At 33.4% G+C, this 72,089-nt stretch overlaps 3 protein-coding genes across 3 annotated transcripts; 1 reads left to right on the forward strand and 2 right to left on the reverse strand.

Annotated features, from left to right (window-relative positions):
- Positions 1 to 393: 393 nt before the first annotated feature.
- Positions 394 to 15,793, reverse strand: LOC133173562 (chitin synthase chs-2-like). The gene is made up of 17 exons (XM_061308544.1): positions 15,757 to 15,793; positions 12,300 to 12,589; positions 11,047 to 11,428; positions 9,899 to 10,950; positions 9,716 to 9,812; positions 9,309 to 9,472; positions 9,142 to 9,221; positions 8,224 to 8,332; positions 7,912 to 8,065; positions 7,437 to 7,650; positions 7,127 to 7,327; positions 6,465 to 6,862; positions 6,199 to 6,363; positions 4,291 to 4,553; positions 2,536 to 2,723; positions 2,222 to 2,406; positions 394 to 1,848 (listed from the first exon to the last, which is right to left on the reverse strand). Exons 2-17 carry the CDS (start codon positions 12,587 to 12,589, stop codon positions 394 to 396), a joined length of 5,397 nt encoding a protein of 1,798 aa, XP_061164528.1. The 5' UTR covers positions 15,757 to 15,793.
- Positions 15,794 to 20,117: 4,324 nt separating this feature from the next.
- Positions 20,118 to 29,669, reverse strand: LOC133173564 (chitin synthase chs-2-like). Its single transcript, XM_061308545.1, has 16 exons — positions 29,392 to 29,669; positions 28,236 to 28,620; positions 27,112 to 28,136; positions 26,918 to 27,020; positions 26,668 to 26,834; positions 26,391 to 26,470; positions 26,022 to 26,130; positions 25,552 to 25,705; positions 25,152 to 25,365; positions 24,862 to 25,062; positions 24,366 to 24,763; positions 24,078 to 24,242; positions 23,560 to 23,816; positions 23,076 to 23,284; positions 22,735 to 22,922; positions 20,118 to 22,547 (listed from the first exon to the last, which is right to left on the reverse strand). The coding sequence occupies exons 1-16, from the start codon at positions 29,667 to 29,669 to the stop codon at positions 21,402 to 21,404; spliced, it is 5,079 nt and encodes a 1,692-aa protein (XP_061164529.1). The 3' UTR covers positions 20,118 to 21,401.
- Positions 29,670 to 53,737: 24,068 nt separating this feature from the next.
- LOC133172984 (uncharacterized) lies at positions 53,738 to 55,936 on the forward strand. Its single transcript, XM_061307851.1, has 3 exons — positions 53,738 to 54,142; positions 54,648 to 54,842; positions 55,224 to 55,936. Exons 1-3 carry the CDS (start codon positions 53,881 to 53,883, stop codon positions 55,838 to 55,840), a joined length of 1,074 nt encoding a protein of 357 aa, XP_061163835.1. The 5' UTR covers positions 53,738 to 53,880; the 3' UTR covers positions 55,841 to 55,936.
- The last annotated feature ends 16,153 nt before the right edge of the window (positions 55,937 to 72,089 follow it).

The following is a 72,089-nucleotide window of genomic DNA, read 5'->3' on the forward strand; positions in this document are numbered from 1 at the left end:
CTGGATTTCAAAAAAAAAAAAAAAAAACAAAAAAAACAAAAAAAACAAAAAAAAAAAACACGATTTTGTATCCATAATAATGCAGCCGACTCCAACACATTTTTCAAACTATTTTCAATTTAGAACAGTGTATATGTTACGAATATTCGGAAGAACTAGTGGTGTATGTATGCGACCTGAGGCGGATTTCTTGTGATTTTGTAGCGAAATACACTATTATACATCCTATCCATTATGGAGTCTATCCGACGAACATCACAAATGGGATACATTCTAAGCTTAAAGGATTGATCTCTTCATGAGTATTTTTGGAGAAATATGACTATATAAATATAGAATATGTTTGAACTGGAGGAAATGAGATCAATTGTGCTTCAATACTTAGAATGAGTTTTAAAGATAACATGATTCTGCACTTGGTACATTTTTTCCTTGTTCAGTTTGCTGACTACTTGACATAGCTTCATTAGAATTAACTTCGTCTTCAGAATCCTCCTCATCGTCCAAAGAGTTTTCCTTAGTCTTTTCAGAGACCTTATCTAATATGCCTGTCTCAATGGATGGAACAGCATTTGTATCGCCGCTTTTCATAGAGATATCTTTAACATGTTCATGGTCCGTATTTTCAAGATGTTTTTGTTTTTCCTGGGCCACTACAACTTTGGCAATAGAGGCGAACCCAATTCTGCTTGTTCTTTCTGTTGGAGTATCTTTCAAATTATCCTCTACCTCGGTGTTTTTTCTCGATACTTCCAGTGTCTCTTCTAGATGTTTTTCATTTTTATGTGTCAAAGCAGCTTTAGCAACAGACGCAAAACTAACGCCTGTCTTACCTTGATGGAACACGGATGGGACTACTGAGTCATCATCCTCAGTAATTGTGTCCATTAATTTTTCTTCGTTTTCTTCTAGACGTTTTCGATTTTCTTGAGCCACTGCAGCCGTAGCGACTGAAGCAAATCCAACCCTGCTTGTCCTCCCGGGTTGCCCTTGGTTTTTAATTTCTGTGTAAAGTTTTCCTTTTTCGTAAATTTCATTCCATCGACTTTCTATTCTTTTCTTCTTGTTTAAGGCTGTAGCCCTTCTTTTAATTTCTTGTGTACGGGCTTGGTTTTCGGCTATTGTTCTCACTGTATGGAGCGTCTTTCTATTGAACCTATTCTTTAAAAGTTTCTGAACTTGGGATATTTTCTCATCATGTACATTAGAATTACTTTCTTCGTGTATACCTTTCGTACTTGCATCATCTCCTTCTTGTAAGGCTTTTGTAAATTTATCAAGATTTTCTGCAAAATTTACTCGTAGTTCTTGCGGTTGTTTGCTGGTCCTTTCTCGCAATCTTCTAGTGTATCTTTTCCACATCTCTCTGGTTTTATTTCCGGAACGTGTATAAGAGTCCTCGCTAAAAGTTGTTTCTTGGGACGCAATAGATATTGTGTCATCTTCCTTAACAGCCTGAAGTTGTTTTACAACTTCCAATCCTTCTTCTACACCGATATCTGTGGAACCCTGTTCTTTTGGATAAAACCAATCCTGTAATTTCTTACTCAAGTTAAATTGTGTAGAGGCAGCGATATGGATGAATGTAGACATACGATGCATAAGCATACAGATGAACTGTAAGAATAACATGATTCCAAATATAGCTGTAAAAGCAAATGATATCGGTTCAATATAGCCTCGGCCCGGTCGTCCTCCCTCTACAGTACAAGGAAGTTTGATGGAGAGTGTTTGGTTAGTAGTGGCGTTGACCTCCGTAAGGACGTAAACAATTGTCACGAAAAGGGCATTCATCAATAGAAATCCGAGACAAACTTTGTTTCTTAATTCGATGAGACCATGTTGCATCTGTAAAAGGAAAATCAGCACATGTAAATTAATGGTTTGTCAGTTGTTTTGTTTTTTTTAATTTTAAGCAAGTGTTCTTACATTTGAGATAAAATATTGAATTTTTAATAATGAAAAGAAACATTAAATTGATATATGCAAAAGCATATATACTAGGCTTGTGATTCTTATATGTCTTTGCCTTTACTTCTAGGTGGTAGTTGACAAATATTATCAAAAGATGTTTTTTAAGTAAATATTTCTGCCGATAAAAAATATTCATGCAATTAAAGGGTTGTCTAAAATGAAATAAGTGTGATATTACTAATACTAACTGAGATATTCCAGCGCTAAAATATGCCCTCATAGCATCATAAAATGACAATGACTTAACCTGTTTCTCGTGTTCTTTATCTTGGGCTAGTGGTTGTAGATATTTTGGTATAAATTCTTGCCAAAATGCCATTTCATCCGTTTCAAGAGATTTTCTCGCACATGCTTTCAAATCTTCGTCACTTATCCAAGAATCCGTTGCCTCTTTGTTTTTGAATTCTCCTTCATCATTAAACATGGGATTGTCTACAAAATGAATGCATTAACTGAAATACATAATTCATTGAAAATTCAAGTGGCAATTATTAGTTTTGAGATATTTTTTATTCGTAATGAACTTCATTTAAGTTCAAAGTATATAGATGATATACTTACCTCTAACGACAGCTCCGTCTATCATAACATTCTGTTTCGTGAAATGAAGTTCCTCCGCAGACTCTAGATTTCCTAAACTTTCTTGTTCGGGCTCCCGTGAATCTTTAGAGATCTGAGCTTCTATGTCGTCAAGTCTGTCAAGTAAGACTTGGAATAATCTTTCATTTGGCTTCTTAGTTGGGCAGCATCTGAGAGTAAATTAAAGGATTACAGGATTGCATTTGTACTTAAATAACACCACAGAAGTTTCTTTAACCTGGGGTAGATATATCTAGGGATTGATACCCCTCAACTAAATTAATTGTGATTTAAATTCAAGACACGTGGTCTTGGTTAACATATTCGATGTTATAGGATAGAACTGGTTTTATAAATAAAATTGGCAGTAAACAGTAAATTGCTATAGTCCGTTTCTTTCAAATACGTGTGTCATGAAAAAAATTTCATAATTTTAAGAAAAGGGGGGGGGGTAAAATCATATGCTACTTAATCTACGCTTTTGTGATAATTTACGGCGAAGATTGGAGCTCGTAGAGACAATTTTTTCCAAAGTCGCTAATAGGCTAACAGAAAAAATTGTAATATCTGCTACGATGACAAACCTTTGTTTACCTTATATGGCTATTGTTATTTATTGCACTCAGCGGATATTACAACGAATAATTGTCCAATCATCGAATGTTGGCATACTGGCCTTCTACATGTCTAGACTTTATTTCGAACACGTGGTTCAGGTTAATGTACGATATTACATGGATTGCGAGATTTTTTTTAATACAAAGATGAGAAACTAAAAAGATGTCCCGGTCATACTCTCAATAAGACAGGAAGTGGATTTTCACTTCATAACTTGATATTAGTTGTAACTAATTGTTTCATCTATAAAATGCATGAAAAAATAATCACTGTGCTATTCCAATTGAAAGTAGATTTGGTCTTTTCCAAGCGTAAGATTCCTGTGGTATTCGTGCTAACCCAAATGCAATTCAACCCATTCAGCTGATTTTGGGGTTTTAAGTCATGTTGGTACCTTATTTACCATGTAAATTTAGTCTGACGCCAGAAAATATAGTTCCTATGCAAGCATGTTTGTTCAAAAACAAATTTTAATACATAATTTCATAAAATTATGTCACAAGGAATATTTATTGAAGAAGTTTGAATGAATCCTAGAGAGGTTTAAGTACATATCCACTGATAATTATGCAAAGGTGAAAACTGAAGCGTAACAGTTTTTTTTTTCTGATTACTAGTCACTTCCTAACTACTCTTTCCTGAATAATTTACCTCATCCAACAACAGTCTCTCTGTAGCCTCAGTAAATCTCGCCAGAGCTACTGCGAACTCCTCGGGTATTATAATTTGCAGAACAACGAAATATAAAAGATTCCAAACACATTAGTAGGGTGTGTGATAGATGAAAAGAATTGATGGACAGAAAAAAATTGCAATAAATTGCATTGTAATGCATTAAGCAGTTCTAGATAATTTAAGCCTGGTTGTAACACGCTATTTGGTTGGCAGAGAAAGGTTTATAAAACCTCTGTAGACAGCATAAAAAATGCGTAAAAATTCATCAATCGGCTTGAGGTTGTGTTTAGATTTTGTGTATTTATTTGTACACAATAATCTGGCTATTTCTTATTTTTTTTCTTCACTTAATAAATGGTAAAAGAGAAACAATACATCTTTGTACCTGGTGAATTTTTTTCTTCACTTAATAAATGGTAAAAGAGAAACAATACATTTTTGTACCTGATGAATTTTCCACATGAAAAAAGATAATCAGATTTTCCGCCATTTATTCCAAAGCCAAGGGTTTCCACAAGAGTTTGGGATTTTGTTTTGCTATCCTGTAAGATGACTTTTGTGGGTGTCTGTTGTGGCTGTGTTTCCTTGGTTTCTCTTGTTCCCCAGGACACCACATGAAGGTTGCCGAGGGAGTAGATCATTAGCAGCATCGACATGGACGGAATGGATAGGAAATAAATGAATCCATGAAGGACACAATAAAATTCCTGGATAAAAAATATATTATGATAATTATAACTTAAAGTTAAAGTGTTGATAAAGTTTTTATTCAGATGAAAACTGTACATTTATATGCAATTCTTATATAGATAATTATTTCTTTTTAAGATTATTTACAAATAGATCATTTCACTGTAATGTTTTACAGGTAAATTCATATAAACATATTATCAACTCAAAAATACACGAAGTTTTTAATTTGTAGACAGAAATTAGGAGATCGATTAATTGATTGATTATTGCTTAACGTCAAGTCGGCAATATCTCAGGATATTTCGGCGGAAATTAATTAGGAAATAAAACGTCTCAAAAGAAATAAATACTTAATGATAAATTTTTAAAGATATTTTTTTTTTAGAACTATTTGATATTTACCGTTGCATTAGCAATACAAATGAGAATATTCTTGTAGTGGTGACCTACAGTTTTCAAATTTGCCAAGATGAATTAGGCAATTTTAGTAAAGTTTTTATATTCATGAATTATAACTTACTTTGGAGTACTTAGTTTCTCCCCTTCTTGCAAGAGTAACAGTCGAAAGGCAATTAGTGTGTTATGAACCGTTCTTTCTGAAATCTCTTCCATATGTCTTTTTATCCGTTAAAACATTTTAACCAATTTCCTCATACTGCGTCCTAAAATTTCCCTGAATTGCTTTATATTGAGTTTCGGCTGGGATTGTTTCCCGACCGTGTTAAGACAATGTATTGTCTTGAAGAAATTCTCTTGTGCTCATCAGAAGATACTGATAGATGTTAGTACCAAACGTGCCTTTCTATTATTTCTTGAAAAACTGTTTTCATGTATTATATAGCAGCATGTATTTTAACTCAGTAAGTCCGAGAGAGTTCTGCAAACGAAATGTAGTTTCTACACTTTTGTTGTCCTGAAAGAATCTTGATTCAAACCAGCATAAAACCATTTGGAAACAAAAACGAATACTGGACCTTACTCAAATATGCTTATGAATTATGCTTATGAAGTAAAAGATATGTGGTTCTCTAGCGATCTCTAATGACGATCAATTCCAGAAAAGTTCTACAAAAAAACTTGGTTCATAACATTCCTAATTGCATTAAGGTTGTTATTCGTGTAAAAAGCGAGCAACTAAGTTCTACAAGGAAAATAATCAATCATGAATATAAAAACGTAACTAAATTGCAAATATTCGTCGTATTTTTTGTTTGCGCCATTGTTAAAAAGCAATATTTGTATTTCCAAAATGGACATTTAATCACAAAATCGTTCTGTCAAATTAATTTGAGCTGTATATATTGTTGGTTTTTGTTTTATCCACAGAATAACATCTTAGTCATTGCATTAGACAGAACTACAAAAATAAGCAACAGAATACATGAGAAAGTATTGCAATGTGAAGATCTTGCTAAAAATTAAAGAATTGAAATAAGTTAATGTGGGTAATGTATATAATGTAAAGTTTTTGAATAAACCTTACTTAAATACAATGATATAAAACTTAATTTCGAGAAAATCTTAGCAAGTGCATTTTATTCCGATAAAGAAAATCATTAAATAGCGACAAATACATAATCGGTGACATTAGCCCCCAAGACTGCTGAAATAACAATACATTTATATATTTAAATTATTTTAAATAATTTAAAGCTTTACCTGAGGATGAACTATGGCTGAAACAAGGAAGACACCGACGACGAATAAAAGAAACAGGGTTGTGACAGAACAGAACCCAGCTGTGGCGGCCTCCACTAACAGTCCGACCAAGACCACCATCATAAGCAAAGAATAGATGGTCGAAACAACAGCCGCATAGGCTAGCTTTTAAACAAAAAATAATAAAACAATGAATGCCCCAAAATATATAGAGGAGCAGATTTCCAGAAGACTTGCATTGCTAGTCAAGTGAGTAAAATAATTACCTGGAAGTTCGGTTTTGCAGTAAAACACAGTATAACCATTCCAGTAACAGGTACAAGATTGATAATCATCCCGGCAACTGGTGGTATAGCAGGAAATGCCATACTTATTGCTCCGAGAATCATCAGAAAAATTGTTCCAGGAGTTAAAATGGAGCAAATCATCAAAAACATCTGATACAGTATATATAACTTAGAAATGTCTTCATTTTTTCTTGTAACGTTTTTCCAATCCATAAGAAGATCCAATACATTTGCCATCGTTGAGGGAGACCATCTCCTGCGCTGGTTGTAAAATTCATTGAAAGTTTCTGGTGCATATGTTAACGCATCACTGGCAGCAACATACTCCACTCTGTATCCTTGCTGTAGTAATAAAGTGCATAGCCATCGGTCTTCTCCTGAAAAATATTCAACAAGTTTGGAAACACGATCTTTTGGTGATATCTCCACTTTAGCAAATGATTCATATAGTTAACATTCTATCTTGGATTTCAAACTTTGTTCTTGTTTCCTGTAATATTTACATCTTGCATTTGAAAATCTAGGTGTCAAGTATTCATTAAAAATGTAATGTGAATTCAGCAAATATAAAATATTATAGAATTCTATGAAGGTATCCATTACGTTAACTTTAATAAATTTATCGTTAAAAAAGCCAGCACCTTGATCATACTGAACATAGTGATGTGGTTCTGTTGGACGTGTTGTATATCGTGCCATGACATTGTCGTCCATGAGGGAAGAACCACGAAACAGACTGAAACAGCCTGGGCTACAAAGTACACATCCTAAAACGTTCTCTGCTGCTTTCTGAAGCCAATGACTGACTGCATACTCGAATTTCTGGTACCATACCATAGGACCTTTTTGAATGGAATCATAAGATAATGAATACTATGAAATCTTATTTTTTTAAATTTATGGTAAGAGCAGTCGTGTTTCATTTTAGTTTTTGTCAAATACAGTAGCTACCTGTTCCTATTGGATGGATTCGACCACAAGCTGCACCAACGTCTGGATTCTTTCGCATTCTATCCACAAGGAGCTGAACAGCTTTGGGTTGGAAGTCCACGTCACCATCTAAGGCCAGAAGAAACGTGTTTTCTGCAATTGTCCTTTTTTGTCTCCTCGTCTTTTTCGGAATTTTCATCAATTTATAAGCCAAAAAGTAATACATATACATCACCTGAAAACAGGTTGAAAAACATAAGAAAAATAATGAAACACTGTTGATAAATACATAGGAAATCCGATATCTATGTTCATTTTGAAAGTATCAAATTGTTGGGTTTTTACTACTGAGTAATCAAAGTTAAGCAAAGCATTTGCAATTTATTTAAGATTACTATATCAAACAATAAATCAACAGACATTATCCCTTATTTATTATCCAAATTTCTCTTGTTTTGAACATTTTCTCTATATTTGGTTGAGGGATTCCAAGTACCTGACTCCATCTTTTTCTGTGACGTATTTTAGTTTTGTCCTTGAGATGGGCAATGAGGTTGTTTCCACCCGGAAGATTCCATTCTAAACGCCCTCCGTAGGGGGTCTCAGTACAACTCGGTGGAGGAATTGTTTGTTGCCTTCCGTATACAGATCTTTATAGAAAAGCAATAATACATTTATTATGTTGAAAAATGTTTTACTCTTTATTTTGAGCAAATAAATGTAAAATTTTGTAAGGTAATTTTACTTTTTTCTCTGATATAAGAAAGAAAAGATTAAATTTTGTTCCTTTTGTTAAAATATAACATACCGAGCTGATATATGTATGGAATTGATCAGTTGTTTCACGTAGCTGTTGACTTTGTATCGTCCTTTGCTATCCACACGTGATTCAAAAGCATCGTCGAAGAAAATATGAGCTATATATATATATATATATATATATATATATATATATATATATATATATATATATATATATATATATATATATATATATATATATATATATATATATATATATATATATATATATATATATATATATATATATATATTGAATAAAGAAAATCTGCTTTATATTATCAAAGAAATAGATGCTTTATCTGCCGCAAGAGTGATGAACTACTTTTAAAAAAGAAATAATTACGAAATGTTTAAGATGACTGGTTTGTTACATATTTCATTTCGAATAGGACCCATGCATTGTTAGAAAAGTATGGCTTTTGAAAGCATAAATTGTCTGAGTAGATAATCAAGACAGAAGGAAAAGATCATTATGACATGCTTGTACTTATTTTTCTTTTATCTCCTTAAACAAACAGTGCTTGTCGAGTAGGAAATTCGTTTCACACCACAGAGTATTATGTACTTGTCTGTTGCGGAATGCCTTTATGGATTCTGATTGACTAAAATGTTGTTTCTTTAGTCACATCGGGAATATTTCGTACAATATTTATATGGAAAAAAGGAGAAATACTTCTGCCCTCTGGCTGATATTGATGTCTCGGGCTGATACAGGATGTGATATGGAAAAGGGTATGTATCATTCTCTATGTACTAGGTATACATTGACCAACAAGTAAAATACTCTTGAATGCCGAGAATTTTTTTCCCATCGTAATAAATAAGCGAAGGCTACAGACCATATCACCTTAGGTAGTTTACGCTACCAAAAAATCTGAATAAATATTTTCTTTAAAACATTAATCCCTTTTTCTCTACATACCTTCAAATTCATAGTAATCTGGATCCTTAATTCCTAATCCTGTCTGCACATTTGTTCTTGCACATTGATCAATGTCTTGTCTACAATATATCTGACATCAATTACGATCCTAAATTTTTCGTTTCCTGTGATGAAATCAGTAATTTTACAATTCTAATCGTGTTTACCTGAAAATGGACTTAAGTATCTGCACCATCTCAGTTTCCGATTCGTGCCACATTGTTGCACACATATAGATCATTGGCGTATCATCTTCTCGGAGAATTGACCAATTCTTTTCTTCAGCATTATCATCATTGTTGTCAGGGAGTGGAACTTCCTTGGTTTCTTTCTGATTTCAAAATAAAAGTTGTTTTTTTCATTTCTGTTTGGCGTGTTTCTATTTCCTATTGTTCTCATTTTAAAACCATATTAAGATTCCATGTAACTGTGCTTTCTATCATTCATAATATCAATTAAGTATCAATTATATCACAATACGTCTTATATATCATTAATTAATTTTTTTTAATAGATCAAGCATAATTTTCATAAAGCAAATACTTCAAAAATCTTGTTAGTCTAATATACGCACGTGTTTTTCAATCTTTAATTCTTTGTCAATCCTCCTACGGTTTAGAAATAAAGCCTGATCTAGGAATGCACCACAGTACAATGCACGAACAAATAGACTGCAAATATAGTATAATATCAAATGCCTTTACCTGTAATGATAAAAATAATGATAAGCAACATATTCAATTTTCTTTAAACTTACCGATCTGTTGGAATCAATCGCTCCTTGTTTGGCGCCCAGATGTGATTAGAAATTACCAGAAAGGATAAAAATCCCAAAATTCCTGCGACAAGTGCAGGCCAGTAAAATTCAATAAGCTTAAAGAGAATCGATGGATCGACATTGTTATTTGAACCATATGGTAGTGGAAAAATGCATGTTCCAATTGTCCACGTTTCTGAAGCAGGGATTTCAGGATTTAGGGTATGAGAGTATATTCCGAAAAATAAGCCAAAAACAGCTGGGGTAGAGAGGACGATTGGCAGAGCAAAACAGAGTTTCTGGGCCAGAATTTTACTTGCTGCCTTTACACATTTGTAGCAGATAATGCTAGATATAACGTTTACTAAAGATACTATATATGGTAGGTACGATACACATCTGTCTCCATATTGTCCATTAATGGTGAGATTTGTGGAGGCTATACGTATAATTTCAGCTTTTCCTGTTGGTTCAAAGAAAATCGTTCTAATACAAGCCTCTCCGTCCTTGCAGCTGCCCCCAAACAAGACACTTGGCATTATTATTAGGGTTAAAATTATCTTCCATAAATTTGTGATGATCCCAATTCTTACTCTTTCTTTTCTCATATTCTTTTGAAAAATGGGAAAAGAAAACTGTGCATTTGTTTCTGCTGAATTTGAATTAATTTTACTGATTTTATCTGACTCCGGCTGTGAAACAAAATTTTCCCACCATGAAATAGATATTAAAATCGGGGAAAGAATAACCAGAATGATCAAAATAATAGAGTTGTTAGTGTTGGACAGAAAAACATAGTAACTCCATAGTCCTATGGAACCTAACTGACACAAAGCAGCTAATGTGTTGATAGCAACTTGGGCAGTGGAGACCCTTTTTAATAGCTTTTTATTGTTTTGGGGGTCTCTCGAAGGAAAAATAATTTTGAGAATTCCTGGAATCATAGATATACTGAAACATAGGATGCATGCTGTGATTGGGTCAAAGCTCGGTAACACCACCAGTGTAAAAGTACATAGTCCAATCGAATGCAGTGTTTCAGTGAAAAACGCCTGCAAAAGAAAAAGAAATCCTAAGCTTTTAGATCTGCCAAGTATTACACTATTACGTATTAATCCACATAACTCAATACGGTTATATATATTTACCACCAAGAGAGTATTCCAATGGAGAGACCATGTATTTTTAAAGAGTAGAACCCAGGTATACTTAAACACTGTGAAAAGGTACGGTGCAGAGATTGTGATTAACATCCCCCATATCCAGTTGATGTCGGTGAATTTGCTTGAGTATGACAGAGTTCCACCTAAACTTTTCAGTCTAGTTGCATTAGTTGCAGGGAATATATTAGCAGTCATTACAAGAAATGTAAATTTTGAAATAACAGATGACATGAATACGAGGGTGAATAGCACAATGCAAAGAGCAATCCTGGTAACGTAAAAGCATGCATTCCAGCAGGCTAATTCCGAACCCGACACATTATCTTCTGATGAAACTTGAAATACATCCCACATTTTGGCTGTCGATCTGAAAAAGTAAAGCGTATCTTAAAGTATGTAAATATCTTATCAAAGTTTTATTGTTTGAGAGATAAGAATTGTCAAGTAAGTAGTATTCTTAAAACTGAACACGACTAGTAAATATCCATACGCCATATAAGTTTTCCTTACTCGTGTACACTGGTGTATATAAAGCCTTCGCATTCGTTACATCTGATATTTTTTGGCTGATTGCTACGGCGTTAGCACATTACCGTATAAGTGGAATTTTTAGCGAGATGCAAATCCTTAAAAATCGGTATATATTTTTGCTGAAAGGTAATTTCTGCGATTTCATAATGCCAACAAGAGAAGCTATTAGAATCGCTACGCAATTACTTGTTAGCAATATTCAATTTTATCGATCTCAATACATTCGCTTATAATACCAAAATTGAATCCTCGCTAAAAATTCTGCTTATACAGTATATTTTACGTTGTCCTTTTTGTTTACGTTTTATTTCATTGCATTTGTGTTTAACCCACTTTGTAATTCCTTGGCCTGTGCAAATGATACCAAATATCATTGGTAACTTTTTTCCCCGACGTGGCAGAGGCAAACAGGTCATTTTGGCCGCGCCGAACTCTATCAGAATGACAATGAAGGAGACGTCCGTTTATGTAAAATCTATGAGGGAAAGTACATTGACCTTGAAAATGGGCATAGGCTTATATAGGGACTGGAGAAGTTCGAACTAGAGGAGAAAAATATGGCTGACAAAGATAATTCTCTTCCTTTTACGAATCATGTTCAACTTTAAACAAAGAAAGTTATATCTTATTTTAAGCATTCAACTCATCTGAGTGCTTTACAAGCAAGCACATGTTGAATTGTCTATGTAATTTTTTATTTAAACAACCTGTGCGAAAACTGGGAATTCTGGACTGAAAAATCCTCTGGTAGTGGTGTTCTTTGAATGGGAATGTTCTCTGCTTTCTGATTCTCATAATGCTCGTCGTATTTCTCATCAGATGTTTCACTTTCTGTAGAGTGTGGAAATGATTCTATGGAGTCACAAGAATCGTCTTCATAAGCTGGGTTCCGATGTGCACCAACATCCATTTCATTACCCAGTGAAGTGAGAGATCTAGAGATACCCCTTTCTGACATTCTGAGTCCTGATCCCTGACGATATGGAGCAAAATCCATCTAAATCATGTAAGAAAAATTAAAACATCATACTTGATTTTTTATATACTGTATACATGGTTATATCGCCCTTTCAAAATGGCAAGCAATTTTTGCTGGGTTTACAATTTGCCTAGGAAGTTGTTCTTAAGAGATAGTGCTGTCTTCTTTGCATTTGTCCCATTTTAATTTCGTCTACTTGCAACCAGGATGAAAGTGTCGAAAATAAATCGGGAACGAAACTTTCCCTGTACACACTTCAATACATGTATGAAATAAAAGCATGTACACACTCAAGCTCCAGACAGCTCAGTATTACGTTATGCTACAACTGCTGCCTGCTATATTTTTGTTATGTATTAGGTATTTTCATCTATTCAGGGTAGGCTGGGGCCACAAATTAGAGTGCAAGGTTTTTAATGGGAAAAATAGGAACTTATTAAAATTTCTCTACCAAGAACAACCATGATTAGTTATATGAATTAACAGGTAGCAAAGATTCAAATTAGCAAATCATGCCCTGAAGCCACAATAGGAGATTAAAGTTCAAAATGGGAATACATGTGGAAAAATATATTTTTAAAAATCTTTTCAAGAAGAGCAAGGCCATGATCAGTCATATTTTATACAAGCATCTTCATATCGTACATGTATACATTCAAATTTGTTCAAATTAATTTAATATGGGATCAATGTATTTCATGGGAATATATGGGGAATTAACACTTTTTAAATCTTGTTTTCAAAGACAACAGAACCATGATTAGTCGTATATATTGAAATGCTTCTACAGATAGGAAGAAATATAGAGATAACGATTAGTAATCAAGCTCAAACATCCATTGGAATAAACAAAAAAATCGGGAGCAGAGCAAACACGGACCTCTAAACCATCAGAGGAAGATATTAATACACAAGCATTCTCAGGTAGTGTAGATTAATTTTTGCTCAAATCATGGACCTAAGTGGGGGTGGGGGAGGGTTTTGCATGTAAAAAATAAGGAAATAATATGGAAAATTTGAGAAAAGAAATTCAAGAGTAAATGGACCACACTTATTCATTTTGATATGCAAATATTTTTTTTCAATTTTTATCAATGCCGCATGTGAAAGACACGTGTAGTATATATGGCACAATAAGATAACCTTTAATATGTGTTTTGCACAATTATGTACAAAGTTTCCTGTGATAACAAAATCTTTCAAAATCATATCTCGGGGGGGGGGGGGGGGATGGAGAAGGCAAGCTGCATAATCAGAGACCTCCCCTCAAATCAATCATGAAGAAACTATGATACCAGTGGGAGAGAACCTGCTTACTTGCTTTTGATATATATATATATATATATATATATATATATATATATATATATATATATATATATATATATATATATATATATATATATATATATATACTTGGCGGCTATATCAATAATAGGGACGAGAAGATGAATGAAGTTGTTGACTTTTTCATTTCAAAGTTTTCTCACCGTGAGTTTGGAAAACTTCATCAAAAAACATAAGGCCATAAATCAATAAGAAAGTTGGAATATCAGAATACTTTATTTGCAATATGTTGTAGATGACTTTTTTCAATAAATAAGTGATTATATATTGTACCCGGAATTTTTCTATGTCGGTATTTTGTATTATTATTTCTGTAATGATTATCGATCTCAGTAATTAGTAAGCGGTACTTATAGATATTTTCATAATTTCAATTTATCTAAAAATATTCTATTTTTCCCTTTTCTTCCTTAAGTCTTCCAACTCCTTGCTGCTGATGACTAGTACGTGTTACATGACATCAAGCCATACTTCAGAGGTCAGATCAAATAGTGATGATTTAAGCTGAAAAATGTCATTCCTAAGCGTTTTTCAAGAGTGCTTTCACCATATATATTTGGAAAAAAAAATCATATTTTGGTCCAAGTATGTTTTTGTCGTCTTTTGCTTAAGGAGGTTCGATCCTGAGCTTTTGAACAGATTTTGGTCTAGACCTTTATTTCTAAAATTCTGCATCACTTATAAGTTCTAACATTAAATCTGGATTCTACAATGTAAATTAAACTATATCCAAAGAAAAACCGCGTTTAATTCCATTCAAATAGGATTAAGCCAAGAACTATATTTTGTGGCGGAAGGTAGAAAATGATCAATTTTTCCCTTTTGAAATATATACAGTACTGTAAAGTTTAGATTCCTATTTTTCCATGCTGGTTGCAAACAGAGCTGGTTTTTGCAGTGAAATGTTTTATGCTGGTTCTGAAATATCTATTAAATTATTTCTTATGAATTCTTTCATTATATTGTGACAAATATAGTAAATATATTCTGAAAGTCCAGGAAAAAATTGAGCCAATTTTAACGTAAAATTAACACTTTTTTAGTAATATCTAAAAATTTAGATCATAGTCCCCCACTTTTGTTTTTCTTTTCTGAATATATAAGATAACTTTGATCAATCTGCTTAAATTCAGCAAAAGTTTAAGACTTTTAAATGATGTTCTTGATGGTTAAATTTTTAATGCCAGAAAAATCACATTTTGTGAGTGCAGAAAGGTCAGATAATTGATTTTGCGAAGCAATTTGAAACTTTTTCTTAGTTACAACTTTAATGTGTCTTTTTTTAAATAGACTAATATTTTATTTTGTCCCATGATTTATTTGGATAAAAACTTTGGAGGGAAAATGTCGAAAATGTGATTTTTTATTAAGACACAAATTTCAGTGCAAAAAGGTCATATTAAATATACTGTAGCGCCAAAAGAAGCATACTGACCCTCATTTTTTGTTTCGATTTTTAATTAAGCTATGGGTGTAGAAACTAAAAATATACTTCCCCAAAAAAGTTTAAGACTTTAAATATCAGGATCCAACCTCGTTAAAGTAGCTCTTTGAATTTGCAGAAAGTTTTGAATATTTACAAAACATATAGAGAATACCAAACAACCATATAATAAAACAGGCAAACGTTAATAAGAAATATTTATGAGAATCTATAGGTGCCGGATTAGAAGATATTTTAGACCACACTAGTGTAAGAGTATACCTTCATGGAATGTTTAGAGAAATCAGTTAAGTCATAAACTGTACTACCATAAAAATGAAAGTTTGTCCAAATTTAAAATGTTATAAAAATGTTGATTTAGCGATGTCATTATGTATAAAGATTGATTACATACCTTTATTTTTCGGACTGTTCGCACGGTCCTCAGATTATCACAGTCTGCTCAGCTATGATAAATGATAAAACTGATAGAGAACAAGGATCGGAGCTTTATTTTTATGATTACGAAGAAATGATGTGCCCTAATTACTAACCATATCATAGTGACCTATATTACTGTCCGATAATGTCCAGATTATAATATTTCTTCCTTGTTAAGTTGCTACAGTAAATCCCCATTTAATTACCTGAGTTAAACTATTATCAGTAAAGCCTTCATGGGATTATCTTCTTTAAACAAAAATATTTGCCACAAGTCAATCAAACAGGGATAAATGAAAAATGATGTACATGTATAATTACATATAATTATATAATAATTCTGATATTGAGCTTAAGAACTTTGTACTGCGCCCCAAAATGCATGATCGACCTTACTGAATCCGACTAAATACATTTCAGCAAAAATGGTAGATCAGGCCATATTTAAAATAATGCTTGCTTGCCCTCTCCCGACACAGGGTAAAAGAAATGGGTAGGTAGGTAGGTGGGAAAATCTTTTTTTCAGAAAGTTTCAACATATATATTGACGAATGGGAAAATTCAGGATTAAAACAAAAAAAAAATATTGCAAATCCTGGAGGTTGAAAAAAAGTTTTGAGTCGGGCCATTTTAAGTCAGTCGGTTGGTAGAGGGCAACCAAACAATTTTTTAAAGTTGGCCTAATATTTTTTATAATTGACATGGGTTGCTTGATTTTTGATGATGTTTATTATTGTTACTGATACTAGGGAAATTCATGAAAAAATTGTCAATTTCATTTCACAGCGTTTCTTGAAGTTTCATTTCTGGTTGATTTGTTAGGGATTCTTTCAGTCATCTATGACGTATTCCTCCCTTACCCAGGCTTGGCTTCAGAATTTACACCAAGACCTTCCCTTGGGCACTAACAAGTTTGACCCTTTGACCTTGATCTCATTTACCTACTTGTGAAAAACTTTAACCTTGGTCATATATTTTTCACGGTTGGTACTAGGGCTTTCATATTACCTTGTGGTAAGACTTTTTCATAGGCACCGTTACATGTACTTTTGAACTTTCGATTTACTTCAGAGTTTGGCCTACTTTTGAAAAATTATAACTTTGGCAATAACTTTTTAACGGTGGGTGCTTTCATATTTCACTTGTACATTTCTTGTGGCAAGACCTTCCCTTTGGTACCAACAGTTTTGAACTTTTATCCTTGACCTTGGAGTTTCGTTTAAAGTCATCATTTCGTAAGTTCTATGGTCGATACAATGACCTTGTCAGCAAATACAATCTCTCATAGAGTCAAATGCTGACTGACGTTTTTCATAATAATTGTAAGGCCATTATTTACACACAGAATTGTCGACGGATTTTTCCGTTATTTCCCGATCATGAAAAGGAGCACACGGCGGATATGACCGGTCGGCAGGGGATGCTCAATCCTCCATGGCACCTGATCCCACCTCTGATGTTTTAGAGGTCCGCTCCTGATTTATATTGTTTAATGGACTTTTGAGCTTGAATACTGTTCATTATCTCCATATATATATATATATATATATATATATATATATATATATATATATATATATATATATATATATATATATATATATATATATACATGCACTTTTATAAAGATACCCACTTCCGCCCCAACCCGAGGTTGATCATGAACTTTCTTCTAGCAGTACAGGAACAGCGCGCTAGACCACTCGACCATCTAGGCAAGTCTAAAAAAGAAATCGCAGCGCCGCCCTACACTACATGGTCATGAATGGAAGTGAGATAAAGTTATTTGGATATTAGTTTTGGATATAAGTATTATATATATATATATAGAGAGAGAGAGAGAGAGAGAGAGAGAGTTATTATTTAGATGATGTACTATGCCGAAATGGTAGAAAGGATGCATTAGCCATTAAATAAATTTTATAATTATTATGCTGACTGTTGAATGTATACGACTATTTGATTAAATTCAGAATCCCAAACCTGTCTTCTGTCTTCTTGTACATTTTTAAATCAAGTGTTATATCAAAAAGCGTTTTAATGACTCCTAAGTACCAGTTCATGTTGTGTTGCAATTTTGGTTTGGCCTATTGATTAATTGGAATATGATTTTCATTTATTTCTTGTTTTGTGTCAAATTTTTGAAAACTACGTTTATGCACTTGAAAATACATTCCTCAATGCAGGAGTGTTTGTGGTGTACTGGTAAAAGTATCATGCATGTAATTCATACACGGTACCAAATTGTGCACCAGATGCGCATTTCGACAAAATATTTCTCTTCTGTGATGCTCAAGCCGAAACGTTGGAAATCCTAAATATTTAAATAAAAAAGACTTGGAAGAGCTGAAAAAGATGCCTAAAACTGGAGCCAAATACCTCGAAGGATCAGAGCTATGCATGAGGGAGATAATCCTTATTTTTTAAATAAATTTCTAAATATTACCACAGTATTTTAATAAATATATCCGTATTTTTAAGCTAGTACCGAAGTACTAGGTTACTGGGCTGTAGAGACCCTCGGGGACTAACAGTCCACCAGCAGAGGCCTCGACCCAGGGGTCATAATGTAAATCATACACGGTACCAATTTTGATGCACCAGATGCGCATTTCGACAAATTATGTCCATAAAAATGGAAGGAATCGTAAAGTTTCTTTTAGAGATGTATATGACGATTCCTTTTCCGATCCCATGTGTTCTATTTCCAAATGTTCTGTCAAAAACTGTAAAATCTGTGATATTTTGATTGCTAGTTCTTTGTTTACTTGTAATCTTACTGGACAGAGATTCTATACCAAAGCTTAGGAAAATATGAATTTCAAATCTTCTAATGTTGTCTAAATAATAGAATGTACCCTTCGTGGGCTTATTTGTGTCGTGAAACCAAGGGTTAACTTAGTAAAAGAATATCGGAGCATAGTTTTAAAATTAACAACAGGGGCCAGCAGCTTCTATACAAGCATTTGATTTACCTGATCATTCAATTTCGTCAATGAAAGTAAGAACACTAGAAAAGATTTACCATCATACTAACAGCCCATCACTGTGTAAACCTTTCCGTAGACAACGAGAGTGATTAGAAAACTAGGCACGGCCTTTCCATATGGTAGCAATGACAATGTCGATAGTGTTGGGAATCTTTCAAGCCCACAGTGTGAATGTGATGGGACCAGTATACAGGCTTGGATTTGAGATACGTTTAGCGGAAAAAATACCGCTCAAACAACCCGTTTGTTCCTTAAACTTCAATATACCAACAAAGGAATTGTCGCAGTTAATATGAGTATTATTCTTAATAACAAAAAGGTCCAGTATTGCATTCTGCCATATTTCAAGTTGAAGTCCACACCATGTATATTTTACAAATAAACATCGACAATTGCTTCCAAACTTTATTTTAAAAAAACGTTACAGTGTATAGATATAGAGCATCTGAAACATAATCCTCCAGCGTGTTCATGTTCTCTTCACCCTACAACTATAGTCCTGCTGGACACGTCATTACTAAATATAGTCAATAATAAGGACATTAAATCACTTATTATAAGAGGGCCAACGTTTAGGGAACCCTGATCTTTCAACTGGCGTCTTAATTTCATAAATATTATGAATTCAGTAGAAGATTAAGCCAGAGGATGGACCAAATATGGAAAAGAAGACCTTGATACCTTGTCAGAATGGATTAAATTATCAGATGGATGTTGAAATCGCGAATTAAGCGATTGAGGAGCAATATGAAAACCATCTATCCTTCTTGTGAAATAAGAATTAGATAGAGTACACGATCAGTATGTACTGGTGCCCGCTGACAACATTGTCTTTGTCGACGAATTTTTCCGTTATTTTCCGATCATGCCAAGGAGCCCACGTCTGGTGTGACCGGTCGACAGGGGATACTTACTCCTCCATGGCACCTGATCCCACCTCTGATGTTTTAGAGGTCCGTGTTTGCTCTGCTCCAAAATTTGTAATGTTTGATGAACTTTTGAGCTTGAATACTGTTCGTTATTTCAATGCATTTCATTTGTAAGGCTTATTATTTGAATTGTATTTTAGAAGAACTAGGATTTAATTTTGCAAGTGGTAATCCAACTTATATCCATAAATCCCTTTCCAAGGATTCGAACACACGGCCTTCCGATCACGGAGCGAGTGTCTACCGACTGAGCTACCTTGACGGTCTCACAGTATGAAATATAGCAGATAGTTACAGGAACGGCTGTTCATTATGCGTGAACGATAGGCACAGTATTTATATAATCAGTGTTGTAACTGCTTAAAATTTTAAAGTAACATTCAAGTTCAATATTTACATGAAAATAATTCCTTTACTTTTGCATCCTCCCTGGGTCAAGGCTTGACCTCTATACCTCTAAGAGTCAAGGTTTTTTTTACTTTGAACTTTGAACCTTGATTTGAATGTCTGATGATTATGTGATTTTTGCATTGTTGTATGAGGGCCTGATCTCTGTGTTCACGGTCCATCAATTGCTTTGCCAGAGACACTTAATTCATTGGTAATCACTCATCTATTCATTTGTGATGCAACAATAAAATTCTTTGAACATATTCTTTGTGATCTGAGATAATACATTTTATTGTTTATATGTTATCATTACATGCAAAGTTATCTCTGCTAAATTTCAAAACTGTGTAACAGTGTCTACGATAAAAGGGAACCATAGCAGCAAAGGCCAAACACGGGTCAACTCTTGTAAAAATTCTACATCATTAGTATTTCTTGAAAAGCATGAAAACTCATGTCCTTTAAATTTGCTAATAATATGACAACTAATATGATATATTAGTATTCAATTTAAAATTGTATTACATTTGTATTTCAAGTACAGTACCACATTTCCAGTTTCAAATCGATGAATATCGAAAGAGATCAAAAGACCAATTAACCTTAGTAATCCATGAATTGTTCTAACCTGAATTTGAAAATGTTATTGATGATTAATGTGCAATTTTGCACATTTATTTTTGATGTACAACAATAGTAGACAAATTGCTCAAATTGTGCATTTCACAAAGTTCTAATACACAGATTACTTTACAAATTAATTTTACAATTTGATGAACCCAGGCTCATTACAATGTAGAGCATTTTGTATCCTGTTAACCTAAATATCTTCTTTTTTTTTTTTGAAGCTTTAATAAACATAGGCCATCCATGATAATGAATTCATTATTTAAAATATATAAATAATACATGTAAATTGGTCTTTAACTTAAAACTTAATTTTTAAATCACAATTAGCTTGTTCGCTGGGTATATAAAGCATTTTTTTTAAATCTTTTGGAGGGACGTTTGATCTTGCTTTGGTTTCACAGAGACAGGGCTCTGAGGATTATAAAAAATATTTTGTCAATGCTTCCACTAATAAAATCTTAGTATGTATTAAGTAGTTTCCAATAAATAGCTATTCAACTTCAAAAAGACGGACAAGGTAATATATCCGGAATAAAGATGCATTAATACAAACGACATATGAAATGGTTTAAAATATATATAATATAAAAATGTATAAAATAGCGAAATCAAACATTAATATATATTTTATCTACACCTCACGTCTATATCACAGATTGTATCATATTAAATTATGGCGATTAAAACAATACATCAGCGTTAGCATAGTCTCCTTCTGACTCTGCGTCTCCTTCTGCTGCGTCTCCCGATGGTTGTACAGCATACGCATGCTCAGCGGGCCATTCCGACACATTGTCTACTGATATCCGGGCTTTTCTCTCATTTATGTGTTTCTTTGGCTTTGGTTCTTCTTCTTCGTCTATTTCAGCCATGTATTTCTCTTCTTTTCTCTGTTGCATAGAAAGTTTCTTCTTTCTCTCCAAAGCAGCAGCAGTTTTCATTACTTCTGCAAATCCCACTTTACTGCTATCACCTTCTCCATTTTCTCGTGCTTTTATTCGTTCCTGAAGTCTGACTCTATTTGCTGCAGCGACCCATGCTGACTGGACCTTCTTTTTCTTAAGCAATGATGCTCTTTTTTGTATTTCTTGTTTTTGCTTACTTTGTGCTAGCGTAACAATTGTGAGTAGAGATTTCCTCTGGAATCGGTTTTTAAAAACTTTCTGAACAGCAGCCACTTTATCTTCTGTTAAATCGTCTTGTTCTGATATTCCTCTGGTACTAGATTTATCTTGTTCTTGCATTGCTAGATTTAGCTTTGCAAAATTTTTCGCAAAATTACGAGATAGTGTTTTTCCATTAGTTGCTTTTCTTTGTCGCTGGCCGATTTTTTTCCAGAGTTCTCTGCCCCTTGAGGGACCGGTTGTTTCTAGATCATCACTTACTGTTGTCTCTTGAGACATTAGAGACATTGTGTCAGAATTATCCTGGGCCTGCATCTCCTTAACAAGCTGAAGACCTTCTTCCACCCCAATTTCCTTAGGCCCTTTGTCACTTCTACGCATTGTATCAATTAATTTTCTTTTTAGGCGGATCTCTGTGGAGGCTGCTATGTGTATGAACGTAGAAAACCGGTGGAAAAGCATGCAAACAAACTGAAGTAAAAGCATGATACCAAAAATAGCAGTAAACGCGAATGATATTGGTTCAATATAACCCTGTCCTTGGCGTCCGTTATTCACTTCACAGGGTAGTTTTATTGACAGAGTCTGACTGGTACTGGCGTTGACCTCAGTTAGTACATACACAATAGTCACAAATAAGGCGTTCATCAACAGGAAGGCTAGACATACTTTATTTCTTAGCTCAATTAGATCCCGTTGTACCTAATTTTTAGAATAAATGCTTTGTCACTGACATACTGAATTCATTATAAAAGGACAGTTTGAGTTTTGCGTTACATAAAGAAAACGAATAATATAAAATTATATATCATTTTGGCAATTAAACATATATGAAATTCTGTAAATTAACTAACTTATAATGATAAAAAGAAAAAAAATATTTTCTTACCTGTTTTTCATGCTCTTTGTTTCCTTCTAAGGGTTTGAGATACTGTGGGATAAATTCCTTCCAGAACTGAATCTCTTCTTGAGATAAGAAGCAGGTAGCTCCCTCCTTCAAGGATGCGTCATGTATCCAGTAAGGGTCTTTCAATTCATCACGTTTTTTGTCCTTCTCTTCCACGAATGCTGGGTTTGCTGGAAAAAAAAGCATTTTGAAAATATTTAACCAGTTATGTAAGAAAATCTCAAAAAGAAAATCATAAAATTCTTAATATCTTGCTTCCTTCTACTGATCCTTCAAATGTTCCGAAAATCTCAACATGTCAGTAATAAAATCAAATATCTTACTTCTTTCTACTGCTCCTTCAAATATTCCATTTTGTTTTGAAAATGGAAGAGTTTCTTCTTCCAGCTTTACATTAATTGCTGAACTCGAGTCAATCCGACTGTGTGTTACTTCTGTCATGCGCGATTCAATATCATCTAACCTCTCCAAGATAGCCCTAAACCTCATGTCTTCTGTATGGGAGGCCGATGTGTGAGGACAACACACGCATCTGTTTACAACATCAGTAAAATTTAATAAATGATATTGTAGAGTGTAATGTTTATGATGATGACAACACAAAATCTATATTTAATAAAGGATAATTCAATTAAAAATGATGCGCTTATTGCAATCAAGTAAAAAAATCCATTCATAAATTATTCGAATATATTTATTCGATTCTGGTCACAAAGTTTTACACTTAATGCTTTTGATACAGATTAAATGTAGCCGCTGCAGATATTAGATGACAAACACAATTTGAAATATTTAAAAAGACTTTACCGTAGAAGATTCCCACAAGAGAATGTGTAATCTGATGTTCCAGCATTATCTCCTACTCCTAGCTTGTTCAGCCAGGATTGAACTTTATTTTGCTGTGTCGGTTGGTTTCCCTGCTGGGGCGGAGGAGCAGCTACTTTCGTTTCTCTTGTTCCCCATGATACAACGTGCAAATTTCCGAGGGAATAAATCATCAAAAGCATCGACATTGATGGAATGGACAGAAAATAAAGGAATCCATGTAACACACAGAAAAATTCCTGGAAAGAGAAGGATGAAGATTCTGATCATTATGCCATCGAAATTATACTAGGAACTTTTTCAACGTCAATCATTAGGAATGCATGAAGGTTATAAACAGAGAAACCTTTGTAAATTCTATATTAAGCTCAATTTAAAGATTATTTAGACGTACAGTATATTAAAGAAAGCATTTCTTGTATTATCGAGTTCATATTCTCTTACAAATCAACAAGGTTTATAATATACAGATAAATATTATTTGTGTAGCCTATACTTGCCTGCGGGTGAAGAAGAGCAGAAACTACAAAAACACCAGCAACAAATAGAAGGAACAGCGTGGTTACAGAACAAAGTCCAGCACCTGCCGCCTCTACCAACAGTCCCACCAAAACAACCATCATCAACAGCGAGTAAATAGTAGAGACAATGGCGGCGTATGTCAGCTGAAAAAAAAATTAATGGGTATGATAGAAAATAACTTGAATTCAATAAATTTGTTCTTCAACATCATATGTAATCGACTAAGTTGTTTATTGTTTACAATTGAAATGATTTTAAAGCTGTACCTGAACATTCGATTTAGCAACAAAGCAGAGAATCACCATTCCAATAACTGGGATAATATTGACTGTCATGGCAGCGAAAGGTGGAATGGATGGAAAAGCCATGGTGATAGCGCCAAGTATCATCAGAAAGATTGTTCCCGGTGTCAAAATTGAGCAAACCATAAGAAAGGTTTGATATAAAATGTAAAGCTTTGAAATGTCCTCATTCTTCCTCGTTACATTCTTCCAGTCCATCAAGAGATCAATAATATTAGCCATTGTTGAAGGAGACCATCTTCTGCGTTGATTGTAAAATTCGTTGAAACCTTCTGGTGCATATGTCAGGGCATCGCTGGCGGCTACATACTCCACTTTGTATCCTTGTTGCAAAAGAAGAGTACAGAGCCAACGGTCCTCGCCTGTAAGTGTAAAAATCATCACACAAAGAGAACGATAGAGAGTGAATGATACAAACAATGTACATTTTCATCAGAGTAAATGTCAAATGATCACAGACCTTGGTCATACTGCACATAATGCTGTGGTTCAGTTGGCGGTGTGGTGTATCTTCTCATGACGTTATCATCCATCACAGAGGAACCTCTAAATAGACTAAAACATCCGGGACTGCAGAGTACACAGCCCATTATATTCTCTGCTGCCTTCTGGAGCCAGTGACTTATAGCGTATTCAAACTGTTGATACCACACCATGGGTCCTGGAAATAAATTTGGTTAATTCAATTTGTGAGTAATGGTAGGATATTCTATGTTTAATACAACGTTTTAACATTCAAGGGTGACGCACCTGAGCCAATGGGATGAATTCTACCACATGCTGCTCCAACTTTTGGATTCTTTTTCATTCGATCAACCAGTAACTGAACTGCTTTAGGCTGGAAATCTACATCTCCATCGAGTGCCAGCAAAAATGTGTTTTCTGCAATTACTCTGCGTTGGGCTTTGGATTTCTTTGGGATATTCATTAACTTGTGAGCTAGGAAGTAGTACATATACATAACCTGGAATTCAAATGGAAGATGTGGTCGTATGTTGGGTTTAAACTAAATATAATTGGATATGACTTGGAGTAATAGTGTACCAATAAAATATTACGCAAGTTGCATGAATAAGCGAAAAATAATTATTTGCTAGTATCCTTTGAATATTTCATCACACTTATACCAAGGTAATTAACTATATTCTACCTGGCTCCAGCGCTTTCTGTGACGAATTTTTGCTTTATCTTTAAGGTGTGCAATGATTTTGTTTCCACCGGGAAGCTGCCACTCTAAGCGTCCACCATATGGGGTTGGATATTTTACTGGTGGGGGGATAATCATGACCGTCTTGTGAACAGCACTGGGAATATAATGATTCATAACACTTTAAGTTGAAATATTTACAAACAATATTAATTCTGCGTACCTGAAAGGGTTGGGGGAAAAGTCTGAGAACACCTTCTCCGTAACTGTAAATACTATTAAACGCTTAATATAGGATACACCATATTAACCTCTCTTTTTGTGATAAAATTATAAAATTTCGTGGCATTAATTTGAGTGACTTAAAATCTATAAAGTATAATAAAAATGTATACATAATCCTAAGTTTTGACAATCTTTATGCTAGTATGTACAAGAATGTCAATTGTTGTTTGAAGAATACATGTTCATACCTGGCGGCTATGTCAATGCAATTAACAAGAAGATGGACGAAATCATTGACTTGGTAGATAAAGTCCTCGTCACCATGTGCTTGGAAAGCATCATCAAAGAACACGTGAGCTGTGGATCGATAACAAAGTTGGGATATCAGGGATATTATTTTACTCAAAATGTGTTATAGATGACGATTTACGACATCAGTAATTAAATGATATCCGGAAAGTTTCAGCTTAATTATCGTACTAGCACACGTACTTCTGTTTTTGTTAATGATCATCCTAATAATTAGAGCATAACCCTCTCTACGGATTTTCATTATTTCAATTTATAAAAGCATTTTTATTTCAATGTTTTCAAAATATTTGTCATTGTTTCTTAACCTTCAAATTCGTAGTAATCCGGGTCTTTGATACCAAGAAACATCTGTAAATGACGCCTGGCACATTGGTCCTCATCTTGCCTAAATAATCATACAATGAAATTTAAGTTTTAGAATTTATTTTTCTTAGTAATTTGAACATTGGGTTATAAACTTGAATTCATATATTTAATATCATTTAACTTTACACAGACATAAGTTCAACAAAATTGAACACCACAAGCCATATGTCTGACTACAAATCAATGTCAATTATAAAATACTAGTACTTAAAATACCTAAATATCGATTTCAGAATTTGAATCATCTCCGTCTCTGACTCGTGCCACATAGTCGCACAAAAGTATATCATCGGTGTATCATCTTTTCTCAGAATTGACCAATCGATCTCTTGTTTTTCATCTATATCTTCATTTTCTGGGATAGGAACTTTCTTTTCTGATTCCTATAAATACAGCAAGCTATATAGATAATGCTAAACACTTTAGAAAGGGAGTTGTACGCTTTTTTATAAAAAGGAACTCATACATTATGCTCTTCGGCTCTTTTAAACTCTTCGTCTGTTCGTCTTCTGTTGAGTAATAAGGACTGGTCTAACAAGACTCCATTAAACAAAGGCTGTACAAATAACCTACAATGTAAGGAAACCGGATTTTATCAAAAAGTTAAACTTTCTGAAAAAAAAAAATTCAGTTCAAGTTCTATTCATAAAAATAAGGCACCTATCCGTTGCGATGAGTCTTTCTTTACTTGGTGACCACATGTGGTTTGTGACGAGGAGAAAGGACATATACCCAAGAGCTCCTGCAGCAATAACCACCCAGTAGGTTTCTATTATATCAAACAGAATTGTGGGATCTTTGTTCGTATCAGACCAAACTGGCATGGGTAAAATACATGTTCCAAAGGTTATTGATATTGTTTGCGAGTAGAAACCAAGTATGAACCCTATTACAATAGGGGTTGATAAAACAACGGGCAAGGCAAAACATAATTTCTGTGCCACAATCTTACTTGCAGCTTTGGCAACTTTAAAACATATAATATTTGACAATACGTTTGCCATTGATATCATGAAAGGAAAATAAGAGATGCAGCCTTCTCCAAATGACCTTGTGTCTGTCATGGTTGCATTAACGATGGTTGTAAGATTGGCTCCCCCAGCAGTCCTAAGAAACAAGACATCGATGCATGTATCCCTATCGCTACAGAATCCCCCAAACAATAAGCTAGGCATTACAAGCAATGTCATTATGATTTTCCACAAGTTGACAAGGAAACCAACTTTTACTCTGTGACGTCTCATGTTTAACTTCAATCGCATCAAACCTGAGGAATTCTCATCGGGATCACTAGAATTTTTGCTCTTGGATTTGGCTTGTTTGACATAATTTTCCCACCAGGTTACAGACACCAGTATGGGAGACAAGGCTACTAGGACCATCATAGTAATTGTATGGGAGTCCGTTGATTTATATGCATGGTACACATAATAAGTCCAGAGGCCGATACTAGCCATCTGGAATATAATAGCTAGAGTGTTAATAGCACGAGCAATTCGCAGTCGACTTTCGTCTTTTTCTTCTATTTTCTTCAAGGTTCTTTCTGGATAAATTGTTTTCAGTAGGGCAGGCACCAATGACACGCTTGAGCAAAGAAGAGTTGCAGATATTGGCTCAAAGCTAGGTAGAACCACCAGAACAAATGTGCAGAGTCCTATGGAATGTAGCGTCTCTATACACAGAGCCTATATTGACAAAATATGTTTATGAAATTTATACTTTTCACCAAAAAAAATGTGTGTTTTAAAAAAAATTATTATCTTAAAAACAGAGTTTCAACTTACTGCTAACAAAACTTTGTAATTCAGTTTCCTTGTTTTCTTGAATAGGAGAATCAGGATGTATTTGAATACTATAAACACATATGGCGCTATAATGGCAATGAGGAGACTCCAAATCCAGGTGACTTCCACGCTTGTTAGTTGTCTGTTTTTAAAGTATTTAAGAGTTTTGTCTGGATTTTTAAGTTCTCCATTGGGTGGAAAGATGTTTGTTGTCATCAAAATAAAAGTAAATTTTGATATCACTGACGTCACACAAACAAAAAAGAAAATTAATGCACACAGTACCACTCTGTTGATGACAAAACACGCGTTCCAACAAGCTAATTCAGATCCAGATATATTGTCGTCCGATGCCAAACGGAACACATCCCATTTATAATGTTTCCTGAAAAAAAAGACAGGATATACATGTACTTGTATAATATGACAAAATTTTCATGAATTAATATCATAGTCTTCAGAATCTAAAAACAAGATTAAGTAAAAACAACCGAATCCTCTGGGAGGACTTTTAAATGAAGATTTTTACTGTAGTATTACATACAAAGCCATTTCTACCGTGTCACGGTCTATCATCATTTATTTGAAGAATCTCAAATTGACTTCAGATATTAATTTTTACCGATAGGTATTTTGATATGTTTTGAAACAATCATGAAATTAGTTCTAGAGGGATAGGGGTTAACGATGCTTTTACAAAAGGTTTAAATTTTCATCATAGAGTGCCATATAAAACAAAATTCTAGTACCTTAAACGATAAACATGAAATTTAAAAACAAAAGAAGCATAATGGCAAAACTACCTTCTGTCAACTTTTACCACTGACCCGTTCATCAGCAGGATGTACATAATCGTGTGAGTATCTTTGATATATAATGAAGCTAACAGAAAATCATATATACGGTCCTGTATAATGAAGCTAAAGGAAATCATACGTACGGTCCTGTATAATGAAGCTAAAGGAAATCATACGTACGGTCCTGTATAATGAAGCTAACAGAAAATCATACGGTCCTGTATAATGAAGCTAAAGGAAATCATTCGTACGGTCCTGTATAATGAAGCTAAAGGAAATCATACGTACGGTCCTGTATAATGAAGCTAACAGAAAATCATACGGTCCTGTATAATGAAGCTAAAGGAAATCATACGTACGGTCCTGTGTCTTTCACTTCTCTGTCAACATCATCGTGTGATTCCCTGGACTTGTAACTAGGTGGATCATCATCAAAAACTTCATCCTCCTCGATGGAATGCTCGTGGCTTGATGACGCGGTAGATTCCTCGTCTTCCGTGTACGCAGGGTTTGACAGCCCTCCATCAGTGTTCTGCATTGTATTCATAGGGATTGGGGCACCGTCTTCTTCTTCGTCCGGAAAAGTCAGGCCTCCCGGGTTAAAAAACTTTCTAGAGGGGTTAAGCTGTTTACACATTTAAGAAAAAATAAATATATTAAATATTTGTGTTATTTTGAAATGCATTTATTTTGAATTTTTTTTTAAATGCAGTAAAAATATATAATAAGAACGATGCAAGGAAATACCTTAGTCTGTAGTGCTACAGCCCTTAACAACCTTTTGAAAAGCTGTCAATTATTGTATCTCTACATTTAAACCCAATTGTGACTTCCAACATGTGACTACCCTAACAAATAACTAAATGTGGTAAAGTATAGGTTACTGTAATTAAATAACTTGATTTACTATTACTTTTATACTTCATAAATGGACGTTTGATTTACTATGAAAATTTACACTAAAGTTGTTTTTTGAGATTATGAACACTAATATCTCTTGAATTTCAGGTGATGTCAATCTGAAAAATTATATTTGAATATACAATTATACTTTTTTCTTTTCATATCAAAAAAAGTCATACTTTGATTTACAATAAAAATAACTTTGGTTTAATAGATAGTTTACTATGGTCTAATATGTCTAGAATGTTTGTTATTTAAAATATCATGCAAGTACATGTAGCTAGTTAAACAACTTAATTCAACTTTCCCTCAAGACTGATTTCTGATCGAGACGTGTCTGTGTTTTATGAGAGTAATTTAACCATCTTATCATTTTGGGACTTTGAGCAGGGACTGTAATATCAATTTCTGAGGGCCATAAAATCATTATTTTTACAAATACTTCAAGTCCTTTTCTTCGGCCATTATTTTGGCATCAGTGTCTGACGAAGCTTTTATATTAAATGTTTTAACTTTATCATCTAATTACTAAATTTAAATTGAGGAACTAAAATTCAGTATCATATATACATATATATATATATATATATATATATATATATATATATATATATATATATATATATATATATATGTATATATAAAATGTATTTTGCATTTGAAAGAAAAAAATCAAAAGTCTAGGTTTTTTTACCTTCTAATAAGCAGAAGAAAGAAAATGTTCTCTAAAAAAGCTCTAATTCACTTTAAATATTTTTAATCAAAACCTCGATACAAGCTCAAATTAGCTTGATATATGTATATTAGTGAGAAGTCTTACCTTAGTCGAATATTTTAACATTTCACAGTCATGTGATCACGTTTATTTCAAAGCAAAATAAATACTGTTTGGTCGAGGACATTTCTTCCTTCTTACAGATAGACTGTGAATATATTTGACATTTGATGCTCTATGTGTATGTGTGCCTGTTTGTAGACCTTATGTACTACTGCCCCTACACGATAGAATGACATATTTATAACTTTCAAACAACCTCCTACCCTTTATGTAAACTATGCGCAGATTTATTGGTTACTTTATAAGATATAGCACATAATATCCGTAATCATGAGGTAGAAATAAAACTTAAGGCATACCCTACAGGCATGGGGGAAATAGGGGATCCTTCATCCATAAGTTTCATATCAAAAATTCAGTATCATTTTTTAATAAATAATATTAATTGGTACCTAAAGGAGAACGGACATGATATTCAATATCCAAACTTTCAATGAAATCTTGTATTAAAAGACATTAAATAACGGTCATCAAAGTCTTAGTTGTTCTAGTTTATCTTTAAAATTAACACGTTTTAAAGTTTTGTTCGTTGATGTCAACACAGATATACATGTACATGCATTGTAGATGTAATATATTCAATCCTAAAAACTTTAATGCAGTTTATTCCTTGAACTGCTTAAAGTTCTTGGTTTTCAGAAAGGGTTTTGTTGATTTGCTTGAGCAACTTATCCGCAAGAAAAGGTGGAATTCTGGGGAAAATAATTTTATAACAGGTACACATTCATATATACCACCAAAAGAGAAATAAAATAAAAATACTGTTTAATTTTTAATAAAACTTTTGCATTTTGCTCTATTAATTTTCAGCATCAAAGATGCCAAAGGTCTTATTGTTATTGAAAGGTATATTGATAATCTGTCGCCTGTTTTTTAAGATATCATCATTGTACAATATTGATATCATTATATCAGACAGTTACAGGTAAATTTCAGTTGTGAGCAAAGGAATGTCACAGCAATTGATTATTCATAATTCTTATCAGTTTTTCTAAGAATTCGAGATCTTTCACGAAATCAGATATGAGGAAAAATATATGAACATGTAAATACGAATTAAGAATAATTTTTAAACAATAGCAAAACTCACTTAATCTAATCGTTTCTGTAAATATACATGTATTCAAAGATTTAAAGTAGTAGATTCAATGTACAAAGCATTAACCCTTTAACTACCAGAGATTTTGCATTTTTTCTGCAAAACTGCCTAAAAATTTCAAATTGAAATTTTAACATTTTCTAGTCACTTTTACATAAAGCAAACTATACGTTTTCTGAAAGGTAAAATCTTAAAGTATTTAATTATGCAGGGTAAAATGACGTCGTGGTTGCCATGGCAACGAATGAGACCCATAATTGCCCAAATATGTGTTTTCCCCCCTTTTACAGCACAGAAATACAAACAAAATTTAAAATAATGTTTCCATAACAGAGGATTTAGTGATACTATTAAAACAAAGCATTCAAACAATTAGTTTCTAGTTATACTGGTCAATTTTATTTGATGGAAAGAGTTTATACAATTACACAATGTCCGTGTATTAGACTTTGGCTTTATACAGCTGTCTGATTGTCGTAATTATAAGTAATTTACAAATCGCTTTCCCCCCTAAAGTTTTTACCTCACTTCAATAAAATTTGATACACTTTTAGAATGTACTAAGATACACAATTCTTTATTTTAGTTTTTTTTTATTTCAATGAACAGTGTTGCCATGGTTACAAAATAGCAATTTTGAGAACGGGACTTCCTAATAAAACACGGGTATACTATATTCAGCAATTTTCAAATAGCTTTCCCTCCTACAGTTTTTGCCTGACTTCAATAAAATTTGGTACACATGTAAAGAACACTAAGATACAAAATTCCGTATTAAGTATTTTCATTTCAATGAACAGTGTTGTCATGGTTACAAAAATAGCAATTTTGAGAAGGGAACTTCCTAACAAAACATGGGTATACTATATTCAACGCCATTGTACACATTAAAATTACAAATATCAACGGTACAAAAATTAACATATATTAAACGTTGGTCGAAGGGAGAGGAGGAGGGATATAGCTGAACATTGTCTCTGATTCGTTTGTTAAGTGTTGATTTGACGTCCGCGGAATCATGCGAGAAAATATTTCGCCTTAAATACCCGATTTTTTTTCTTTTTGGAAAACCCATGTGTTCTAGAAGAAACAATATTAATGCCCAATCGTTTTTGACATCAAATGGTCCCCTATTTACTTTATGTAGAGTTTTATCACTGAATAAAAATCCTTGCCTTGTTCCAGAGACCTGCATCTGAGAATTCACAACACCCTGATATGTACTCGAACATACAATATCACTAGATCATCATTAAGTTTTAAAAGAAGGCCATGGGGAGAGTATGGCAAAGAACTACGCACACTTACTCTGATTCCAGCCTATGTTTTACACCCCTTTATTCAATGAAAATGACAATTTTGCCATTAATTTTTATTATATTGCAAATAAGAGTTCACTAGTGATTGAATTATATTACTGTCATATTGTAATTTTTGAATTTACCTGGTGGAAGTAAATACAAAATTACAATATTACAACTTGTCATATTGTAATTTTTAGCTCACCTGAGCTGAAGACTCAAGTGAGCTTTTCTGATCAAAGAGTGTCCGGCGTCCATCTGTTGTCTGTAGTCCGTAAACTTTTCACATGTTCGCCTTTTTCTCAAGAACCACTGGGCCAATTTCAACCAAACTTGCCACAAAGCATCCTTGAGTGCATTTAAGTTTGTTCACAGGAAGTGTGAGATAATTAAGAATTCGTGAAAATTTGGTGGCTTCTTTTAAGTATCTCCTTCTCAAGAACAACTGGGCAAGAAAAGATGAAACTTGTGTGAAAGCTTCATGACATACTGTAGATTCAAATTTGTTCATATCATGCCCCCCCGGGGGTAGGGCAGGGCCGCAAGAGGGGGTCAAAGTTTTACATAGGAATAAATAGGAAATGTCTTTAAAAATCTTCTTCTGTAGAACAACAAAGTCATGATTAGTCATATTATAATAGAAGTATCCTCAGGTAGTGTAGATTTAAGTTTGTTCCAATCATTACCCCTGGGAGTAGGGCAGGGCCACAAGAGGAGGTCAAAGTTCACGATAGGAATATATTGGAAATATATTTAAAAATCTTCTTCTCAAGAACAGCTAAGCCATTATTCGTTAGATTGATATAGAAGTATCCTCAGGTAGTGTAGATTTAAGTTTGTGCAAATCAAGACCCCCATGGGCAGGGCCACAACTGTGGGTCAGAGTTTTTCATAGAAATATATAGGTGTAATGGTTAAGGGGCATTCAAGTAAAATGCATTGAAGACCTGGAATAATGGAATGACCTGGAAACCCTTGGAATGGACTAGCCAAACCAAAGAGTATATAAGCCAAAGCTTCAAGAAAGTCAGGCATTCAGAAGCTAGCAGAAGTTGGATGCTGAATCAGCAATAAAGAAGTTAAGGTATTCCATCCCTAATATCAACAGATTCAATGAAATTGAATACACGACAGATATGTAGGTGCTTAATACTCAGTATATTTAGACATAATTCCCATTTTTTACTATTAGCATGTACGTAAGGGCGGGATGTGTCCTAATTTATGACCTTGAATTTTGGTAGGGGTTATCTCCATCTGTTTTTATTTGAAAAATTCAATTATAAAGAAAAAATTTATCTGGTAAAAAAATCTTTTTCAATTGTCAATCTATTTCTAATGTTTTATGCATCTTTCCACCACAGTATTTATTAATATTCTTTTTATTTGAATATTTATTTTTAAAAGAAAAATTGCTTGTCCCCTTAGACTTCAATGCAATCTTTGTTAATTAATTACTGCTTAGTTGATAACATTTTTGAAACGTTCTCTTGATAAATCCTTTTCTACTATAAAATGCTTTTACATAGGAAATATCTTTAAAATCTTCTCAAGAACCACTAAGCCATTATTAGTCATATTTATATAGAAGCAACTTTATGTATTGTAGAATCAAGTTTGTTCAAATCATGGGGGCACAACAGAGAGTCAATTAAGATTTGCATAAGAAAAAATATAGGAATCATCTTGAAAAAATTTGCTCAAGAACAGCAAAGCCATGATTAGTCATATTATTATAGAAACATCCTTTGGTAGTGCAGATTCAAATTTGTTGAAATTAAGGGTGGGTAGTGTGGGGCGACAATGAGAGATCAGAGTTTTACATAGGAAAACATAGGATTGATTGATTGTATGTTTTATGTTCCGTACAAGAATTTTTCACTCAGATAGAGACTTCACCATATACCAGTGAAGGGCTTCAAATTTAGACCTTTACTCGGCACTCAGGGCCACTGAGCAGTGGGGGATCTTTATCGTGCTTACGCCTGCCGTGACTTGGGCCTCGGTCGTTAAGGTCTCATCTGAAGGATCCGCAACTTCAAAGTGCCGAGCGCTTGGCGAAGGAACAGTTGCTACCTATTTTTTTTTTATCGAATTAGGTCAGTCGCGGCCGGGGATCGAACACCTTACCTTCCGATCACGGAGCGAGAGCTCTACAGAATGAGCTTCCATGACAGTGGAAAACATAGGAAAAAAATCTTTAAAATTCTTCTGTTTAAGAACAGCAAAGCCATGATTAGTGATATTGATATGGAAGCATCCTGAGGTAGTTTAAATTAAAGTTTGCCCCCCTCCCCCTTCAGTACTGAACTGATTACTGCTTCTTCCTAGCCAATGAGCTCAGGTGAGCCCAGCCTCTCTTTGTATTTACTACCACCCGGTAAATTCAAAAATTACAATATGACATTATTAATACTAGTGTCAAATTGTTCATTGCTCTTAATCACAACTCTTTTTATAAGGGGTCTAGAAGATGTATATCCATTGAAATCAAATTGTGTTTGTAATTTAGATAAAGCCAGCAGAAGATAGCACAAAATCAGTCATTTATGCGTAGTTTTATCAACTTCCTGCAATGATATGCGATATTCAGTTCAAGTTTATGATAATTTCTTAACATCGCACAGAAAAATTTTGAGTAGAAAAAATGTTTAGTTTCTTCTTTAGTTTCAGAAAATATCAATTGTTTTGTTGTAACCCGAATATTTAGAAAACGCCAACAGTTAAATATCTTAGATGCTGAAAATGCGTCCAAATGCATCTCTGGGGGTTAAAGGGTTAAGTGTGAAAGAGTGACCCACAACATGTCAAAAACTTTTCAAATATTTAAAACTGACACCATCTTGTTCGGCTTAACCACTATTTCTAGTGTCCTCCCACAGTTTTTAATTAGAATATAAAATTTGGTGTCATGACTAATAGTGGGAGGACACTAGCTTTAGCAAAGGTTATGTGATGAACCTTTACTGTTTTGAACGAAATCATGTGGTTTACAGCTAAAACTGTAACTGTCTGATATGGAACATGGACTATATTTTGTTATTTTCATGTGATCTCTACCCAGATATTTAAAATCCCTATCATGGAAACAAGATATTCTAAAAATACAAGAATCTATCTCTCTCTCTCTCTCTCTCTCTCTCTCTCTCTCTCTCTCTCTCTCTCTCTCTCGTTTAACTATCTGAAATCTGAAATAATAAAAAGAAAAACTTATTATATACTGTCAACTTGTTTTATTTTAATCCATTGCTAGTTGGATCTAATGGACAGGTCAAATTCAATAAAGTGTTGTAAGAAATAGCCCTTTTGATTGTGGAAATAGGAAGTTTTTAAAAATTAGAAACGACATTTATATATTTGTAAATTGTGAGAGAGCACAATGCATGTTGTTTTGTAATACAACTGAGAATCAAAAGATTTTTTTTTTAACATAGAAAAAAATTTCTTCAGTGATGTGACATAATACACATAATAATCCTTCCTAAGATAAAATACCATTGTTGTCAATAAATGATAGTGCTTTTAAAATCTAAACATCGGTAAAGCAATGCCTGGGTGTACTTTCTGATTTTTCTTTTATTGAAAAGAGATCTTACAATACTTCCAGCTTTATGATATTCAAAATTCTATTAGTATACCGGTACATGCTTTTTGGCTTGCTAATTACGTTCTTGATGTTTTTTTTAGAATACGTTTAAATACGCAACTTTTACAATAAATATTGATCCTAAATGCTTTATAAATCATTCATGACCTACTCTGCAAAGGGGCTTATGGCGTGGACAAACTTGAATCTGCTACACATCCAATACACCCCCCACACCCTCTTTCACCCCCCCCCCCCACATATATATATATATATATATATATATATATATATATATATATATATATATATATATATATATATAACCACATTTTACAGGAAACCCACTTCCGTAGGTCTAGAGTTCAACCCCGGGCTGGGGCGGAAGTGGGTATCCTTATAAAGGTGAATTTCTTTGTGATTTATATATATATATATATATATATATATATATATATATATATATATATATATATATATATATATATATATTAGAATTCTTGCATATATTAATGTGACGACTAGTCTTTACAACCTTGATTTCCCATTGTGGTCTAAACCTATATGGAGACCTTGTATTCATTTCCTAGTTCTGCCAACATCAACAGACTTTGAATTTGTATATTGAAAGCCATGTGCATTACTTTACTTTTAAAATAGATAATGCTGAAAAATTTTCAATTATATTTAAATATATTTTTGCAAATTTGTAAAAAAATAACTTGACTTATTACAGTATTCTATTCAACTTTTTATCTCTTCTACCTCAGAAGTTATGACTATTATGTCGCTCTGATGAAGACAGTTTGCAATCCAATCTAAGCCCTGTGTGCATGACTGGAACAAATTGAATCTGCACTACTTTGGAAAGCGTTTGCATTTGTTCTTTAATGGCCAGTCATTTTTGAGAAGATGTTTTTAATATGGCACCGCCCTATCTATAATGCTCATATTTTTCTATCAATTGCCAGCTGGGGAAATGACTGTTCCTTTATTAAAGCAAACATGAATCTCCTTCACGCAAGCATGCTTTGTTGCATATTTAGTTGAGATTGGTCCAAACTTTGTTCAAAAATGGTATTCTTTAGCCTCTCGCATAGACTAGCTAAAACCAACTTTTTTTCTGCAAAACCATTTCAATTTAGTATTAGTTAAAAAACAAGATGTCTAGTGCATGATTTTCATTACATTCACCTCATTGTCGTACTACATGTATATATTCAACATCTTTTACGGGTATATTGTCTCATAAACTAACCTGAGTCCCACCGACATTTCTTCCTAGGAAACAAGTAATATATTGATTTTTTTTTTTACAATCGGACTTTTTTTAGAATAAAAGCTCTTCTGTAAAGATGAGATAATATTATTTAGAGATAACCTATTGGCATTGTAAAGAACAGAGACATGGCGTATTACTAGAATATCGATTTTAGGGTTTGATTATCTGACAATATCATGCAGAAGGGGAATGGGGAAGTAAGAAAGTTGTCATTATATAGAGTAATTTATATTCGAAAAAGCATGTTCGTGATATCTAAAATCTACAGAGTTCTCAACTTAGTACTAAGGAAGTAAAATGGAAATGCTAACCTTAACACGTATCCTTGCCTACCGCCACTACTCTTCCTATAACAAATGTTTGATAATATACACGTACAGAAATTATAGTTCAAAATTCTTCCTTATAACTTATAAAGATATCTTTATCAAAATAGCTGGACAATCTTGCAATATATATGTAGTACGTTTATGAGAAGATATGTTATCTTGAACATTCTGTCTAAAAGAATATACTTGTACTTCTTTCCAGAGTGTTACAGCTTTGAAAACAATTGAAAATTCTGAATCCCCCCCCCCCCCCAATCTCAATCAAAAGACCCCTGTGTTATTTTCAAAGGATTGACATACAAAGACTTGTGTACTTATTTTCAGATAAACACTTAAGTTTATTTTTGCCTATTTTGAATGTTAGAGCCTAAATTTAGTCAGTGATCAGCGACTATTGAGTTTATTAGCATGAAAGCTACGTGGTACACTGATGTTATACGAATGGTTAATTCAAAACCTTGTTATAATTACCATAGAATCGTAAAATATAAGGCAGCCATAGAGTTCTGTTTAGCAAAAAAATTATGTATTACATTTGTTTATTGTTTTTTTTTTAAACATCCCTCTCGAGAATTTTTCACTCATATGGAGACACCACCACTTGCCGGTGGAGAGCTGTAAATTTTGACCTATTATACTAGGCACTTAGGGCCATTGAGCAGTGAGGGATCTTTTTCGTCCCAGCACCTACTGCGACACGGGACCTCGGTTTACACGGTCTCATCCGAAGAACCGGTCTCCACGTCCCACAGTGGGATTCGAACCCGCGACTTAAGGATCAGCTCCTCTCTCCGAGACTCTAGAGCGAACGCTCTAACCACTGCGCCACGCGAGCGACTCTGTATTAAGTAAATAAATAAATACAGAAATAATGAGTTCATCTAATAACTTAACGACTGTTAAAGTCGCAGGGAACACTTGTAGAGCCGGGCACGAGTATTTCTTCAGCCTTCATTCGAACAAGGCTTTTATTGTTTTTCTCAGAAGTAAAAACGTCTTTGCAAAGAAAACACTTGTTTTTACAAAAACTGCTGACAGAATCCGTGTTGTTTACCCATCAAACCTAAATACATGTAGCAAAAGCTAAAAAAAAATGTGAAATTATCGTTATTCTTTAAATCAAAAACATTCTGTACAAATATTCTTTCTGTTCCAAGTAAGATTGCATTTACAGATGTACATTACTTAGATACATATGAAATATGAAGATAATGAACAGTATTCAATCTCGAAAGTCCAATGAAACGATACAAATTTGGAGCAGAGCAAGCACGGACCTCTAAATTTAGAGTTGGGATCAGGTGCCATGGAGAAGTGAGCATCCCCTGCCGACCCGTCACATCCGCCGTGTGCTCCTTGTCATGATCGGGAAAGAAAAAAAAACCCGGAAAAATCCGTAGACAGCTCAGTGTATAGATAATGGCATAACAATCTAATTTAGATAAACATAAACAAAAAATTTAATTATTTATTAACAACTTAATCCTTTTATTCCATTTTAAAATTTGTGTTTGTGTGTGTGTGTGTTTCTTAACATCTGAATAAGGAGTTGTAATCAAAAATTTCATTAGTTTTAATAGCAAATTATTTCACCCTTTTGACTCTTTCAAATGTTTTCAATTTTTGCCTTGATGATTTTGATTAATGAGGAGGACTAATGTACAGCTATGAGTAGAAAAATTCAACCGAATCAGAAATATCATATGTGACCGTGTAGATTTGGACGGTACTTAGGAATTCGTCTGGAACAGCATCCGTTGTTTGCGGAACGAACGGGGTGAGGGAACGTTGGCGTATAGGTAGAGGCGCTGTGTGGCCGTGAGGTAAAAACAAAGTATAGGTGTGCCGTATTCCCGAAGGTCCACCAATATGCAATTCCAGAGATAAAACAAATGATGAAGGATTCCGTATTTATACATGACTATTTATAATAATTTCTCGCTATTATTTACGAATTTGAAAAGTAAACGTATGTTTCTATACAATTTCAGGTACCTGGCATACGATATTCGGCACAGAACCCTATGCTGGTCTTGTATTGAGGATTCCGCGTGACTTTGTTGGTATTTGTATCTGGCTTTGAAATTCTTGCTCCTATGACATGTATGTACGTTATAACTTCCTGTCTAGTATACTCAAAAAATTTCGCTCGCTATATCAATATTTAAAAGATTCAATTTCACCATATGTTATCCTTGAAATAGGTAAAATAAAAGTTAATTCCTTTGCAAGATCCTCCTTCTTTTCAAAGAAGTCTTTGTCATTATGTGAAAATAAAAGGCGAAATTTTTAAATTCAAAGAGCTTTATTATGTTATATGTATGGTGGCATATTTCTGTCCCCTACATGCAAGATAAATTATGTTACTATAACATAATTATGAAGATTTGCGACTTATTATGTCAACATGCAAAATAATTAAGTTGGCATGAAAGTTACTAATCTCTATAGAGAATCTAACTTTAATATTGGTAAACTTACTAACGCCATTATATGACATCATACAAGCAAGATACAACCAAATTTTGTTGACATGCGACTCATTTATGTTAACATGCAAGATAGTTATGTAGACATTCAACCTATTTATGACGACATGCTAGATAATTATGTAGACATGTAACTTATTTATGTCAACATGCAATTATGTTAACATGCGAATTAATTATGTCAAAATGCGAGATATGTATGTTAACATGCAACTTATAATCTCGCATGTTGACATAAATATCTTGCATGTTAAAATATAACTCGCATTGTTGACATAAATAAGTCACATGTTGACATAAATAAGTTGCATGTTAACATAAGTATCTTGTATGTTGACATAAATAAGTCGCATGTCTACATAATTATGTTGCATGTTAACATAAATGCATGTGTAAGTCGCATGTTGACACAAATAGCATGTGTGTTAACATACTTTTCTTGCATGTATGTAAATAAGTCGCATGTCAACTTAATTCTGTTGCAGCTTGCTGTATGATGTCGTATAGTGGCGTTAGTAAGTAAGTTTACCAACATTAAAATTAGATTCTCAAAAAGATTGGTAACTTGCATGTCAACATAATTATTTTGCATGTTGACATATATTTCTTGTTTGCATATTTTTCTTGCATATAGGGACAGAAATATGCATATATATGTTTGTTTGTTTTTTAAATTACCAAAAAAAATTCTTTCAGGTTTTTATATTTGCAGAGTCAAATGACTGATTTACTAAGTTTTAACATAGAACTTATACATCATTTGTGAAAATATACATTTTCACAAACTAACGGTTAATTTTAACTTCTTCTGGATATTCGCTATATATTATAGCTACCTGACATTTTCGTCAATGAAAGATAACACAGTATTTTTTTTTATCGCTCAATAAATCAAAAATTTAATTTTCCTGCGATCGTGATATTCCTGAGCTGAGGGGATTTTTGTCTTTAAATACATTTAAACATTTATTTTCTCGTTCTTTCTTTTATGGTGGTGACTTGTTTTAATTATTATTATTATTTTCTAACTTTTAAACATTTGTACTTTTTTGCTGTGGCTACGAAGAAGAAGGTCTACATTGAATACTATATGCTTCTCTTGTTATTTCTTGTTTCAGTGTTATAAATTGGTCACTTTATGCACGTTGGTAAGGAATGGACATGATTTACAACCTAGCGGAGATAGGCCACACTTTCAATATTGTTTGATGTCTATGAAAATTTGAATAGATAATGTTAACAGTAAATAACTTCCTATCGAAAAATTATAAATTTCAAAACAAGTGCACTCAACATGTTTGAGTTGTAGTCAAATTATTTTTTTTTATTTTGTGTATATTTTCGTAAGATACATATTTTTTTATTTGCAAGTAAAATTTAATATACTTTTAACTCTGGAGCACGAAAGAGAGAGAAAGAACTTTCTGTTACATTATTAGCTCTTCATCAATTAACCAATGAGAAAACAGCTTTATTTAAACAAATCTTTGACATTGTCTACCCGAAATAAAATTTGCTGGTACTAGTATCAGAAGTACTATTATGATAAGGACTGTAGTACATATTATACATCTATTAACTTACGTCAGAGTAGGGAAGGCCACCAAACCTCGCCATTTCCTTGTCTTATCACAAGTCTTCAAATGCACCCCCTATCAATAATCTGCACATTTTTTTGGTTTATCGATTTCAAAGCCCCAATAGTTTTGTGCACGTGGTTCGATATCTGTGTTGCCTGACCACCGATGATAAAGTAAGTTGTCACACTAAGAAACGCTATAATTCTGACCCTTGAGTAACAATGCAGGCAGACAACGTTATCATTTTAGTGTATTCCAAGGTACTAAATGTTTTATATTACCGCCAGTGTTACGTAAATTGTCAGGTTATGAGTTTACAATTTATTACTTTTACTATATAGCAAATATTCCAGGTTTGGGTTATTTGTATATATTGGGAGAGATTTAGATTTTCAAAATTTACAGTAAAATTTTTATGACCAACAGAAAAGGTGCGTCTGACACATAACAGATTGGATTTATAGGACTTAGCCCTCATATTGAGATTTGGAATGATATCAGATATATTTATATAATGAAACAGAGATGAAAAAGCCCTCTGTTTCAAATCTTTTTTTTCTTAAGTGTATCTGAAAAATTTTCCTTATAGGTACTGCAGGTTTAAAAAGTGAAAACTACATTTTATAATGTGAAAGATCTTTAAGACAAGTCAAATTAAAAAAAAAATGCTAGTATAACCAATTACTCATTCTGATTTGAATTATTTGGTTTCTTTAAAGTCAATCACCCTTCAACAGCATTTTAACGTAAAAAGAACAGAAAAACCAACCAGGAAGTGATTTTAAAAAATAATAAAAAGTAGTCCATGGCCATCTTATCTAATGCAGTATTTGTTCCTGGAAATTCACCCTTTTGATAACGGTTAATTTCGATTTGTCATACTCATAGGCATCCATATTGATTTTAAAATTACAAAGCAAATATGAGGTGCATTATCAATAAAAACAAAACAGTAAGATATGCATTTGTGGCATGGTTTTGAGATCAAAATATTAGAGAGTTAATAACATATTGTATGCTGTTTTGTGTGTTTTTGGTGAATTTGGAATTCAAATGTTTGGAATTTTTAATCCACAGACGCCCTGACATGTAGGGCTACCAGGGTAAATCCTTTTGTACCCAAAAACAAAGATTAAAAAACAAGGAAATTAAAAGAATTAGACTCTGCGCATGTTGAATTTCGTGAATACGTTTCATTCGATTAAACGTTATCAAGCTGCCACAGTTCATATCTTTTTCTGAACATGCTAGCCTTATGTATCCGCATAGTAACCCTCAATAAATTCAGATTTATCACTGGTGTATCTAAAGAAGCAAACCACACAACGATTTATGATCAAATCTCAAATAAAGGGGTAGGCGGACAAAAATGTAGTTCTACTTTGTAGGCGTTACATATTTTAAAAGACCTTCTTAAGATGGTTCAGATATGAGCAGTGCGTTTTAAAAATTTATGGGCATAATGAGTTTTCCTTTACAGATACTTTGTTATAAATACATGTTTCCCTGTTGAAGTTTTTCTCTAAAATGAACAACCCCTCCCCCATCATTCTATTGTAAACTTATTGGAAAGGAAAAGGAGGATATAAATTTTATATTTTAAGTAATAGTTACTATGCAAAAGAAGTGCCCATGTTGTCTTATTAACATTTACTTCATACTATATTAGACATATCTGCACGGTGTAATTATTTGAGCGATACGAAAAACTGATAAAATATTTTATGCAATGCAAGAGCTCCAAGGTTGACCGCTCGTTGATAAGAGAAACTGTGACGTCACTCGTATCGCACAATGCTGAATCGGTGTCTTTACTACTAAATAAGTAAATATATGATGAATATTATAATTTAGCAGCTTTTGATTTAAAAAAAACAAATGCCTTAGTTTTTTGAAAAAGATTCTCAAATTATCAATTGAAGCCGATCAAAAACGTAAATGACATTGACGAATTATTGCTTTACCCTTCTTTCATTGGCCAAAAAAAAAAAAAATGAATTTTAATTGAAAAAGAAAATTCTTTTTTTTTTTTTTTTTTTTTTTTTTTTTTTTTTTAACTCTGTTTAACCTTGTTTCTATATTTAAAAAGAAAGCAGGGAATATGATAAATTCTGCTAAAGTTTTACTTTTTTAAAGAAATATAGTTTTTTAAACGTAGTCACAGAACTTAAGATGCAAGAATTCAAACCTTCCAATTCGGTCTAACCCTTTGAGTTTCGTGGTCTGAACAAATTTGCGTCTTCACTACATGATGAGACCTTCTTTAGAAGTGTTTATTGATAGTCAACACCCACAGAGTGTTTCCTTTATTCATATAAAAAAGGCAGAGCATAGAAAAAAAGTTGATAGTTGTATTATGTTTTATTGTCAGTGTATCGACAACTTTTATGCCGAGATAAACTAAAATCAAATATTTTTTAGTAGGCATAGCGTTTTCTATTATCTAAAAATTAAATACTGTCCATTGAAATTAATTTGTAAAGTAATTCACTGGCTGACACTCGTATAGGTTTTAGTCAAATTGCACTCTCTATCCGTTTCAATTGCGTAAACTGCATGCTTGGTTCCAAACAGGAAAACCCAGTGTAGAAGGATATACCATACTCGCTATCATCTGCATATGGTGTTTACGTCTTTCAACTAACTCCATACTCAGGAGCATGTTCCGAGTACGATCAATTTTAAAACCGAAGCAGACTATTGATAGATAAGTCGATTGTTATAAGGATTTCAACAACCTCGTTTAATGTCGGCTTTTGTAAATTCTGTGGTCGTTATAATGACCTTGTTAGCAAATATAACCTATCACTGGGTCGTATTTTGGCTGACTTGTTTCATACCAATTGTTAGGCCTTTGTTTTATACTGAATTTGAGTACGGAATGTTCTGTCTACCTGATTAATACCCAGGACTCACGGCGTGTGTGACAGGTCAATAGGGGATGCTTGCTCCTCATAGGCACCTGATCCCACCTCTGGAATTTTTCAGGGGTCGATCCGTGTTTTATGCCCTCTTCACAGAATTGTATTGTTTATAGATTTTTTAAAGATCAATCACTGTTTGTTATCTGCATTGCGGAATAAAGTGTTATTGTAGGAAATAACTTAGCAAATAGTTGATAATGGTAAAATCTTGATTTGTCTTTTCATGTATGTATATTTGTAAAGAATTAATTTTGTAAGAGTGTTTTGGCTCATTTTTTGTGGTTCCTTGTAAGAATAACGTATTGAAAACCAAATGCCCTCAATTATGTAAGTGTTACATATATCAAATCATAAACTGCTATGCTACATTCCCCCTCTCCCAAGGATACCACCACTTTTCTATGCACAGAGAATTATCTGAAGATTTCTTTACGGATATATCGTCCTTGCATCTCACAAAGCTTGTTTTGAGAAAAAAAAAATGCAATCTAAAAGGTCAATGGATGTGCCTTCAAACTGCTTCCTAATCTTCAAATCTTATACTAATGTGAAAACGGGGGACCTCACAGGATCACATTAAAATGCATTCTGTGGATTACAAACCAGTGCAATACAACAGATCTACTTAATGCAAGTATGCATGAAGGCGATTAAGAATTTTGAGAAATACAAGTTTGAAATTCATTTCACTGGATTGAAATAAATTGAAAAGTGTCAAAGGTTTCCAATTTTCCTATCTTACGGAGTTGCAGGGTGTTTCTGTTGAAAATAACAGAATTAAAGAGGTTCATTTGAATAATCTTTTCATAATCTTTAAACATTAATACTAAAGAAGAATAAAAACCAGACTCGCCAGTATTCTGTTGTGATTTTGAATACAATCATGTGTTCCAAACCTTGAGTCTCTTGATCTTAGCTTAAACCATTTGACTGTAGTAAAAATTTGACAGTTTTGTGGGCAATGCTAACCAAAACTCAATTTATTAAAGCCACTCAGAAAGATTAAGAAAATGGTGTTAGATAGGACATTTTTATCCACATTTCCGAGTAGTCTGTTTTCATGGATGGCAGAATTGGCTGATCTGTCTTTGCAGGATTGTAAGTTTCGCCAAGCTCAACTGAGCGTGTTCACTGAAGCAAGAATGAACAGCTTACAGTTAGATGGTAATCTTATTTCTACGATCAACGAAACATCATTACCATCATATGCCGAAAATATTGGTTTAAGAAATAACACTGTGATCTGGTATGATTTCGTGACTGGATTGAAAAATAATAAGCTTACAGGTTGGACAAACAGGTATGGCTAATTGATTATTCCATACCAAAGAATTGGGAAGGAAAGAAATTGAAAAAAAAACTTTTATTTGCCTTATTCGTCCTACCATCCGCTAAACCCTTATACAATATATATAATTGTAGCCATCGGCGTAGGAGTAGGTACTCCAATCATTGTTTCTTTGACAATAATATTATATCGCAATCTCTGGAACATCAAATTCAAATGCTACCTGTATCTCCTTAGAGCCAAGAGGAGGGGTACCAAAGCCTTGGGGGACGTCATTTCCTGTACGATGCATTTGTTGCGTACAATTCTAAGGACGTGTATGGGTCATTTCAGAAATGATACCAAGGCTAGAAAAGAGAGAAAAATTGTAACTATGTTTGGATGACAGGGATTTTAAAGATGCTAAAATTAATGAAGAAAATGATTTAGTGATAGTTGTTGTTTTGGAAGAAATTCTTACTATAAACATCAGTAAATCTCTCCATGTTTTGATGAAAACAATTACTTTTTAATGAGTATATTGATGATTTTCTTGTGAAGATTTTGTGCTGGCGGAAAAACTTTATTTTGTTCTGATTATAATTAGACTATTATAAATGACTCATCACTCATTGTGAGAGTAAAGTAATATGGAGATAACTAACAGTGATCAAGCTCAAAAGTCCATTGAAACAATACAGATCGGGAGTAGAGTAAAAGCATCTTAAAGCACCATAGGTGGGATCATGGTGCCATGGAGTAAGCATCCCTGTCGATCGGTCACACCCGCCGTATGCCCCTTGGCATAATCAGGCAAACGGGAAAATCCGTAGACAATTAAGTGTGTAAATAATGGCCTAACAATTAGTATGAAAAACGTCAGTCATTATACCCTGAATGATAGATTGTATTTGCTGACAAGGTCATTGTATCGACCATAGAACTTGCAAAATATTGACTTCAAACGATATCCTTGTATCATTCACTTCTTTGTCAGTAGCTTGTCTCATTTTAGGAATTGTTCGTATGTAATGCTCTTGCGCATTGAATCAACTGGGAGACATAAACTCCATTTGCAAGTGATGTATATAAAATCAGAATTTTTTTAACAAAATAATTTTGCAAATGACCAATGACAACATAAGTTAATTTAAGAGTTCACAAAGCAGCTATGATGTCAAAAAGCCTGGACTTTAAGGCGAGTTTCTGAAGTGTTAACTGTCTCTTTACATGTTCCTAAAAATACTCTCATATAAAATAATGTCAACTCGATTCATCCCAGTGAACTCAAAAGAAAAGACACAACAGTCTGTCGACATCTGTTTTAATATTTGTTTCCTGGCTATAAACATGAAGGGACAACTAACAAGTACTACTAAGTACGCTCTATGACAAATGTGAGGACTTCAGCTTTTCGTTGATAGCTTACCTTATTTATGCAGTAATATTACAATTTTACCTGAATATGGTATTTATGCCTCAAACGAAATCGGCACGCAAAAACATGTTCCAAGAAACAATCTTTTTATCATTTTTTAAACCGAGGCAGGCTACTGACAAATCAGTTGATATTATAGTGCTTTCAATAGTCTCACTTAAAGTCAGAATTTCGCAATTCTTAGATCTAACTAATGACCCTTTTGCAAATACAACCTATCGTTTGGCCATATTTGTTGTTAGGCCATTGTTTTACACTAATTTTGATTACGGTTTATTCCCTTTACTTAATCAATACATAGGGCTCATGGCGGGTGTGACAGGTTAACAGGATCAGGCACCAAATCTCTCTTCTGGAGTTTCCAGGGATCCGTGTTTTTGCCTTGCCCACGATTAGTATTTTGTACAGGATTTATGAGTTCGATCACTTTTCGTTATCTTCACTTTTTTCCTGTGAATTCTTCATCTGACATGTGTATATAATAGAAAAAGACCACTTTGCACAATGCTGTAACATTATCAATTTTTGCTTTTAATGTTTTTAAGAATTATTTTTTTATGTTGAAAATGCAATAAGTATTTCCTAGTTTTTAATTTTTATCTATATTGAATAAAGAACATAATCAAAATGTAAAAAATTACAAAAAAATCATTTTCAAAGAGAGTTACATTAATTCAATTATGCATCCTAGAGATGAGATAATGCATGTATCAATAAACAAAAACCTTCCATAAAAGTACTAAGAAATCCTAGTCATTCAACATTGTAAACATGTTTCGATTACAAAACTTTTACATCCTCAATTTTATTCAAACATTATACAAAATTAGTCATTTTTATGTTAATACAAACTGCATTTGGTAAAATGGTTTTACTCGTGTGTTGTTGCAGAAATACTGCAAAGTGCAGCAATTGCTGTGTGTTCACTGCAAGCTCGCAATAAGCGATAGTTCTTCCTGTACCCCTGTAGTCTAAGACTTGTTGCATATCTTAAAACGAACAAAATTTTGTAAGAAATTTTACATTAAAAAAAACTTATCATAATTTACTTTTCTTCAGTTCAATCAAAAAAATTATCTTAAAGTTATGGCCATCAACAAATGTTTTTAACAGAATTTCGTTGGACTCGTCTGAGCATTTCGAGTGTCACTGCCATGGACAAAATGAGTTGGTTATAAGTGCATCTAATTATCAATTGATGAGCTCAGCGATATGATGGCAATATTTCTCGCAAAAGGAGTTCGGTTTAAAACGTTTGTTGGTTTCTTTAATTTCATTAAAGATATCTTTATTTACGCATTTCTAAACAGTTTCGTTTGAAGAATCAGTGCACCAAAAATTATTGCTCCGACCATATTTATTTCATAATTTTCTTTAAAATACTCGAAACTTCTAGCCTATAAGTACTAAATTCGTAAAATTCTTGAAAATTTGGTACACGTTATTAGCAGAACTAATTCATATGAAGCAGGAAATTTATTCAAAATCTTATACATGAGAAGAAGAAAACACTTGCTGTGGCCTTCAACTCGACATGTAGACGACGTATCATCAATTAACAATAGTTATTTCCATTCATATGTCGACACGATATACCCCAGTGAACTTGAAATACAAGATTCCCGAGAGTATGACACATCTGTTTCACATTTGGATATTTTACTTGGAAAATTTGTTAATGGTAACCTAACAATTAAGCTTTATGACAAACGTGATAAATTAAACTTTTCAGTCGTCAACTTCCCTTACTTATGCAGGAATATGTCATTATCATCTGCATACGGGGTTTATATCTCTCAGTTGACTCGGTAGGCAAAAGCATGCTCTGCATATGAACAATTTCTAAAACAAGGTAAGTTATTGACAAACAAGTTGATAAAACAAGAATATCAACAGTTTCGTTTAAAGTCATCATTTCGTAAGTTCTATGGTCGATACTATGACCTTGTCAGCAAATACAATCTATCATAAAGTCAAATGCTGACTTACTTTTTTCATACTTATTGTTAGGCCATTATTTATACACTGAATTGTCTACGGATTTTTTCGTTGTTTCACGATCATGACAAGGAGCACACGGCGGGTGTGACCGGTCGGCGTTGGATGCTCGCTCCTCCATGGCACCTGATCCCACCTCTGATGTTTTAGAGGTCCGTGTTTGCTACGTATGCTCCTTAAATCGAATGTTCACTGGTTTTTTCACATAAATTGTTAGGCCATTATTTTCACACTGATTGTCTAAGGAATTTTTCGTTTGCCCTATCATGACAAGGAGCACAGGGCGGGTATGAACGGTTGACAGGGGATGCTTACTCCGCCATGATACCTTATCCCACCTCTGATGTTTTTGGAGGTCCGTGTTTGCTTTGCTACAAATTTTAATTGTTCCAATGGACTTTTGCCCTTGATTACTGTTCGTTATTTCCATATTTCATTATATATTTTTATAAGGCCTACATAAAGAAAAAATTAAGAAAGGTAACTCTTGCTCTGATGGACTTATTTTAATACAGTGTGGTATTCTGACATAAAAAGCTTCTTTTCATCAAATTTTCTAATCTAAATTTATTCTAGGTATGACATTAATTATTATTTTGTATAATATTCTACCTAATATCTTTTTATTTTTTGGTTAAGAAAATAAATTATTGCTCCTTCTTTTCACCGTGTCACATTTTCTTCATATCATGATTAGGCATAAGCTTAAATTCTGAGAAAGTTCATTCGTTTAATGCATTAAGCTTTTTTCCCACTAGAATCTAAGGCTTTTTGTTGATGAAAATCATGTTGGGGATATTTTTATGATGATAATGATGATGAAATTTAGAACAGAAGTTCATTAGACCTTAAGCGCATTCATTAATGGTAAAATGTGACTGAGATTAAGGAAGGATTCTTGTTTGGATGAAATGAAATATTCAAAGTATATTTGCTTAACTTTAATATTTAAATGTCAATGGTTTTTAATATCATATTTTTCTTTCCTTCTCATAATTGTACAATATACAACTTTAAATAGAAATGGTAACGGCGGCGTATGAAAATATCTCCCTTTCTACTTCCAACAATGAATATACTTGAAATTTTCAAACAATCAAAGGCTTAAATTAAAAGAAATTTTTGGAGTAACTTGAATTAAAAATTATGGACTAAAGTTTTTAATTATATCAAATGAAAATGATTTTCCAAATGAAGAACAATCTTGAAAATTTAATACCAGGTATATACGAAACATAAAAAATAACTACTATTCCCTGAATATTTAAGAAAATAGAGGAAATTCTGGTTAGCCATTATCTATTTTTATCTCAATCTGGTAGTATCATGTGATAGACCCTGTGTGGTATAGTTTTTTCTGCAAAAAAAATTGTCATTTAAAATACAATGTAGAAGTAATCATTACATGTGTAGTGGTTTATATTTCTATTTCATAGCCCTCGTTTCGTAAATTATATTTTGCAAGTATTTGTTTGTATTTCAGTCTGATAATTCTATTTACCTTATGGTTTCAGTTGTTACTTACGTAAAACCCCTTTATTATTTGTCTTTTATAAGTTAGGACATGTGTTGACATTCCACATGTTTTACTTTTTAAACAGGAAGTGTCGTCCATGTTGGGAGTCTTTCCCTAGTATTTTGATAGCTGTGTTCTGATTGGTTAAGTTAGTTGTAGGATCTTTGATGTTCATTGGCTTTTATTTTTGGGCCTAGCTAGGGTATTTAAAGCCGTGTTCGTGTAGTTTTCTTCACTTGGGTTGAGGAACACGACCTCATGGTTAGTTCCTGTTTACTGTGCTATGAAAACCTCATGGTTTATGAGCACTATTTGATTAGTACCTTAGAGTGCTAAGAAAACCTCATGGTTTAATAGTACTCTAGGTCTTAGCTAGCTTTAGTTTCACGTTTTTCACGAGTTCTAGGTTTTTGTTAGGAAACAGTTAGGATGTAGGTTTTATAGAGTAAATTTATTTTCCCCTTTCCAAGTCCAGCCTGGTCTAGGGATTTGTAGATAACAGGTATAATTTCTAGAACCACTATTTATTATTTATTTTTGGTGTTGTTTATTTTCTGGGTTAGATATTTTTAGAGTCCAGATTTAGCATTATTATTTTTAGTTCAACTCTAGAGTGTTGATTAGTAGAGTTCATATTGGGTGATGTAGCTCATTTCCCTTACATTTTTCCAAATCATTGACATTTAGCAGTTTTTAATAGGATTTTTGACCTTTTTCATAAGTATGGAAGCTCAGTAGGGACATAAATTATTTTCATAGGTTTTTCACATTCCTCCCTTTATTCTTGTTTAAATTTTGATTATTATTCATTAATTGTTATCATTTACAAAGGTTAATTCTCACTTTATTAAATTTCTAAAACTTACAACTGTGTTTTCATTTAGCGTTGATCATAGTTCAGATATCCCCTTACCTGGGTTGACAAACATAACTGGAGATAGTTTACTGCTTTAAGCCAAGTTGGCTAGTAACTTTGTTAAGTCATTCATTAAAGAGTTCTACTTCCGGTTACACATGGTTGGCAATCTTAATTTGAATCTCAATGGCAAGGAAAAGATAATGACCTTGACCTGACCTTGCTCCTATAATAAAACGGTCAAATTTGATCTAATTGATAACATTATCTATTGATATTGTCTTCTTGAATTTATTGATATTGTCCTCTTGAATCTGTGAAATTTTAATTATATTCTAAATACAAGAAATACGAGAAGAAGTTTCAGAGTTAATTTCATTTCCACTCGCTGTTGTGCCAGCAAGGAGATCTAGAGGAAGGCCACGGGTCAGACAATGGATCGGGAGGGGAGTGATCACTATGGTGCATATCAGATCCACTTTTTCTGCGAATGGATATATGGCAGATTTTGATGATCTTCTGGACGTAGTATCCCCGGCCATTTATAAAGAAGCGGGACACATTAATGAGAAATTCAATTTCAGCATCAGATCGATTTACTCTTACACTGCGTAAATTTTTTGACCACCGGTCAAATATAAAATTAATCGTCTATTTGAAATATATTTAAGAAGGAATGCTACACCAAAATTTATTTGATGGATCTTCAAAACATCAATTTTAAACTAAGATTTTAGCATTGAAAGATTGATATTCGCTCTTAATTATTTGATACGATTTGTTTCAAATTTATTCAGCGAAAATGTTAAAAAAAAAAAATACATTTTAAATTTGAACAAGCCGTAACGTATAAAAATGTTGAAATATTCTTTTAGAATATTGAATTGGTCAGTAAAGCATAAATAGATCACCCAAATCCCAGACCACTGATTGGCCAAAGATAGAGAGTCTCATACGACTTGCTGTACAGAGTAGAGACACGCTCTATTCGAACGCGTGGAATATATGACTCCGGGAAGGTTTAAATTCCGTGTAATAGCCCAGTACACACGGTAGCATTTTGATGTATATGACAAGGTTTATACAGCTTGCTTTACCGTGTAAACCGGCCTTAAGATGCACACTGACATACCATACCCCCCTTCCAGTGTTCTTTCATTTTGAATGAATACACTTCTCAAAAAATCCTTCATATAACGAGTGTCAGGAGTCCTGCAAAATACTTAATTTTCCAGTGCGAATTACCTTGGCTACGAATTTTTCTTACACCGCACTACTTGTAAACAGAAATAATGATGACTGACACGAAAAAACCACGTCTTGAAAATGAGCGCACAAGCACGAGTCTCATTTTTTATGACTTCTACTCTAACGAAAATCTCTTCAAAGACCTAAAAATTTGTGTGAATGCTCTTCAAGAATGGAATGATTATACACTGTGCATGTTGAAGATAAATCACTGTAACGCCGAGTGTCCATGCACATTTTCTAAAGCCTATTGCATGGCGGCTAGGTACCGCTATGTGCACGGTATAAGCAGCTCTGAAATTGTGAAAAAGTTCGCATTCTCAAGTATTTTCAAATACGGCGAAGAATTGCTGACATGTTTTGCTAAGCCCAAAAATGAATCTCGCTTGCCACAGAGGAAAGGGGCAAGAATTGCGCTCGAAAAATTGTTCAGTTTTATGTCCAGTGGACTTGAATGTAAGCAAATTTTGTTAAATTTGTTTTCAAATCTTGTCAAGCTGTTAAGTTGTCACAGAAGATGAAAAAACTTAATACTTCGTATAGAACATAGCTTTCTGTTGAAAAAAAAATATTTTAGGGTCCTTATGTTGGTAAACAGGTTTAAGTTGTAGAATTGCACAAAAGATTTCAGTGATAATTTGCAGATCAATCAAAAACATATCCGATTTTCTAACATTGAAACATTTCAGGAAGTTATGAGGGTGTATTGTAATTTAAATGTTGAACTTTATTTGATTTAATTTTCAATACATGCAATATATAATATGTTCTTCTTTATAGTTATACACTTTAGGAAAAAAAAATCATGATAAAGTAATCATTAGATCCAAAGCACATCATGATTATTTAGAAAAAAGAAATTGCAATTTAATCAATTACTATCCAAAAAAGGAGTAATTTTAAAAAAGTTATAATTGTGACCTATTAGGTAAATGACTTGATTCTTTTCTTTCATCTCTAGTGACAGAGAGTTGCTTGAGGAAGAATATTAAAGGTGTTCCCGAATCAGACTGGAGTGTTGTGGTTGCTCATCATTTGCTCTCCAAACTTGCTGTGTCTTCATTTTACCTCATTGATCAAAGTAGAGGCAAACAGAACAGGTGCCCTTGTCAGTGTGGAGAAAGTCTCACAGGAACTTATGGCGATTCAAGCATAGGTTTGTGGATATTTTGTTTGCAATGACCCTAGACAGTGATCAGTTTATGTGTCTGATTTGTACAGGTATTCATTGTATGGTGTTTATAAACATATGATCATTAATTTAATTATCAGACATGCCAAGTATTCCAACAGTGCACTTTATTTGTACAGTTGATATGATTGAAGAAGTTAATTTCTGTGTCAAAGAGGAATGGATAGATATTTTCTGTCATCTGATGTATGTAAAAGCCAATGGGGGTCAGATCGAGTCCAGTTATTAGGAATGAGTTGTTATTCTAATATACTGAAGGGCCTCAAAGTAGTGGTGCATTTTAGCCTTTCTTTATTGTTAAAATTGTATTGACACAAAGCTACATTAATTTTTGTTTTCTTTTAGGTTCTCCTGAAGTCTGGCATGGGTTACTGGACATTTTGATGAGTGTTTCAGTCAAGTTTATGAGTTTTGAGGATCCAGATTCTCTGTCTGGCTCTGGAGGTCATTATATAGTGAGAGGAAAAGAAACAGACTTAAAAAGCATCAGAGAACAAATAATAGCACAGTCAATTGTGTTCTCATTCTTTCAAAGGAAACTACACCCTGAGTATGTGCATCACTTGATACCTAGTATTGGCATCTCAAAGGACATGCTTGTGGTTTATTTATATGATTGTAATAATGATATACTCCTAGAGAGTTCAGAAATGCCTTACCTTACAACACAAGGTGCTCTTGTTAAACCAACCATTGTAGCACTATGGCTAGTGTTGAACTATGAATTCTTATGCTCAGGTATAACAAAAGGTATGAATGATTCTGGTGTCAAGAGTAATTTTACTCAGCTTGTTCATGAAAAACTGAAATTATATGACAAAGTTACTGTCCCTTGTGATTCATCATGTTCAGGAGAAGAGGAGCAGTGGACCTGGGGAGCCCGACCTGAAAATGATGAACCGGCTCAGAGGTTCAGTGATGTGAACATGTTGCAGCCATGGAAACTTAGTGATAGTTCATGAAGAATAATTGTGATTTTGTGTTTTATAGATGAATCTTCATAATGTTTCAGTTTAAATAAAAGTGGACTTTTTTATATGGCAAAAAATGGTCATTGAAACAAAAAAAAACAGGGTACAAGTCTCAAGATGATTAAAGATTATTTAAAACATGGGTTTTGGCCTAGAGACTATAGTTTTTTTTAAATTAATAGATCAAGGCAATGAAGCAGTCATGAATTAGTTATTAATTATTTATCAATTGAAATAAATAATCAATTTTGCTATAGAACAGTAAATGGGAATGAAATATTTTGAATTCCATTGTCTCTAGCTCTCTGCCTCCTTGGGGCATGAGAAGTGTGACCAAAACTATCAGTCTTCAACAAATCTTTTTTTACATCCGAACATCAGGCAGACAAACTATTGGTATGATTATAAGCTTTGAGAAAGCCCTTAATTGTGAAAAACATGTGCCCTGGACTCAGGCTCCAAGGTGGGACAGAGTTGGTCTTTTCTGGACTTCTTACAGGAAGACTATTTATATGATTATAATAAGTACATGTACTACATTTTAAACTCGCTTTGTTCTGGAGGAGTATTGGACGGTAAGGAAAATCCCGGAATTCTACGAAGAATAATTATTAGAAATTCTCTAAGAAAAACAGGGCTTCAAATTGTCAATTCCATATGCAATCACCTTATGTATAGTTGCAGATCTGTAGCTCTCTGGTATAGAAAAGTTGAACAGGTATACCAGACTATATCTGTCTTAATTAGGCTCGTAGGAAGCGATTTTAGTTGGGGGGGGGGGGCACTACCCAAAATTTACAAATTCCTTGCCAGGCAAAAAAAGGGGGGTGGGTGGGAGATTGGACGTTATTTAGGAGACACAAACATATAGTAGCTATGTTTGCTATGGTATTCTAAATATCGGCAAAATTATTGGGGGAGGGGGCTTGCACCCCCCCCTCCCCCCGGTTCCTACGGCCATGCTAATTATGTAGCCAAGAGAGATATACAGTTCTGCAGCTGAAGATTCAGTTTGAAGTGATTCAGATGAAGTTTGACCCCAAGCCCCAAGGGCAGAGATGGGAATTCAAAAAGAATCTAAAGATTCAAATAAAGAGGTAGAGAAAAAATAATGCCTACCATTTTTTCCTTGTTAAAAATATCTCAGTGCTAGAAATAATCTATTTGACTATCTTTTTCGACTTGATTTAGACATCAAAAATGTACATCTACTACTCGGGGGCATGAAAACCTATTATTAGAGTTAGACAATGGCATTTTTGCCGCTGTTCACAAGCTCATAAATGAATCATATAAGTTTAAATAGCTATATCAACTGTATTATTTGTATGTTTTGTTTTGTTTGTTTGTTTGTTTGTTTGTTTTTTGTATATTATTTTGCATGACAATTATTATGCGTTATATTAAGGAGAGGAACTAGTAAGTTGATAGGACTTGTTTTTGATTCTCAGTAAAATATGTTCAAACAAAACATCCTTAAAATTTCTGTTTCCAAGAAGTAATGGCCTGTTGTCTTTATTATATGCATCAATAATGCAAGTTTCTTAAATTTATTGCTCGTAAGACAGAAAAGTGAAGGGGTAATTCGATGGTTTATAATGTAATATAAGGAATTTAACAAGAGGCCCAAGGGCCTTAACGGTCACCTGAGTATGATACAACAATTTAAAGGATGCATAGAGTATAAAATGAACTGAAAGGTGAAGCTTTGTTGCCCAAAAGCAAGAAAAATAGGGTGATCATGATCAACAAAATAATTGGTCTTAATATTCATTAACAGTTCATAAATTAGGTTTTAATCTGTTCCCCATTTATCACTATCACCATACAGTATATAACAAATTATCAATTCTTCTGTACTATTTTTATCCCTTGTTGAAATCTCTTACATTGGCCTCTCTTGGTCTTTGATGAACATTTAATAAGACAAGTTATTTTTGTCTCATTTTTATTTATCTACTACTTACAAGTCTATCTGATCATTAAAACTATGAAAGTACTTTTTGTATTATACAATAAAAGTTTTTGCATAATTCTCTTATTCTATTTAACTTTCAAGTACATTATTTACAGTGATAAATTATCAAAAGTAAATGGCAAAGGGGAATAACTCCTCTCAGTAGAATACAAACTAATAGAGCCCTGGTCAGGACCAGAACACTTGACCAAATGGTCCAGATGTTCAATAATCTGGTAAAAATTCCCTTCCTTATAAAAACTTTTACTCTGTTTGCGTCAGATATACCCAGGTGCGGAGAATATTTTTAAAGAAATAATGCATTTTTACTACAGATTCACTATATTATCAATAGAGCCCCCCCCCCCCCCGAAATACCAGAGCTTCTGACCCTAGGACGATAAGTTTGCTCATCATAACTAATCACTTTGTTTATCTGCTTAACACTAAGGACAAACAGGATTATTTAATAGAATTAATGCATTTTCACTATATTATCGATAGCCCCACCCTCACACCTGCACATCTGACCCAGGTGTCATGAAATTCACTACTCTGGAAGAAGCACTCTTGCTCATCATAACTATACACTTAGCTTCTTTGCTTTTTTAACCAGAAGCAGAAAAGAATATTTTCAAAGAAATTTTGCTTTTTCACTTTATAATCAATAGAAGCCCCCCCCCCCCCTTTCACCAGAACCCTTAAACCTGGGGTCATAAAATTCACAATTTTGGATGAGGCACTCTTGCTCATCATAACTATGTACTTAGTTACTGTTTTTAATACTTAGGAGCAGAGAAGAAGATTTTCAAAGAATTAATGCATTTTCACTATATAATCAATAGAGCCCCGCCCTAACACCAGACACCTAACACCAAAGGCACTCTTGCTCATCATAACTATGTACTTAGTTAGTTTATTTAATACCCAGGAGCAGAGAAGAAGATTTTCAATGAATTAATGCATTTTCACTATATAATCAATAGAGCCCCGCCCTAACACCAGAACCCCTTCCCCTGGGGTCATGAAATTCACAATTTGGGAAAAGGCACTCCTGCTCATCATAACTATGTACTTAGTTACTGTATTTAATACCCAGGAGCAGAGAAGGAGATTTTCAAAGAAAGAATGCATTTTCACTATATAATCAATAGAGTAAATGGTGGTTTTAGCCCCACCACTCAGGCCCCAGGGGGGCAGGGACCATGAAATTCAAAATTTTTGTTCCCCTTCACCCATAGATGCTATATGCCAAATTTGGTTGAAATTGGTTGAGGGATTTCAGAGAAGAAGCTAAAAATGTTCAAATGTTAACGCACATCGCACGACGCACGCCGACGGACAAAAACGGATAGCAATAGGTCACCTGAGTGACTCAGGTGACCTAAAAATATTCATTGAAAAGAACTAGGCCGCAAATATTCACTGAAAAATGTCAAAGAACCATGAAAAATATTTTCATGTCATGCAAATTCAGATTTGACTTTATAATTGTCCTTTGGACTAGGTTGGTATATAAGTTCCTAACATTTACAAAGTTGTATGACTGGAAAAAAAATAATTACGTAATTGTTCACTCTAGGTGGAAGTTAAAGTCCATGAGCCTCTTGTTAATCAATATTTTTTCTTAGGCTTGTTTAACTGGAATGTCATTTGATTCAAAATGTTGGGAAAACACATGCATGTTTTCAAATGTAATTCCAAAACGGAGATCAAATTGTCTTCAACACGTTTGTATAGAAGCACTATGAACTACCAAGAGAAGCAACATAAAATTATTATATCACGATACCACGATGAACTACAAAGAGGCGTATTTTATTATATAAGTTCTGCATGTAGTTGAGGGTAACATTGAAAATCTTCACCCCAAGAAAACCATTGTCAGGTGAGGCGCATCCGAGAGTGACAATGGTTTTCGAGGGGTGAAAATTTCAATGTTACCTTCTACTACATGCAGTATTTATTATGTACCGAACGTTTTATACATGAAGCGCGCGCGCATAGATTCCACGCAGTCACTATTTTTTAAATATCACCAGTCATCAAGCAATGTTGACCGTTTCTAAGTTCTATCGCGCTGGAGGCCGTGGTTTCATCATTTAGAGGGTAACAGTGTTTTTTAGCTCACCTGAGCTGAAAGCTCAAGTGAGCTTTTCTGGAAGCATCCTTGGGTAGTGTAGATTCTAAATTGTTCAAATCATGACCCCCGGGGGTAGGGCGGGGCCACAATAGGGAATCCAAGTTTTACATTGAAATATGTAGTAAAAATCTTTAAAAATCTTCTTCTCAAGAACCACCGGGCCAGAAAGGCTGAAACCTATGTGGAAGCATCCTTGGGTAGTGTAGATTCTAAATTGTTCAAATAATGACCTCCGGGGGTAGGGCGGGGTCACAATAGGGACTCCAAGTTTTATATTGAAATATATAGTAAAAATCTTCTCAAGAACCACTGGGCCAGAGAAGCTGAAACTTATGTGGAAGCATTCTGGGGTAATGTAGATTCTGAATTGTTCAAATCATGACCCCCGGGGGTAGGGCGGGGCCACAATACGGAATCCAAGTTTTACATTGAAATATGCAGAAAAAATCTTTAAAAATCTTCTTCTCAAGAACCACTGGGCCAGAAAGGCTGAAACTTATGTGGAAGCATCCTGGGGTAGTGTAGATTCTAATTGTTTAAATTATGACCCCTGGGTATAGGGCGGGGCCACAATAAGTACTACAGGGGGGGGGGGTGAGAGAAATCTGGTGAAAAACAGCAAGGCCAAAGTTTCTCAGATGAGCGCTATGGCCCATGGGCCTCTTGATAACAAATGTTTCTTGACGAATAAATTCAAGTAATTTACATGAAAGTATAATATTGTACTAAATGATACGTTATTAAATGATCAGAAATTTTGATGCTCTCTGATTTGTCCAGACACTATTTCCTGGGATGAACCCCCGAGTCATTTCATCTCAAATCGACGTTCCGGGAGGTTTAATTTATACGGGGTGGGGTTTCCCTCTTGACCAACCGTAGATTTTTGTCGACCAAACAAATTGTGCATTTTAAAGCAAGTGTCGTTGAAAACAAAACAAAAAAGGGCAGACGCAGTATCAAGGTGATTGAACTCCTTTATTTAATAGTAAATGGTTGTTTTATAACATGCGCGGATCTAGAGGGGTGTCGATTGGGGGAGGGGTCCGGACCCCCTTGGAATTTGCAGAGCTATTAAAAGTATATACTGAAGCAAAAATGACCCCCCCCCCAAAGAAAACGTGGACCCCCATTACCACCACGTTTGGGAAATGCATTTTACATTTTTTTTTTAATTTTTTATGTTTCATTTTGCTTGTCAAGAAATTTTCTGCCTTAATACGTTTGAGAAGGGAATTTAGGATTTTTTTTTTTTTTTTTTTTTTTTTTTTTTTTTTTTTTTTTGCTAGTCAAGAAATTTTTGGGTTGGAATTTTTTTTGACTGTGGTGGACTCCCCCCTCCCCCCCCCTTCCCCCCCCCCTGGAAAAAAATTCCTGGATCCGCGCCTGTATAATACCGTTTTCCACGTTGTTGGACAGTTCTTAAAGGGACTGGGACACAGGCACTTGGGGGCTGGAACCCCCCTCCCCCCCTTTTTTTTAAAATCTGGAGTCGACACACCTTTTTCCTATTTTTGTACTCCAATATGCACTACCTGATATCGATAATGTAACCCTTTTGTCTCAATAAGCTGTTTTTAAATATATCGTTTTCGACTGATACATCTCTTTTTATGTATCAGTCGAAAACTATATATTTAAAAACATCTTATTGCTGTTTGGTGATCAGCAATTACCAAATAAAACTAATTGTTCAATTTTTGAAGCAGTTCAACTGTATATCAAGTCTTCAAAGAGATTTTGATATTATTTATTTTAAGTTTTATTACATTTCTTAATATTTTGATATTTATACTTACTTCAAAAACTCAGCATTTCAATGTATATGAATGTATTTTTTCTTGCATATTTGTCTTTTGCTCTTTCTTTCTTTATTTTATTTACCTATTCAGTTTTGTTCTTTGTTCCAATTTTATTATTATATATTTTTTTTTTTTTACCTTTCTCTTGCACTTTTTTATTTGCTTATAATTTTTTAAAAAAAATATTCCATCCCTGGTTAAAGGTTCTGTGAATGAAGGAGAAAGCTAAAATACTTCAAGAACAGCAAAGCTCTAAATTATCAACTAATATCAAAACATTTATATAGAAAGTCTGATTGAATTGTCAATGAAATGTGTATAACTGAAAATTCAATAGTTTATTTAGAATAAACAAATAGAATAAAAATGAATACTTTGAAAGGCTATATAAAAGCCATAAAGATTGGTATAATTCATATAGAAACTAAAAGTAAAGCACTGAAAGCAATGTTTTTCTCGTCAACTTTCAACCTACGAATATTTAGAAATATGAAACACTTTTTGTTAGGCCTCGAATATAGACTTTAATAATGTTGTAAATACAAAGGAAATTACAACCATTAACTTGTTGGAGAAATTTAAAATATGCCCCAGTTTTATTATATTATTATTTTCTTATCCAAATAGGAAATAGGTTATGTAAGTATGAAATAATAATGCTTTTCAAAATAGGAACGGGGTTTTATTTTCAATAATTCTTTTAATAATTTTTTAATAGCTCAGAAATTATCAAGACAACACGTTCTTATTGTCTTCTCATTGACAAAAAATTTCAAACACTGTATATATTAGCTTAAGTTTCAGTAGGTTGGAGAATTGCTTTCACGTTCGGTACAACTGAACCAAAATTTATCTATTTTAGAATTTTGATAAATGGGGATTAATGTATGGTGGCATATTTCTGCCCCCTACATGCAAGATACATTATGTCAACATGCAAGAAAAATATGTCAGCATTCAAAGTAATTAAGTCTACAAGCAAGAAAATTATGTTAACATGCAAGTTAGAATAAAATTTTAATATGGGTAAATTTACTTATTAACGCCAGTATCTGACATTATTTATGTTAACATGCAAGATGATTATGTTAACATGCAAAATATTTATGTCAACATATGACATATTTATGTTAACATGCAACTTCTTTATGTCAACATGCAACTTATTTATGTGAACATGTGAGTTATATTTTACATGCAAGAAATTTATGTCAACATGCAAGATAGTAAGTTGCACGCCAACATACATATATTTCGCATGTTGACATAACTAACTCGCATGTTAACATAATTATCTTGCATGTTGACATAAATAAGTTGCATGTCTACATAAATAAGCTGCATGTCTACATAATTATCTCGCATGTTAACATAAATAACTCGCATGTCTACACAATTATGTTGCATCTTGCTTGCAGTCTGATGTCAGATATTGGCGTTAGTACATGTAAGTAAATTTACCCATTTTTAAATTATATTTTCTAATAAGATTGGTAACTTGCATGTTGACATAAATATGTCGCATGTCTACATAATTATGTTGCATGTTAACATAATTTATCTTGCATGTAAGGGGCAGAAATATGCCACCATACTATCATGAAATTTTTTTTTGAAAAGTTCATTTTATGGTGTCTGGGTCTTTCCATTTTTTAAAAGGGTTTTTTTTCTTTGAATTAAAATGCACACAAATAACGTTTCAAAATCATGGAAAGATGACCCAGACACAGTAAATTTTTAAGAACAACTTGCTTAAAAATGTAACATTTTGTACCGTTTGACTCACCTAGCCAATTGTCAAGTTATTATTATTATTTTTTTTTTTAGCAAATCAAGACACAATATCGATAAATTTTCTCCTTTTTATTTCACAGGAACCCGATACATCAGAAGAATGCTAAAATTTCACGTGACAGATCAATAATATTTTCACTTTTCAAGTGCTAGTGGTTAGAGTGTTTGCTCTAGAGTTGGCGGAGTAAGGAGATGATCCTTACGTCGCTGGTTCGAATCCCACTGTGGGACGTGGAGACCGTCCTTCGGATGAGTCCGTATAAACCGAGATCCCGTGTCGCAGTAGGTGCTGGCGCGAAAGAGATCCCTCACTGCTCAATGACCCTGAGTACCGAATATAGATCAAAATTTGCAGTTCTCCACCGGCAAGTGGTGGCATCTCCATTTGAGTGAAAAATTCTCGAGAGGGACTTTAAACAACAAACAAACAAACAAAGCAAACTTTTCAAGTGCCCCCAAATTCCTGCAGAATGCCAAACAAATGCGCCCTCGTTCTTTGAACTTTTCATATATTCTCTGTTTCCTATGGTGGCATATTTCTGCCCCATGTGTGCAAGTTATTTTTCTGTCAAATATGTCGACATGCAAGATAAGTATGTTGACATGCAAGATAGTTATGTCAACATGCAACATAACTATGTTGACATGCAAGAAAATTGCAATCAATAAGAATTGTAAAAAATCTTTTAAAAATCTCAAATACTGCCCACATGTGACTTCCAATGTGCTAGATGCTACTTATTTATGTCGACATGCAAGTTATTTATGTTGACATGCGAAATAAATATGTTGACATGCAAGTTATTTATGTCAACATGCAACTTAGGTATGTTAACATGCTACTTATTTATGTCAACATGCAATTTGTTTATGTCAACATGCAACTTAGTTATGTTGACATGCAACTTAGTTATGTTGAGTAGCGGATATATATATATATATATATATATATATATATATATATATATATATATATATATATATATATATATATATATATATATATATATATATATATATATATATATATATATATATATATATATATATATATATATATATATATATATATATATATATATATATATATATATATATATATATTTAAAAAGTAAATATCCAAAAATGAAATCACAAATCGATGTAAATGTCTGAAGACCAAGGAATGGCGAAAAAGTTTACAGTGAATATGACCGATTTGTGATTTCATTTGGATACATGTATATACTTTTTTTAAATATGATTGATTTTCAAAATGATAGGATTTTGAATTAAATGATTAAATTTAAATGCAAAAGAAATTATGCGATACACAATTTGAACATTTGTGCGAGCGTGCAGATACGTTACTACCCAAGACACGTGCAATGAGGCACGGTTCTGTTTTTTTTTCTTTCCTTTTTTAGGTAAAATTGAAGTTGATTTTTACGATCGAAAATTTATTCAAGCAAATGTTGCAGTTTAAATTATTTTCTATAATATGAGGTGGACAACAAAGTATAATTGAATTTCCTTAGATAAAATGTCCTGGCGATTCAGAAACGTGGCAGTAGATTATAAAACGTTTTAGAGCCCCTCTCAGCGGGCGACCTATAGTAATTAATGTGTCCGTCGGTCCATCTGTTCGTCCGAGGTCTCCTTTAAAGGGTGTGCAGTGACCTTGAACTATGTTTCAAGCTCTAAGGTTAAGGTCATAACAGAACTGTATCTGAAAAATGCTTGTAAACATAAATAAGTTGCATGTCGACATAAATATGTTGCATGTTAACATATTTATCTCGCATGTCAACATAACCAAGTTGCATGTCGACATAAATAAGTTGCATGTTGACTTAAATAAGTTGCATGTTGACTTAAATAAGTTGCATATCAACATATTTATCTTGCATGTCAACATAACCAAGTTGCATGTTGACATAAATAAGTTGCATATCAACATATTTATTTAGCATGTTAACATAAATAAAATGCTTGTTGACATAAATAAGTAGCATCTAGCATGTTGGATGTCACATGTGGGCGATATTTGAGATTTATTGAAGATTTTTTTTTTTATAATTTTTATTTGATTTTAATTTTCTTGCATGTCAACTTTGTTATGTTGCATGTTGACATAACTATCTTGCATGTCAACATATTTATCTTGCATGTCGACATATTTGATAGAAAAATAACTTGCACACAAGGGGCAGAAATATGCCACCATAGTTTCCAATGTAACGATGGTCATTTTAAAATTTTAAATGTATGTACAACTAGACTTGATGTTTGCTTTTACTGGGAAGTTTCATTAAGATTGTCCTAGTCATCTGCGAAAAGTCCTATGGACAAAGTTATGAATGGAATGATGCAATATGTCCCCACGAATTCGTTTTTGGCATCTTCACTAGCCAAGGAAGCGGATCAAAACCCTTTGCTAGCGAAGATGCGTTTGGGGTGACATAACTAGAAACTTTGCTACTGCAAACCTTTGACTGACCGTCTTCATTTCCATAACAATGATTTTAGCCCTTTGAATTGAAAGGCTCCTAATTTATGTTTTACAAAGGCGGTATTTTATACTAAGAGGTGCTAGAAGAAATTTCTTTTTTATAGAAAAAGATGCTTGCGGCTACTCTGGTCACTAAAAGGTTCTATTGGCGCGCCTCTCGCTGACAGACTTTTAAAAATGTTGACCCTGGGAAAGTTAGTGATTTCTGTCTGCGTAAGTGGTTCCTTTCAATCATTGTAATCTCTGATATTTAATTTTCTCTGACCATTGTACTCTTCACAATGAAACTTGTAGTTTGCTGGATGATATGAAACCTTAATCACTTTCTTTAAATTCTGGATTACACAGTATTAACTTTCTCAGGTCTCTATGATCTAGGGCAGCACATGGAAGTTTTATTTCTGCTGTATTGCTTTACTTATTTTTTTGAAAAAGATTTAGGTAAATTTTATGAAATAATATCTGTGCACATACATGTATATTTTTCTTGATGTAATATTTGTTGTTTTTTGATGCAGGTAGAGGTAACTATCGGTAAAAGTCTCAAGTATAAAGTGATTTCCTTCTACGAAATTTATAATTAACTCTGAAAATTTCATTAACACATCTTTTTCCCTCCATAGCTGCATATTTTGCTCTTACTGTAATCACACATTTCCTCTGACCTTCCAAAGAAACCGAGGCATGGTTAGCTTTAGTGACCGGAAAGGAATCCAATACTTCAAAATTAAAACCTTTTTTGTCCAGAATTTGTTGAAATGAATTCAAAGAATACCTTAAATCCATAGTCAGTTTGAACTTAAACTGTTAAACAAATTTGACAAAACATTTGCCTGTTGCATCGGAGACGCATGATTTCTATCCCGTTACATGTATATAGATGGTAAAGTAAAGAATTCGGCATTTAAATTTTTTAATGTATTACCGTGTTGAGGAGGACTTGGACAAAAGCCTCATACAACTTTTAGGATTTTTTTCTGCTTTTTTAAAAAAAGGAAATGAATACCGGTACCTTAATATTATGTTTAATAGCAAATCTAGGTAAGTACATGTATATTTAAATTTTGATTTGCATAAGATATATGTATGTGATTATGTATGTTTTGAAAAATCCAAAGGGATGTTTAAAACTCCTCTTTACATTTAGATCCAAACTCATGTTTGCGTTTTATTGACAAATCGATTAATATTTCAAACTCGCATTAATTTTTTTCTTCAAAATCCAAGTCAGTAGCTTTTGTTTGTTTGTTTGTTTGTTTTTGTTTTGTTTTTTGTTTGTTTTTGTTTCTTTTGTTGTTGTTTTATTTTAGGTATATTTTAATTTCATTTCTTTATTTTCTTTTTTTTTCTTTTTTGAAAAGTTAAAAAAAAAACACACACACACACACAAACAGAACTTGAACTTGCACATGTTTGAGGTGTGGTGGAATTTCATTAGCAGGTCAATGAAAAAAAAATATTCACACAGGGGGGAGGAGGTGTCACTAATTTTTGTACTACTGGAGCAGTACTGAATTAGATTTACTTGATATGGAAATCTGTATGAATAATAAGGGTGCTAATATTTAGTAACATAAAAAGACCTCGATTTTCACCCTTTGATGATATAATTAACATTTTTGTATTTTTTTATTAAAAAACAATATGTGGAAATATGCCAAAATAAAACAATTCGTGAAATTATTACCCATTTTGCAATTACATTACATGAATATGAAACCGGTACACCCTTAAATTCCGAAAAATTGTGAAGTAACGCACCTCCTGGGGCGCAGCCAACTTTTGAAATAAATTACTATTTTTTAAAACCCGCTTATTTGTATAAAAATAAAAATTTGATTAACTTTTCTTAGTTCTATGTTTTAGTTCCTATAGTGTTTAGCTACTCCCACTCGCTCGAGACCAGTCTACGGAACGAGATATTCAATGGCTACAACAAGGACGCCAGACCGATACAGAGAACCTTTGTCACCTGTAATGTCAAAATACTGTCACTAAAAGACATTGTAAGTTCTACGTTATTCTGAGAATATATATATTTATATAATAATAATAATTCTGTTGAAAAAAAAACAAGATATGGCAATAATCATTACATGCTAATTAAATCCCCTATAATTTCGAAAACCTCAAACGGTTCCCAAAGAACACAATAAATTTCAAAGAGGAGATGCAAAATTCTTTAACAAACAGAATTCTTAATAACTCCAAGGAACTTTTAGATAATTTGAAATCACAGTATTTAACAAAATCAATACCATCAAAAGGTACGACTTTTCAACACTTTATATACAAAACCATTAAAACCATTATATAAAAAACAAAACCATTCCCCCACAATAAATTTAAGTCAAGGGGTTTTGACATCATTAACATCTGCTTTTTCAATAAAATGGAACTCGTAAATATACTTTCTGTTATTGGTCATTGCTCATTTGCAAAATTATTTTGTTAAAAGGCATTCTGATTGTACACAAAGTACTCTGAGGTTGATATGAAAAAAAATGCTTGAATTTCTGATTGACAATATCTATTTTGTTTTTGGAGATCAGGTCTTCCAACAATATGTTGGAATTTTCATGGGTACTAGTGTATCCATTGCGCCCCGTTATTAGCAGACCTAATTTTTGTTTTCATATGAAGCAGAATTTATTTTAAAAACTTCTACATGAGAAGAAGAAAACACTTGCTGTGGCCTTCAACTCGACATTTAGGTATATCGACGACGTATTATTTATTAACAATAGTTACTTCCATTCATATGTCGACTCGATATATCCCAGAGAGTTTAAAATAAAAGATACCACATAGTCTGACACATCAGTTTCATTTTTTGGATATTTTACTAGAAAAAACTTTAATGGTAACTTAACAACAAAGCTTTATGATAAAAGTGATGACTTCATTTTTTTTTCAATCGTCAATTTCCCTTACTTATGTAGCAATATACCCTTATCATCTGCATATGGGGTTTTTATCTCCCAGTTGATTCGATATGCAAGAGCACGCTCGTATAACAATTTCTAAAACGAGGCAAGCTTTTGACAAACAAGTTGATGAAACAAGGATATCAACAGTCTCGTTTGAAGTCAACATTTCGCAAGTTGTATGGCCGATACAATGACCTTTTCAGCAAATACAACCCATCATTAAGCCAGTTTTCCATACCAATTATTAGGGCATTATTTACACACTGAATTTTCTACGGATTTTTCCGTTTTTTCCGATCAGAACAAGGACGGGTGTGACCGGTCGGCAGGGGATGCTTACTCCTCCATGGCACTTGATCTCACCTATGGAGGTCCGTGTTTGACATTCTCCCGATTTTTATCGTTGAAATGGACTTTGAGCTTGAATGCTGTTTCGTTATCTCCATATTTTATGCAAAAATGAAACATCATGATCTGTTTCTCATCCCCATCATAGTATGAAAATATTTCAAAATGATTCAAGAGCATTATTTGAATATTTTTATTTAGTCAGGAAAAAGGAAAAATTCAGTCATTGAAATTAAGCTTTGTTTTGATAATTAGTTTATAAAACTAAAAAGCAATTGTATTATCTTAGTATGATTTTGTCGCTCCAAAAAAGAACTCAACATGACATGGTTCTCAGTCAATATTACTAAGTATTCGTTTGTGTGATCTGCTCCTGGATTGACCCAACAAACATGCTATAATTTTACAGCATTATTTGCAAATAATTTATACATCTGCATAATTATGTACCTGGACTAAATAAAATCAGATGTGTTCGATGAATTAATTCAAATTTAAACGTAGCCTTATTTATTCTATATCAATTAACATACAAGATCTATAATTCAAAGGTTAGATTGAAGACTAAGATTTAAATTAATTGGATTATTTATAAAACTAAAAATGAAATTGTAAACGAGACCAACTGTTCCATTGACAAAAATGTTCAAGGCTTTAAAAGTTAAATCAAAGACCATTTTCTGACTAACAATATTACAAATTTTGCCTCTTCTCGGGTTTACACGACATCAGAGCAATTGCTACGTTCTCGTCAGTAAGAACGTTTCAGAATTCTATTTTACAATATAAAGAAACTTGAGAACAACCATTACTAACGAGTACACATTGTACATCATTCATAAATGTGTATTTATATAGAATTACTGATTCTGAGGAAGAGAACACATTGTACATCACTCATACATGTGTATTTATATTTAATTACCAATTCTGAAGAAAAGAACACTTTGTACGTCACTCATACATGTGTATATACATTTAATTACTGATTCTGAGAAAGAAAAACACTGCAACCTAACAGTTAGTTCTAATTTGCAAAAGCATGCCATTTACTGAATATTGTTAGGATTGCCCCCCCCCCCCCAATAAAAAAAAATTGATAAGAAAAAATTAAGCTATTTATATCACTGATTATGGTTTGAAAATACAAACTTAGCTAGGTTGCTTGTGAACTTTATTGCCACTTTCGTTTCTTTTGATAACTGTCAAGAATACGAATTGATTTTTTTTAAATTCTAAACTCTAGTAAAGTATTACCAAGGTTTTAAAATTTTTATTTCCTTTTATGATATCTCAGCAGTTTTTGCTTGTAAAATTAGAAAAAAAATTGTTTTGGATCATTAAGGCCTACTGTCATCATTTTTGTTTTTCAGAGCACAAGAGATCAAACTATGACAACTGTGGCGTACTTTACTTTTGTGAGTTGTTTAACTAACATGTTCAATTCAAAAGACTACAAAGAGCCCTAGCAGGCAGTGAATATTTTTGGCTCGAGTTTATCAGAACACTTTGCTTAAAAAAAAAATCTATCCTGTATTATCTTTAGATTTGGGCTGATAACCGGTTAACATGGGCCTTAAAACCAGCCTACTCCTCCGATATAGAGAGAATATACAGTACGGAAACTGTCTTATTCACACCCCCTTTAGTGGTGGAAAATTCGTAAGTTAACCATATCATGTTTAAAGGAATTGTAAAACCTGTTAATATTTACTCAAACATTGCGTCTAAAAATACTACTGTTCGTATAATTTTTGGCTCACATGAACCGAAGGTTCAAGAGAGTTTTTCTGATCACCTGTCATCCATCCGTTAACTTTTCACATTTTCAACTTTTTCTTCAGAACCACTGGCCAATATCAGCCAAACCTACCGCAAATCTTCCTTTAATAAAGGGGATACATGGGGGGGGGGGAGGGAGTTTCAAGAAAAGGTAATCTAACACAATGCAGATTTATGTTTACTCAAATCATAGTTCCCGGGGTTAGGATGGAGCAAAATTGGGGGTTTAAATTCTTACATCCCCAATTAGTGCATATTGAAGTTTATTAAAAATCATGTTCCACGTGGTAGGATGGGACCAGAGAATCAGAATTTAACTCTTAGGCTAGGGCCACAATAAATCATAAGGATACGCAAACATTCCTAAGTTGTGTGGATTCAATTTTTATTTCATTTCTGGACCCTGGGTTAGGTTGGAGCAAAAATCGGGGGTCAAAGTTTACATAATGCATGTACATGTATACAGGGAAAAAATGTCTAAAAATCTTCTCCGAAAGCGAAAGGTCATGTTAGTCATACTGAAGTATCCCCATGTTATGAAGATTTAAGTTCAGATAATTCATAACCCATTTAGGCAAAGGTAGGGACAAATAAACTATAAAGTAGGGGTAAACATTTTTCATGGGAATAATGTAGGTGGAAATCTTTTAAATAATCTGATGAAGAACAACAGGACCAAGGTGATTCAGGTGAACGTTATGGCCCATTGGCCTTTTGGGTTTATTCCGTTTTAATTTGGGAGGGGGGATGAAGACTTTCTTACTTATTTTTCGTATAATGTCAGGTCAGAAGACTATAAAAACTTATTTAATTCAGGACATAACGAGGTTTAATTTCTTGCATGATAAAGATAGTGATATTTTCAGCATCAATGACCTGGGTGTTATTAGCGACAAAACACTTCCAATGAGGATCGACAAGAGTGGGCTAGTCACGTGGTCCCCTGGTAATATCTACGAGACATCATGCGACATTGACACAACCTTCTATCCC

This window comes from Saccostrea echinata, unplaced genomic scaffold (genome assembly GCF_033153115.1).
Source record: "Saccostrea echinata isolate AGI-Se365-2 ecotype Australia unplaced genomic scaffold, CSIRO_AGI_Sech_v1 ptg000056l, whole genome shotgun sequence".
NCBI lineage: Eukaryota > Metazoa > Mollusca > Bivalvia > Ostreida > Ostreidae > Saccostrea > Saccostrea echinata.

Bases quoted from the DNA above. Each gene is read 5' to 3' on its own strand.
- LOC133173562 (XM_061308544.1), bottom strand. From the start codon at position 12,589: ATGGATTTTGCTCCATATCGTCAGGGATCAGGACTCAGAATGTCAGAA. The intron at 8,333-9,141 runs GTATGTAGAGAA...ATATATATATAG, and splicing joins AGATTACTATGAATTTGAAG to CTCATATTTTCTTCGACGAT. The intron at 1,849-2,221 runs GTTAAGTCATTG...TTCCTTTTACAG, and splicing joins ATAAAGAACACGAGAAACAG to ATGCAACATGGTCTCATCGA.
- LOC133173564 (XM_061308545.1), bottom strand. From the start codon at position 29,669: ATGTGTAAACAGCTTAACCCCTCTAGAAAGTTTTTTAACCCGGGAGGC. The intron at 26,471-26,667 runs GTATTTTAAGTA...ATGATTATTTAG, and splicing joins ATTCTGAAATCGATATTTAG to GCAAGATGAGGACCAATGTG. The intron at 24,764-24,861 runs GTCTGTGATCAT...TTACACTTACAG, and splicing joins TTATGTGCAGTATGACCAAG to GCGAGGACCGTTGGCTCTGT.
- LOC133172984 (XM_061307851.1), top strand. From the start codon at position 53,881: ATGTTGAAGATAAATCACTGTAACGCCGAGTGTCCATGCACATTTTCT. The intron at 54,143-54,647 runs GTAAGCAAATTT...TTTCATCTCTAG, and splicing joins TATGTCCAGTGGACTTGAAT to TGACAGAGAGTTGCTTGAGG. The intron at 54,843-55,223 runs GTTTGTGGATAT...GTTTTCTTTTAG, and splicing joins TTATGGCGATTCAAGCATAG to GTTCTCCTGAAGTCTGGCAT.